The sequence below is a fragment of the Saccoglossus kowalevskii genome, chromosome 12, assembly GCF_978046115.1.
Source record: "Saccoglossus kowalevskii chromosome 12, keSacKowa6.1, whole genome shotgun sequence".
Lineage (NCBI taxonomy): Eukaryota > Metazoa > Hemichordata > Enteropneusta > Harrimaniidae > Saccoglossus > Saccoglossus kowalevskii.
The window spans coordinates 5,185,792-5,256,308 of record NC_140652.1 but is presented as its reverse complement, the minus strand read 5'-3'; the positions used below and the strand labels follow the sequence as shown (position 1 = coordinate 5,256,308).

General features: G+C 38.0%; 4 protein-coding genes and 2 long non-coding RNA genes across 7 annotated transcripts; 3 read left to right on the top strand and 3 right to left on the bottom strand.

Annotated features, from left to right (window-relative positions):
• The first annotated feature begins 16,595 nt into the window (after positions 1–16,595).
• Positions 16,596–17,540, top strand: LOC146735449 (uncharacterized). The gene is made up of 2 exons (XR_014931072.1): positions 16,596–16,757; positions 16,982–17,540. It is a non-coding gene; the product is annotated as an uncharacterized LOC146735449 (long non-coding RNA).
• A 545-nt stretch (positions 17,541–18,085) lies between these two features.
• LOC100372847 (uncharacterized) lies at positions 18,086–20,086 on the bottom strand. Its single transcript, XM_006823501.2, has one exon. It carries the CDS (start codon positions 20,084–20,086, stop codon positions 18,086–18,088), a length of 2,001 nt encoding a protein of 666 aa, XP_006823564.2.
• A 10,071-nt stretch (positions 20,087–30,157) lies between these two features.
• Positions 30,158–32,422, top strand: LOC146735448 (uncharacterized). The gene is made up of 4 exons (XM_085506317.1): positions 30,158–30,460; positions 30,483–30,997; positions 31,409–31,578; positions 31,773–32,422. Exons 1-4 carry the CDS (start codon positions 30,158–30,160, stop codon positions 32,420–32,422), a joined length of 1,638 nt encoding a protein of 545 aa, XP_085362443.1.
• Positions 32,423–38,984: 6,562 nt separating this feature from the next.
• Positions 38,985–42,188, bottom strand: LOC146735447 (uncharacterized). The gene is made up of 4 exons (XR_014931071.1): positions 42,094–42,188; positions 40,349–40,471; positions 40,087–40,185; positions 38,985–39,773 (listed from the first exon to the last, which is right to left on the bottom strand). It is a non-coding gene; the product is annotated as an uncharacterized LOC146735447 (long non-coding RNA).
• Positions 42,189–47,102: 4,914 nt separating this feature from the next.
• On the bottom strand, positions 47,103–51,164 carry LOC102801654 (TNF receptor-associated factor 3-like). 2 transcript variants are annotated; one of them, XM_085506087.1, is made up of 5 exons: positions 51,035–51,164; positions 49,792–50,086; positions 49,349–49,637; positions 48,278–48,604; positions 47,103–47,750 (listed from the first exon to the last, which is right to left on the bottom strand). In XM_085506087.1, the coding sequence occupies exons 2-5, from the start codon at positions 50,004–50,006 to the stop codon at positions 47,523–47,525; spliced, it is 1,059 nt and encodes a 352-aa protein (XP_085362213.1). In that variant the 5' UTR covers positions 50,007–50,086; positions 51,035–51,164; the 3' UTR covers positions 47,103–47,522. The 2 variants fall into 2 exon arrangements, with proteins under 2 accessions (XP_085362213.1, XP_085362214.1); XM_085506088.1 differs by having other exon boundaries at positions 49,792–50,082.
• An 11,907-nt stretch (positions 51,165–63,071) lies between these two features.
• Positions 63,072–64,001, top strand: LOC146735446 (ribonucleoside-diphosphate reductase subunit M2-like). Its single transcript, XM_085506316.1, has one exon. It carries the CDS (start codon positions 63,072–63,074, stop codon positions 63,999–64,001), a length of 930 nt encoding a protein of 309 aa, XP_085362442.1.
• Positions 64,002–70,517: the final 6,516 nt, after the last annotated feature.

Genomic DNA, 70,517 nt, shown 5'->3' with positions numbered 1-70,517 from the left:
TTAACCAACCATATTTAACGACGGTATTATCAATAAATGGACTGATGTATCTGTAACATCATATTGCAATTATAACAAAATTCCGCAAATGTCTCCAATCTAAGACAAGTTATATTTTATCATGTATTATTGGTCACTGCGCTGATTCTACTCAGCCTTAGGCCACACTGATTTAATTTTATGGATGACATCCTCTGGAGACCCCAAAACTAATGCGAGAGGGCGAAAAAAAAAATCCTGCCAAAAAAAAAAAAATCCTGCTAAAACCACAGGACTACGGAGCTGCTATTACGAATTGGACCACAGAACACAATGTATCAAAGAACAACAAGAAGTCTTTATTTGTAGGAGGCACATGTTGATATACACATCTCGTACTGTATTACTGTCACAGGTATAACCATTTCAGACAAGCTCTAGTACATGTAGTCATGATGAAGTACAGTAGAACGTCGATGATCCGAACGTCGATTATCCGAAATGTTCGGTTATCCGAACCTACTGTGTGTCCCCCAAAGTTTGTATGCAGGTCTGGCTGTGTTCCGTATAGTAATACAAAAGTCAACTGTGAACAATAAATACTACAGTCGCCTTGTGTGATTTCCTGGTGCAACACTTTCAATAAAGCTGTTATCAACATGTAATCCGACGTCTTTCACGTGTACGTTCATTGTTTACAGTGTCTGCGCAAACAATGAAACGAATTACAGTATCCAATAATTTCCTAAATTCAGACAAGCCTATTACGCCACACCAGTGTTCCACTGTAAATAAAAAATGTCCTAAAAACACAAACTTCATCAAATGTCTTCTCCACTGTTTACAGTCAGATCCTTAACTTTACCAAGTTGTAAGTCACCGCAGTTCGGATACGTTTCCCGGGAAAATTGTACGGTGTTCCACTGCCGTCAAAGAAACGCGGCCATGAGCCGATCCCATGTTTTTTCCGATTTTTAATTTTAATGTCCAGTATGAGAAGTCACATCCTCTTCGGAATAAAAAAAGAAAGAAAATAACTTCTGGGATGTCTTGCCACAGAAGCGACGCCAGTTTAATAGTGCAGTGAAAAAGAGAGGCGAAACGACAACCCCTTGGTGTGCCTCTTTGATGGTTTATCAGCAGACAACGGCAACCAATGACCACAGTCGGCGGGCCGTTTGATGGTTCACAGCGTCGAAGTGTTTACGTCCGATGATCACAGTAGCCAACCAGGATTTTTACAACAATTTATTATGTCAATCGTTCTAGGTGTTAAAAACTTTGCTGAATCCAATAAAATCGGGACATCTTGTAGCAGTTTACCATTCGAAAATCCCCGAGCAATCTGGTAACATCGAGCCGCTAGCCGATCTATACACAGCGAATACGAAGCGACCTTTCACCTGTTTACTTTATCAGCGTCTTTGATCTAGCGTTGGCGTGGCTACCCCCAGTGAAATGCAAACGCTGTGTGCTTGATTTGGACGCAAAGTTGTCAATTATAAATCGACTAGAACGTGGCGAAACCGCAAGCAATCTATCTACCGAGTATGGTGTTGGTAAATCGATGATATCCGATATCAAGGCAAAACAAAAGCTGCTGGCTTTTTTCAGTAAAATGGATTCAAGTGCAGGACTGAAACGAAAGATAACGAAAACAGCCTATGACGTACATTCAGAGAAATCCGTCTTCACTTGGTTCCGGGACTTGGTTTTCCCAAGAACTTTATTATCGCTACATTTTACGGACATTTTGAAACACTTTTTAACATTCCAGCATGCAACATTTGTATTACAATATATTACTGATTAAATAAAAATGTTTTTAATGACGTACTCTACATGTATTATTGTTTGATTTCATTACAGTCATGTGCGTTAGAATTTGTGTGTAGTGAGCCTGTAAACTTGAGCACGCCCACACAAGATCGCATATCCGAACTGTTTGCATAACCGAACAAAAAGCATGTCCCCCTAACAGTTCGGATAATCGACGTTCTACTGTACCTTCAGTCAAAAACACTGCATGCAAGGTACAACATGGACATCATTTTCAGTACAAGTCAAGGCGGAATGTACATATCACTACTTTATGACAATAACTAACAAAACATTGCAATGATACAGAAATGTCCTTGCTTGCTCCTCTCTACACAGTAGGGGTTAGCTTTAACCAATCTCTCGTTTAGCTGTGTAAACGTCATATCTCCCTGGCCGACGTCAATTGCGTACCAGTCTACAACAATCCCTCAGTTTTTCCTCTGAACTGTTATGCTCACGTATTCCTGGCAACGCAATACGCATGTGCAGAAGATCATTTACGACAAAATTGGCACGTTTTTAGATAGTCCAAAAAGAGTTTTACGACAAGCCGGCGCTTTGCGACAATATGAGTCGGCAAGTTCCGGACAGAAAACCGATCTGTAGAGACTCGTCGTTGGAGATTTTTTTTTTTTTTTTTTTTTTTGAGAAAAGGCGAAAACTAATGCGCGCGTGGATGTCATTCATACAATTAAGTCGGTGTGGCCTTATATAAAATAATGATCACGTTTGCAGGCAATGGGAAATCCACGGCCTTCCGTGATGCACTGTTCAACGACTACACACAAATCTAAATGTGTTACGACAATATATTATATTATATTATATTACATATGTGATATGTTACAAACCATAAACTCGGTTAAATGCGTTCATGGCATGGCAGCTAAAATATCATACGTATATAAAATTAACGTTACCGTGTTTAAAATATAATTGACTTGATAAATCATAGCATGAAACAGTTGTCATTATTTGCAGGTTCGGTGATGGAAATAATCGTCTACATCCATTTCCAGGTACAGTTATGCCAATATATCCACCGGCGTAAATCCACATGGGCGTTACGGGTGCGATAATATCGACATGCTGCCAACTTCAAATCCTGACTCGGAATGCTGACTTCATACACGTTGCAAATGAAATAAATTGTAAAATCAATTTTGAAATTGTTGACACCAGAGATGAATGTTATCTGTCAATGGTTTTGACAACCATAAACACAGCTCAGCCAATAGTTGACTTTCAAACTGGTTATGGTTCAATAAGTCTGGTCTTAAAGAATAAGTTTGGGCGGAGCGAAGCCCAAATTTATTCCAAAAAACTAGTCTTATCGAATTCTAACTTGTACAAATGGTTTTTTTTTTTTGCTAGTTTCTTGTGTTTCACCAGACACAGTTTCACACCCAATGCACAATCCAGACAGTGATAACGCAAACTGGCAGACAACACACCGCAGTTCAGAAAGTGTGAAACGTCGTGTAAAAATAGATGAGAATGTATTCAGAACACAACAAGTCAGCTGACTTTTAATTACTGCCTCATTACAAATCAGTTTAGGAAAAAAACAACTCACGAGATTACCTGTTTTAATGTGTTTTGTTGTTGTTTACATCGTGAAGCCGTGTCAGCTCAATGACGTAGCATACTCGCCTCGTGTCACAGAGACACGTGCAAGTGCAAAATATTCCCATAATACAGATTCAAGTACACATAGTTTAGGTCACACGATGCCGTGATACGAAAATACTGTATTACGCCTCCCCACGCTAAAAATTTGCTTCTAGTTCTAGAGAAAATTGATAATTAATTAAATTATTCGATTTCGACGCAGACGTTCGATCCGCGCCATTCACGCATTACACGAGATTTCGCAGTGAGCGGGTAATCATTCATATATTTATCCCAAGTAGAAAATAACATGTGCATCACAAATTGTTTTCGTTTTAACATCCATGCTCTGGGTAGCATGGTGTGATATATATTTTTTCTTCATTCTCCGTGGTTTGTTCGACTTTATGGATGTTCGTGACTTGTTTTCAATACGCTGTCTGCAATGGTTCAGACATTTTCACACCCAGTGTACAACCCAGACAGTGATAACTCCAACGGACGTACAGCACATCCAACAAACACAGGGAGTGTGAAACGTCGTACAAAAATACTTTAATTGGAAAGTTTGAGCTGAATTAGCACAGTAACTGAGAGTTCATACAGAGATCACCAAGACAACGAACGGTTAATTACTGTCTCCTTAGTTCAATGACGAAAATAATGAAACAAATAAAATTATAAAGGGGTTCAGTTTAGAGAAACATTAGCATGAAATTCGAAAGTATTTTTGTTCAATCAAGAGGTCGTTAATTAAATTCCTGATATGTTCTCTATGTAAGTCATCGGAGACTAGCAGTGAGTCTGTATATCGACATGTGCCTCTCTCTACATTTGGTTTTTTTTCAGTGACATTTTGAACCTTTCACGACGTTTTCGGACCGTAGACAAAATTGAAAATGACATGACGGTTTCCGGGGACGTTATCTGACGCCCATTGGCGGTGCGATTGTGTCATACACACGCGTTGCTTGACGCGTTGAATCAGGAATTTACTCGTAATTTTAGTCGAGTGAAAACAAAAAGAATTATAGGATTTAGTATGACCACAAAAAAGAACGGTACAACAATATTGCGGTATAAGACACTACTATGCTAACTAAATAGCTATTTTAGTCACATTGCTTTTTTTGGCAACACTCTGTGTAATCAAAGACATTAGAAATGTAATTTGTTAATGTCTTTGGTTTATTATGTAGCTATTTTGAAAGCAAAACAATGTATCATACTGCAATACTGTCGTCCTATTATTTCTTGTGGTAAAATTCAATGACAACAAAACAGCAAACTGTGGTGCAAAAAAAAACAACACAACACAGAGGAACAGTCCGTCTATAGAGGAATTGTGACAGAGATTACATCCCGTATGATATAAGCATTTACATAGCACATCTTTCCATTTACGTCAACTGTGACGTAGGCTATAACAGTAAACATTACATCACGCTTGGTAGAGTGTTTCAGACACACTATTGTCTTTTCTCTCAACAATCCATTACGTTATGCAAAACAAATGTAGACATGATTACCGTTACTAGAAATAGTCGTCCTGTGAGTATATGTGTACAGTTAACTGAGTTTATTTACTGTTTACACATACACACTATTCACGTTCATATTTTTCTCTTTTAGATGTTCTTTTTAAATGCCTGTATTTGTCATTTTGTAAAAACACTCACTGCGTGTAATTAAAACTGCATCATAACAGTTTCTTTGCCTCGTGTTTAAGTTTGACAATAACACAGGTTTACTTCCGGGAAAACATCCTTAAATATCTTATCACTTCTACCATGGAAGGTACCTTCCGTGTGTCGCACCCATAGTTTTCTCTTGTAAACTTTGGGGCAACAGTCGCTTCCTGTCCCTTGTTGTGAGATTGTGTAAGTTGTTGCCACATTGTTTGTAAGTTTGTATGCTGTGCTCAACCTTGTGTGATAGTGACATCCCCCGTTTTCATGAATGGTCTCGCCCATCATCGGTTGTTTACTTCTAGAACACTGTCATGTGATCATGGCGAACCTCGTAGGAAACAGTGGAATCTGTACAAAGTTGTTATGAATGATGTGACTCGCGCATAGCAATGGGCTGAGTACGCTTCAACGCTAGATCAGAACTTAGCGAGAGGGACGAACAGCGCGAGAATGAAGGAACGAACATCGCGAGGAGGAGGAAACAGGAGAAACAGCGCGAGGACGGGGGGAACGGGTACAAAAACAGTGGAAGGACGGGTAGCAACGGAAAGGCTGTGGGGAAGAGTGAGTGTTGGACAGGCTTATCGTGACACGAACACTGCGCAGTACATGATTTGTATTGTTTGCGACAAGTGCTTGTAGGAAATTGAGTCGGACTTGGTTGTAATACAGCGCAACGTATGTATAATACGTGTGTATGAAGTCTAGTGTGTGAAATCTTGCTGTTCCTGTGGTGCCGTATATTGTTGTTTTGCCTCGCTGTGACAGAAATCCCCCAGGAAATCGCCGTTTATGTGTTCTGACGTGGAAAAGCAGCTAAAGACCGAATAGTGAACATTGACTTGTGAGTTATTTATCAGTGCACTTATTTCTGTTTATTCAGACTTTTCTTGGGTTATTTCCCCTTTTTTATTTGTCACTGTGTGTATCTGTGTATGCGCGTGAGAGACGTCAGTGTCTTGTTAGCTCAAATGTCAGTTTGTTGTTTCTTATTGCTTGCATTTAGACGTTGTACTAATATTTGGGGTCACTTGTTTTAGGTGGTGACAGTATTTGAGGAAATTTTACCCATTTGTGTTTAGTTGGGTTTCTCTTAATATATTTCTGTGCCGCGCGAATTTCCTTTTGCGTTTATCGATTCCACTTTTAGCCAGCTGACATTATACGTAGCAAGACTACCCGTATGTGTGAGTGAGTGGCAACAGGTTGCACGCTATTCTAAATAGTGTGATTTCCTTTATTTATTGACACAAAAGTAATTGTATTTCATTCGAGTGTGGCAAGTTTACTAGTCTGAACATAGCCTATTTATGTGTACCTTGCCTACATTGATATTATTGAATATAGCCAATTTATTGTGTACCTTTAGTGTGTATTTCTCATTATATTGTCACCTGTGTTATGTACTTATAGCAGTGCAAGGCTTGTTGAAGTGCATTTACGGTGATATTGAACTTGGATAGTTGTTATATTGTTATATTATATTGCCAACATAGTTATTATTGACTGCTGCATAGTATCTAGCTATGAGCTGAGTTTTGCTGTGCATTTTTATACAATGTTTGTGTACTATTGTGTATGAAATTTAACACATTTTGTTGATATTTTGCCTTATTTATTAAATGCTCATGTTGACTTGTAACTGAGATTTTGTTGTCAGCCTATTGCTTCCTGTGCTGTCCTGTATCTGTTTTGAGTCATCACCTCAACCCATCAAAGCATTTTTGAATACCGACTCGTGACACCACGAATCGCCCCTGAAGATAAAATTCTATCGTATACTCTCACCAGTGGGGTCCCAGAGCTAGCTGGCCCTACACCAACAGCAGAGGAAAGAAACGAGAGGTGTGACAGTGGCGCCCAACGTGGGGCGGCGTGTTACGATTACGAAGTACGTGTCGGTGACGCTTTGATTTGTGATATACTTTGTACAGTGGAGGTTTCAATTGTGGTCCCTTGCGGCTTGTTTTTTTGGCTCAGTAACCAGTGGTTCAGCAATCAGTAGACATGGCTTCTAGTGGCAGTGATGACGAAGTTCCTAAACTTGATGGAACTCCTGCTTCAGGAGTGTCTGAGTTGCATACTGTGGCTCATCAACGTGAGTTAGAAGAAGAGATTGAGCGGTCACGTAAGTTGGTACAGGAGCTGAGAGAGAGTAATGAGCGACTGCGTCAGCGAGAGTCAGAGAACCTGTTCCTGTCTGAACGTGGTGTCCAGATGGACAATGCAGGCAAGATCAGGAGTAGAGGGTTTGGTGATAGCCTTCCTGTGAGAGCACCAGAAGTTCAACCTGAGCACTATGGTAAGCGTGAGTGGACTAGGCCGACATATGTGCAGCAGAGGCCTAGGTTGTCTTCATTCTCAGGTGACCCTGGTCGAAAAGGAGATGTAGTCTTTGAGGTATGGAAGTATGAAGCTCAACTACTGCGGGAAACAAACTGGCAGGTTCCAGAGATAGTGCTACAAGCTATTCGAGCCTCTCTACATGGTAGTGCAGCTCGATTGGTGATGTATATGGACATGGGTGTAACCGCTGATGAGATCATAGCGAAGTTAGAAGGCAGGTTTGGCGAAGTTGAGACTGGAGAGACCCTGCTGGCCCAGTTCTACAGTAACAGTCAGCAGAAGGAGAGTGAATCCATAGTTGAGTATGGGAACCGATTGGAACTTGCATTGGAGACTGTTAGGAAGCGGGGTGGCATTGACTCTAGTCAGTTAGACAAGACATTGAGAACAGTGTTCTGGCGCAACATTTCTGATGCAAAAGTGAAGTCCATAGCTCGCCATGGCTACCATGGGGCCAGCACTTACGATGAGTTGTTGCGTGTGACCCGAGAAGCTGAGCAAGAAGTGAGAGAACAGGTTCAGGCTTTGGCCAAGCCAAAGCGTTTGATTGGTGCCAAATCGCAACAATTGTCTGGTGAGGATGTGTGCGATGAGGATAGTCCAGCTGGTTCTGCACATGTCAAAGCATTACAGAAAGTGCTGACACCACTTGAGTCATTGGTGGCTCGCATTGAGGCAGTTGAAACCCGACTGAAGCAGTGTGAGGTTGCAGACAAAGAGCAACCAATCAGAGGCGCTGACACCAAGCCTCGAGGCAATGCATGCTACTCGTGTGGAGAGGTTGGACACTACTCAAGAGATTGTCCACGCAAGATAAAGTGTGATAAACGGAACATACAGTGCCGTGAGTGTGATAAATTTGGCCACATAGCCAGAAACTGCCCTGAAAGAAAGGACAAAGAGAAGGATGGGTCTGGTGGGAGATCAGGTTCTCGCTGTGCAACAAGTAGAATATCTAGAGGACACAGGAGGTCTGGGAAGCCCAATGCAAAACCTTGTTCTTCAGAAGATGCACACATGGCTCAAGATGGAGGCAAGCCAATGATGCTGCAGTCTGTGGTGTGGAACAGAATGGTTGGATCTGCCCGTGAGGAGACTGTCTTTATTGAGGGCAAACAAAGCAAATGTTTGATGGACACTGGTTCACAAGTGACAACAGTTGGGCAACGTTTTTATAAGGAGCACCTTAAGTCTTGCCCAATGCTGAGAATGGAGGAGGATTTTATTGTTACTGGTGCTGGTGGCCAAGAAGTACCTTTTCTGGGGCACATTGAGGTGACTGTCAAGTTTCCAGCTAGGGTGTTTGGTAGAACAGAGAATCATGATGCAGTAGCTCTCGTTGTGCCAGACAATGACTACACTCTAAAGACTCCTGTGACCATTGGCACAAATGTCTTAGATCAATGTCACCGCTCATATGAAAACAGTGGCAGTGGTCATGGATACAGTGGTGCTGCTAGATACATGAGGTCAACAGCGGCTAGACTGGTGCAGCGTGACTTGGATGCACGAGACAAGTTCCTAGGGCCGAAAGGTCAAGTAGGAGAAGTGAGGGCTGATATAAACAAGCCAGTGATGATTCGTCCTGATGACTGCCAAATCATATGGGGCAAGGTTAAAGGTGGCACTAGAAGGGACAGATATGTGGTGGCTGTAGAGCCAACTGGAAACTCATGGGCGCCCATAGAAGCAGAGCCTGCAGTAGCTGTGTTGGAATGTGAGGGAAAGAAGTCAAGGGTTCCAGTGAGAATATCTAACACTTCACTGAAAAGTATCACTGTCAAGCCAGGATGTGTGATTGGGAGAGCAACCGCAGTGATTGAAGTGAGTAGTACTGGGGAGAAGTCACATTTTTCTGGGACAGATTTTGCTGACAATGAACCACATTGTTTAGAAATAGATGGAGTCCAGTTTGATCTGCATGGTGCACCTATTGATGAGCACGAGTTGAAGATGGCTGAGAACTTTTTCAGAGATCATGTTGATTCCTTCTCTAAGCATGAAAATGATCTAGGCAAGTGTGATTTAGTGAAACATCGGATACGTCTTACTGATGATATTCCAGTTAGAGAGAGACACAGGAGGGTGCCACCTTCAATGTACAGTGAGCTAAAGAGAATCCTCCAGGGGATGCTAGATGGTGGAATCATCAGAGAATCAAACAGCCCTTATGCTGCTCCCATTGTGTTGGTTGCGAAGAAGGATGGGAGTAAGCGACTCTGCATCGACTATCGCAAATTGAACTCGAAAACCATCCGAGATGCCTATGCACTGCCCAGAATAGAGGAAAGCATGGACGCATTGAAGGGAGCAGAGTGGTTCTCAACCATAGACTTGAAGAGTGGGTACTGGCAAATGAGCATGGATGAACGTGACATAGAGAAGACTGCTTTTGTGACACCAGTTGGTCACTATGAGTGCAATAGGCTTCCTATGGGGCTCTCTGGTAGTGCCAGCTCATTTCAGAGAGTTATGGAGAGATGTCTAGGCGACTTAGCCATTAAGACCTGTTTGGTTTATCAGGATGATGTGATTGTCTACTCTGTTTCATTTCGTGAAAACCTTGAGAGGCTAGGAGAAGTGCTGAAGAAGCTGCGTGACAATGGGTTGAAGGTCACTGCCAAAAAGTGCCAGTTCTTCAGACAGGAAGTGAGATACTTAGGACACATTGTTTCTAAAGATGGAGTACGCACAGACCCTGCCAAAACAGAAGCCCTGCGTATGTGGCCAGTTCCACGAAGTGCCAAGGAAGTGAAGACTTTCTTGGGAGTTGCTGGGTATTATCGTCGCTATGTAAAGGATTTTGCAAAGATAGCAAAACCACTGAATGAACTGACCGTGGGTTTGTATGTAAGAAAGAACAATAAGAAGAAATATTGTGGCAGAAAAGAACTTCCTGAGTTCAAATGGACTGCGGAATGTCAAGCTGCTTTTGAAATATTGATTGATCGTCTAACAACACCGCCAGTGTTGGCCTATATTGACTACGAGAAACCATTTGAGTTGCACACAGATGCTAGTCAAATAGGACTGGGTGCGGCCCTGTATCAAGACCATGACGGAGTGAAGAGAGTAGTGGCATATGCCAGCAGGGGGCTTTCCAAGAGTGAAAAGAATTATCCAGCTCACAAGCTGGAGTTTTTAGCACTGAAATGGGCAGTCAGTGATAAATTTAGGGATGTGTTGTATGGAAACAAATTCAAAGTGGTCACAGACAACAATCCTCTGACCTACATCCTGACATCAGCACGTTTGGATGCCACGGGGCATCGGTGGTTGGCGCGTCTTGCAGAGCATGATTTCACACTTGAGTACAGACCAGGAAAATTGAATGGTGATGCTGATGCCTTGTCACGTCGACCGCAGCAGGGGTACTCAACAGACAGGAAGGAGAAACCTCATTGGTTAGACTGGTGCCCACCTACAAAACGTGATAGTGAAGTCATGACATCTGAAGAAGTATCAGCTGTTTGTCGAGCTCAAATGGCTGACACAATTCCCTGTGTAGAGGTGATTGGTGCTGCATCAACGGCTGTGCCTTTGGCACTAGGTGAACCAAGTGTTGACGTATGTCAAGGGACACTTCCAGAAATGACACCTGAGATGTGGCGAGAAGAGCAATTAAAGGATCCAGTCGTTGGAAGAGTGCATGAGCTTTTTCTGAGAGGACATAAACCCAACAAGAGGGAACGCGAAACTGAGTCTGTTGAGGTGCTAGATGCCCTCAAGGAGTGGAGTCGACTGTGTGTGAGGAAGGGCGTTCTGTACAGACAGAGGAAAGATGCTGACGGCCATATGATGTATCAGTTGTTCTTGCCAAAAAGGTTTCGCGGCACTGCCCTTGAAGCACTGCATGATGATGTTGGGCATCTGGGACAAGACAGGACACTTGAGTTGATGAGAGCCAGGTTTTATTGGCCAAAGATGGCAGGTGATGTAGTAAAGAAAGTACAGTCCTGTGACAACTGTATCAGACGCAAGGTGACTGCTGAGGGGAGAACCAAGGTTCCATTGGTTAGTATCAAAACTACACGGCCACTGGAGTTGTTGTGCATTGACTATCTTACACTTGAAGCATCTAAAGGGGGATATAAAGATATATTGGTTGCAACTGACCACTTCACTAGATATGCATTAGCTATCCCCACAAGAAATCAGACAGCAAAGGTCACTGCAGAAGCCCTTGTAGATCATTTTATGAATCACTATGGTTTCCCGGCTAGGCTTCATTCAGATCAAGGTCGCAACTTTGAAAGTGGAGTGATACGCCATCTGTGTGAAATGACAGGTGTTATCAAGTCTCGGACAACACCTTATCATCCGCAAGGGAATGGACAGTGTGAGCGATTCAATCAGACATTGCTTGGAATGTTAGGCTCACTTACTGAGGAACAGAAACAGAATTGGAGGCAACATGTTGGACCAGTTGTGCATGCCTACAATTGCACGAGAAGTGATGCTACGGGGTACTCTCCATATTTTTTGATGTATGGGAGGCACCCCAAATTGCCTGTTGATGTGTACCTGGGGCTTGAGACTAAGGAGGATGCTGTAGAGAGCGCTGCAGAGTATGCTGTCCATCTACGCAAGCGTCTGGCAGAGGCATACAAGTTAGCATCTGAGCATGCAGACAAGAAAGCAGCTCAACATAAGAAGCGATATGATAAACACACAAGAACAGCTGATTTGGAACCAGGAGATAGGGTCTTGGTCAGGAATTTGTCGGTGCGAGGAAAACATAAGATTGCAGACCGATGGGAGAAAGAACCCTACATAGTCATTAGACAGACAAGTCCAAACATTCCTGTGTATGAACTGCGACCCGAGGGTAGTGGTAACCATAGAACTCTACATCGTAATATGTTGCTCCCGTGTCACTCCTTGCCAGTTCAGTATCCTGATAGACCCATGCGTCAGTCAAAACAGAAGTTACCCAGGCAAAGAGTAGTGAGAACCCGCTCAAGGCAGAAAGACAGCAGTTCTAGTGATGGAGATGAAACTGATTCTGACTCAGTCGAGTGGGTGGTGGTTCCAAATAGAGTGCATGCCCGGGAGAACTATCCCAATAAAGCAGCAGAAGGACAAATCCAGCTGGCAGAATCTGAAGCTTGTAGAGGTATGGCCGAGTCTGAACCATTGTCATGTGAAACTGAGGAGATTGGTCTGATCCAGTCAAGTGGTAGTAGGGAGGAGCCCACTGCTGAAGAACCTGCACCTGATGGAGATTTAGCCAGTGATGTACCATTTGTGGGTCAGAGTGTGAGGAGATCAAAGAGAGCACCTAGACCACCTGTGAGATATGGGTATGATGAGTTTATAGCCAGTACACAGCGGTGTGATGGTGCGCCGAAGCCATCTGAGACAGAGAAATATGCGGTTATTAAAGGTGAACTTGAGGACTGTAAGAAGCAAGTTTGTAAGCTGATGTCTGAATTGGAGGCATGTCGTAAGACCAAAGTTGGAGATGTAGTTCCAAGCGCAACTGAATCCATCATGCATGTGCCAGTGTTGGAATCTAGTCATAGGAATGTATTGTCGCAAGTGAGTCAGTGGTTTGGTGTCACTACTCAGTGAGTCAAAGGCTAAGGCTCTCATCATGCTTCTAGTTGAGACACCATAGTTGTCGTTTGGCATCTGCTCTTTATGTGAGAGAAGAGGATAAAGGATGTTCTGGAAGTAGATGGGATAAAGGATGTTCTGGAAGTAGATGGAAGTGGAACTTCGGAGAAGCAAGATGAAGAAGGGGGTCCCAGTTCCTTTTACTTTAAAATACCAAATTTAGCACACTTGGAAGTATATGGTGTTGATATTTGCATTTTTGTTGTATGTAAATTAGCTTCTGTTGGGGAGATATTGTTAGTTTTTTTTATATAATTAAGTCAAAAGGTCTAGCCGTCAGTGTGAAGATGAAGTTGACATGAAGATAACTAGTCAATGGCAAAATGAGAAGATAGTGGTGATGAAGAACAAAGTTGTTTTCTCTGTGAGAGTTGTCGATCGATGGTCTTTGACTTTTTTTGTCAAAGATTAATGCGGTCGGGGACGACCTTGGGTTTGGAGGAGGAGAGTGTCGCACCCATAGTTTTCTCTTGTAAACTTTGGGGCAACAGTCGCTTCCTGTCCCTTGTTGTGAGATTGTGTAAGTTGTTGCCACATTGTTTGTAAGTTTGTATGCTGTGCTCAACCTTGTGTGATAGTGACATCCCCCGTTTTCATGAATGGTCTCGCCCATCATCGGTTGTTTACTTCTAGAACACTGTCATGTGATCATGGCGAACCTCGTAGGAAACAGTGGAATCTGTACAAAGTTGTTATGAATGATGTGACTCGCGCATAGCAATGGGCTGAGTACGCTTCAACGCTAGATCAGAACTTAGCGAGAGGGACGAACAGCGCGAGAATGAAGGAACGAACATCGCGAGGAGGAGGAAACAGGAGAAACAGCGCGAGGACGGGGGGAACGGGTACAAAAACAGTGGAAGGACGGGTAGCAACGGAAAGGCTGTGGGGAAGAGTGAGTGTTGGACAGGCTTATCGTGACACGAACACTGCGCAGTACATGATTTGTATTGTTTGCGACAAGTGCTTGTAGGAAATTGAGTCGGACTTGGTTGTAATACAGCGCAACGTATGTATAATACGTGTGTATGAAGTCTAGTGTGTGAAATCTTGCTGTTCCTGTGGTGCCGTATATTGTTGTTTTGCCTCGCTGTGACAGAAATCCCCCAGGAAATCGCCGTTTATGTGTTCTGACGTGGAAAAGCAGCTAAAGACCGAATAGTGAACATTGACTTGTGAGTTATTTATCAGTGCACTTATTTCTGTTTATTCAGACTTTTCTTGGGTTATTTCCCCTTTTTTATTTGTCACTGTGTGTATCTGTGTATGCGCGTGAGAGACGTCAGTGTCTTGTTAGCTCAAATGTCAGTTTGTTGTTTCTTATTGCTTGCATTTAGACGTTGTACTAATATTTGGGGTCACTTGTTTTAGGTGGTGACAGTATTTGAGGAAATTTTACCCATTTGTGTTTAGTTGGGTTTCTCTTAATATATTTCTGTGCCGCGCGAATTTCCTTTTGCGTTTATCGATTCCACTTTTAGCCAGCTGACATTATACGTAGCAAGACTACCCGTATGTGTGAGTGAGTGGCAACAGGTTGCACGCTATTCTAAATAGTGTGATTTCCTTTATTTATTGACACAAAAGTAATTGTATTTCATTCGAGTGTGGCAAGTTTACTAGTCTGAACATAGCCTATTTATGTGTACCTTGCCTACATTGATATTATTGAATATAGCCAATTTATTGTGTACCTTTAGTGTGTATTTCTCATTATATTGTCACCTGTGTTATGTACTTATAGCAGTGCAAGGCTTGTTGAAGTGCATTTACGGTGATATTGAACTTGGATAGTTGTTATATTGTTATATTATATTGCCAACATAGTTATTATTGACTGCTGCATAGTATCTAGCTATGAGCTGAGTTTTGCTGTGCATTTTTATACAATGTTTGTGTACTATTGTGTATGAAATTTAACACATTTTGTTGATATTTTGCCTTATTTATTAAATGCTCATGTTGACTTGTAACTGAGATTTTGTTGTCAGCCTATTGCTTCCTGTGCTGTCCTGTATCTGTTTTGAGTCATCACCTCAACCCATCAAAGCATTTTTGAATACCGACTCGTGACACCACGAATCGCCCCTGAAGATAAAATTCTATCGTATACTCTCACCAGTGGGGTCCCAGAGCTAGCTGGCCCTACACCAACAGCAGAGGAAAGAAACGAGAGGTGTGACACGTGCTTCTACCTTGGGCGTGAAATAATTAAATATATCTCACTTTGTCTTCATGGTCAGATCATGGCTAAATAAATCCATACTGTGTATTGTTGTCAATGATAAAATGCGTCGTCGTTGTCCGGGACGTGTACCAGACAGTTTCACACCCCGTGCACAACCAAGTCAGCGACTGACAGACATCACGTCATCAACACCGAGAGTGCGAAACGTCATACAAAAAATGAGATTATCAACAAAAATGCAGGAGTAACTGAGAGTTTATTCAGAAATCACCAAGAAAACAAACTTTTAATTACTACCTCATTAGTTCAATTGTGAAAATAATCCAGCAACTAAATATATAAATTGTTCAATAATTTTTTTTTGGAACCAGCAAATAGCTACCAGAGGTCGTGTTGGAGAATTCATGGAGGTATGTTGTCATGAGAGGACAAGTGTTCGATAGAAGTATTACGCAAGACATTCTTAAGTCAACGCACCGGGAAACACATATAAAACAATGCGACGACAATAACGGGTATACGAGGCAACTAACCATAGCGACGACAGACTAGAAAACCCGACACCAGTGATGACTATTTTTTCTACTCTTTTTTTGTTAATTGACGTTGTTTAGTGCCATGTATGTATTGGGGTCTAAAAACTAACTCTGCGACGCGATTGTGCGACGCGATTGTGCGACTCGCCGAATGTCGATTATTGCACTCTGCGACGGGATCGCAGTGTCACTCAGCGAAGAGCACGATTCCCATTGGTTGGTTGGTCGAACAGCGCGAATCCCAATGGTCGATGTTCACTGCATGACTTAAAAAAAATTAAATTATTACGTAATAACATTTACTATTTAGGTGTAGTATGTAACAAGGCTGCTACCCTCACAAGTTCGTTTGGTGTGTTCATTACTCGGCTATAGTATTTAATCATCTCATAAAAACATCTATTGGAAATTACTAATCCCATTATGGGAGTGTTTTTCCGCGCACCTAGGATGAATCGTAAAAGATGTAGATGTAGACATCTTCTATGTCAGTTTTGTAAGAGTTCTCGTCTCTCAAAATATCACTGTCGTACTAGTATTGGTTTAATTAATTAATTGAAGGGGGACAACATTGTTTTTTAAATTTAGAATAGATTTATCGCCAACTTTTTGTTTCAATGAGAACAAAGCTTTTTTTCCTTTTCCTTTTAAAGAATTTACCTCTTTCTTGGACTTACCATTGATGTCCTAACGTATCAAACAAATGAAATTATAGGATTTCACATTCAATGAAAACATTAAGACAACCCACGATTGGTTGAAATAATCTTCTCATTTGCATATTGTCTCAATAGTTACGAGCTGAAATAATCAAAACACTGATGTACGAGTGAGTCCAAGGCAGCAAACTGTTGAAAAACACGCGGCAAAGTACATCACGGCCTAATGGAATTTGATATGGTAGTTTGAATCACACCAGAGCATTCTCATACGTGATTTAAACATTTTCTGACGAAACAATTTAAAGTAAGTAAACTGGATAACGCTATTATTCTATTGGTGGTGCCTCAATGCTAAATCCCCTATGCTAAGATGATTACCACACACCTGTGCGAATTTATGTGGAATCTAAACCAGCCCCTCTAATAATACATAACTAACTCACTATATTTCGAAATTTTATGAATTCAATATATTATGAAAACTAATATTGAATAATAAATTCTTATTGCTAATTCTTATTTTTTCAGATACCTTCCGTAAACGAAGGTGTTCACAGTGAACGATGTTATATATTGTTCAAGTAACTGAAAACTTGTGTCGTGCACACGATCATTCGACGACTGGATTATACAATCAGGGCCACGTGGACAGGTGCCATTTTCGTTAAAGAAGCAACAACAACAACTTGGACCGAATGCCTTTTAAATTTAGACCGGAAGTTATAACAAACAAACTTGACGGTATTGGTATAGTTACAAAATGAGTGGGAAATGTAAGTGGTAGAGCCAGCATTGCCGATTGTGTACTGAATTGTAGTTTTCAGCCGCACCATTCATTTCATTAAGTGCGGGTTTTTATATTGCGAACTATTAGACCAATTTAAAATTACAACATATACAACGTACAACAATACAAATTTTTAAATTTTGAGATTATGCAGTCCGCGCGTACATGTTTGGGAACTGCGCATGCTCGGGTCTCGTTTCAAAATATCCGCGGAGAAGATCGTGGCAATTTGGTCAGGTGTTTCGATTTTCACAGGATTTTACCCGTTTTCTTAGTTCGAATAAAGGTAATATGAGTCGATCGATAGTTTCTACCGATATCATGCTTGAGTTGTGTGAAGCGGATCGAAATATAATTTCAAAAATCGTGTTATTTTCGGACAATTCCGATGTCATGGTGTCAATGCTTTCCTACCTTGTGTTATTATATGAGTGGTAGGCGAATGTACCGGCGACTGACTAACTATGCCGACCCCACTTCAGGTCATTTTTTATTATCCAAGAAACGTTCCGAGTGGAAGACGCACTGCATTTGCTAGACAGTTTTTCTTATCAAAATGCTAACAATTTCAATTACCAATTTGTATTTGGGAGATAAAAACTCAACACTTTTATAGAATAAAAGTTGTAATCGCATAATATTAAATTGGGATAACACGATTTTCAGGGTTGTGTCAAGAACAAGCAAGACTATGAGAACTTTTCCTTAATTCTTGGTACACGCTTTTATATTTACTAAGTAGGAGATTACAAATTACTTTAATATACATGAAATTTGCTATGAAATCTTTAAGTGTTTAATCACTAAGGTCAAATGTCACTTAAATTGAAGAACATTGATATCACTTATGAAAATATTTTAACACTATTTGTACAATCAGTGACCACAACTTTTCCATCATCAGTAATTGCTATACCCCTAAGGCTATTTAATACATCTCTACCACTAGCAATATTGGTTATAAATTCACCTTTACTGTTAAACATCTGCACTCTATTTTTGCCATCATTTACATAAATATTATCATTCTTATCAGTAGTAATTCCTCGAGGCCAGTCAAACGTGTTGGAGCAGCAACTAAATGCAAACATAAATACACCATCAGATGTAAGAACCTGAATACGACCATATCTTCCATCCGAAACTATTAAACAACCCTCACTATTAGTAGTTATAAACTGAGGATATATAAACTGGCATGGCCCTTGACCCCAACTACCAAGTGACTTAATATAACTATAATCTTCTATTTTATATAGCTTGATACAATGTGCACCATTATCAACCACATATATAACACCATTATTATGGTTGATAGCAATTCCACGTGGATTATGTAATTGTGTCTTTCCAAAACACTGTATAACCTTCCCATATTGATTACAAACAATCACTTGACTATTTCCTCTATTGCCCTCCCATGTTCCATCTGTAATGAAGTATGTATTATCTACTGATACTGCTACATCTATTGGAATGACTGGTTTACTATATTCTGTAAATTGTAACTGTGACTTTGGTCTGCCATAGTTATCTATAACCTGAACTCTCTCATTCTTACTATCAGCCACCACAATATCACCACATGTATTGATGCTCACTCCAAGTGGTACATCAAACATCTCCTGTTCCGTGCCTTGTCCCCCCATGGTTTTCTCCAATTTCATCAAATGCGCGGCAGAATCAACATCGATAGTCTGAAAAGTTCCCAGTACGCCTTGCAGTGTGATGTCGTCAGGATAAAACTGTGGAAGTGATTTATTGTCACCATTCCATGTTGTATCAAGTGACATCATAGTTTCCAGTTGATTTGTTGTTTCTTTACTAGTTTTCATCAGCTGTGCAGCACTGCTATATTGTAATAAATTGTTTATAAACGTTATTGTACCTGTCAGTAGTTCCTCAGTTGTTTTATACTGGCGCATTTCCCTCTTGATCTTTTCGTTCATTTTTTCATAATCAGTTTTTAATTTGCTCAAGTGATTTCTTTCTTCTTGTTTTATTATTTTTGTTAATTTCTCAATAGTTTCCTGTGAGTGCTTTTGAATCTGATGCTTTTGTTGCAAATATTGTTTTGCTAATTGTTCGGAATGTTTTGTGGCACTTACTTTACTTTGTCTTGCCTTACTTTGTTTTGCTTTCAAATGTTTAATGTAATCTGCTACCATATTACTTAATCGATCTGCTGCCCCATGCAAGTCGATCACTGCATGACCTTTGTGATTTGACCTCAAACATAAATGACAGATTGGTACTTGGCATTTCTCACAGTAAAGTTCAATGAGTTTGTCTTTATGGAAAGTGCAGTGAGTTGCATATGAGGCTATCGATTTGTTTTGTGATTTAGCCTTTGTAAACTCCTCGACAGTCATAATACGATGATGTTGACTGACTGGCATTTTTCTGTGAGCGTTGGTGCACGTTGTACACAAATCCATAGCACAGTCTACACACCTGTTTGTCGATGAGTTTTCTTCACAACCATGGCATGTTCCATGACATCGATGTCTTTCTTGATCTTCAATAATATCTATGACAGAATTAATTATCGTACTTGGTGGAAGTTGTTGAATATTATTCACGGAATGACGTTGTCTGCAGTTGGGACATTTAACCGTGCCACGTGTTCCTTTCAACTGCACCAAACACTGCTCACAGAAGGAATGGTGACATGGTAAAATCTTTGGATTCTTGTAACGTTCCAAACAAACTGTACAAGTCAGCAGATCTTCGTCAATCTTGTCAACAACAGATATTTTACCTGGTATAACTCGTTGACGTGATTCATAACCTTCCTGCCGTGCGACAGTGTTAGTCATTCGATGGTGTACATTGCCAGCTCCCATATTGCGACATGAATTAAAATGACAGAGGAGCAAGAGACATATGTATATAGTCTGCTGCCTGTAACAAAATAGACGGCTCAAAGCTGGCATGGTTTAAAGTACTTCGTTGTTTGGAAACAATCGGAAACCACGACAACTCGCTTGGCAACAAATCGATTGCGATCAACAAGGTCACATCGTCACTGAATTACCATGCCTGAAAATATTTCACTATTTGTTTTACATAATCTATTTGTTGGGTGAACCCAAACACAAAGGGCAGATTGGTACATTTCGCAAGAACACTCAATAAGTTTTTCTTGATGCGAACTCCTGTGAACTATCAATTTGTCTCGTAATTTAGCATTCATAAAATCATCATGAGTTGCAATATAATGATGTTTACTAACTGATATTTCTCTGTGAGTTTTAGTAGGCGTTGTACACAAATCCATTTCACAGTCTAAACACCTGTAATGCTTATGGCGGTAATAAAACATTGTTGATGAAACTGGAGTCGAGTCAAAGTGATTAGCCATACATATTTGCCTAGCATATTGTCTGTTGTCAGATCATTTAATCGTGTTCTTGTCAACTTCACAGTACTTTGCGTAATGAACATAGCTTGATCTCCACGTTGCCAGGTGCAATGGGAGGAAATCAATTTGTGTGACATGATGCCTAAAAGTCAGTTTTCGGTCACAATACTAAACGAACATCTGTAACTGAGACGACTTCATGGAATGATTGTTCAAGAACAATCTGAAAACCATGGCAATATCTTTGACAACAAATCTACCGAGTTCAAATTGTTCAAATACTTCTGAAAATATTACACTGGCACGCTCAGGTGGAACGAAGTGGCACGACATACGTAGTGATTATATGATATGTCATTTGCGTAGCTAGGCAACGTGTCGCGATAAACAGAGTCGTTTTTAATACGCGGTTTCGCGAACCTAGATGTGCTGTGAGGAAATAAAGATGATTTAAAAGTACATTTCACAATTTTTTTCAGAATTAAATACATGCCTGGAAGACGCACTGCATACGAGAAAGCCATAGACGTACATGCTATGTTGGTCAGAGGTCTATAGAACACTTCATTGTACATTATGTGAAAATTAGTTTATGAGCGTGTATCCTCAATCACCAATTCTATTGTTGTAAAAAGACAAATATCTTTTCAATTAAACTAGAATTTGAAAATCGGTGGACATGCATGCTTTATAAGCACCATCACTGACATCAACAATGCTACTGAGCACCCTCTACCAATCACACTACGTATACCATCACTAAATGTACTTGGCTCTATAGGGTTCATACCATTAATTGAATTTCCATAGACGACAATGTTAACATATGACGAGATTGCTATATGAAAATGATGAAGAAAGTTGAAAACATGGCTCAAAAATGAGAAATCAACATGCCAGTAAACAACTATATGAAAAAAACTAACATGTTGGCCAGCTCAAACTCTTACAAATCTCAGGTAAACAAGACACACCTACTGTATTTGGATTGCACCTAGAGAAATCACTGGAAAAACGCCAAGATTAGAACATCCAAATACACACAGAATAAACCCACAGGTACACAGTCCCTAAGTAGTAAACAAAAGACCACATGTTGGTCTCGGGTGATTACGCCCTCAAACAGGGTACACCCGAGAAAAAACAAATTTAAAAAATTTCATTGGTTCTTGCTAGGCTACGAGCAGCCATTGGTTGATTAGTGGTGTGAGACCTGTATGTCCATCCCACTATCAATATATAGTCTACTGAACCATTTTGCCAAGCTCACACTTCCCACACTGGCTTTAAATGTACTTTGACTGTACTGTAGAGTTTTTGCGTAATACTTAAAACCAATAAAGTTGTGAGGATAGTATCCCGGGAATTAAAGGGAACAAAATTAAAGGAGAATCTGGTGCTTTTTAGGATGATGTCAACTCTATGATTTTATTATACAAGACTGATAAACGAATGGGAAACGACCCATTAGTCGTGAAACAAACGATAAATACTGTTTGCACAGTTACTGAAAATGATTATTTGGTCGGTTTTACTTAACATTGAGATTACTCGGGGGATAGAAAGGATACAGATACCACTACTTCTTGTACTTTGATGAAATATATATACGACTATTGATTTTAGATTCATGGATGAGTGTGTTAGTGACTATTATCGTACACTGGACGTGTATTTTTCTTAAAGGGCGCAGTCGTCGCGCCACGCACGCGCGAAGTATATGCGTCTCATATAAACAAAGATGGCGACCTTGGCTGTTGCGCAGATCAACGAGTACAAACTTAGACATTACTAAGTTTTAATTAGGTATTTTTTAGGTGATTGGAAAGTATCGAAGGAGTCATTGGCGATTCCATTAGAAGAGCGCATTGGATTGTGGGAAAATCAATGTTTATCAACAGTACTGTCGCCGATGCGCTACGCGACGATTACTGCCCTTTAACTGATATGTTTCCATGCACCCCACCTGTGATAATAATTTGTTTGGTCTTATGTAAATGTGTGCACGGTAAACACTGGTTATTTACCTCTTTGCTAAATTCTTTTGTAATAATTGAAGAATGTTTAGTGCACTATCGTTTGTATTGGGCGCACTGTACCCGCGCCTCTGCAATCCCAACATATACAGGCATTTATGACTAGTCAACTGCCATCACCATGTTTACTGAACTCCATGTGTACTGGTCTCCCTGTGAATATTCAACTACCATCACCATGTTTACTGAACTCCATGTGTATTGGCCTCCCTGTGACTATTCAACTACCATCACCATGTTTACTGAACTCCATGTGTATTGGCCTCCCTGTGACCATTCAACTACCATCACCATGTTTACTGAACTCCATGTGTACTGGTCTCCCTGTGACTATTCAACTACCATCACCATGTTTACTGAGCTCCATGTGTACTGGTCTCCTTGTGACTATTCAACTACCATCACCATGTTTACTGAACTCCATGTGTATTGGCCTCCCTGTGACTATTCAACTACCATCACCATGTTTACTGAACTCCATGTGTATTGGCCTCCCTGTGACTATTCAACTACCATCACCATGTTTACTGAACTCCATGTGTATTGGCCTCCCTGTGACCATTCAACTACCATCACCATGTTTACTGAACTCCATGTGTACTGGTCTCCCTGTGACTATTCAACTACCATCACCATGTTTACTGAGCTCCATGTGTACTGGTCTCCTTGTGACTATTCAACTACCATCACCATGTTTACTGAACTCTGTATGTATTGGTCTCCCTGTGACTATTCAACTACTATCAACTTGAATGAGCTTCATGTGTATTGGTCTCTTTGTGACTATTCAACTACCATCACCATGTTTAATGAGCTCCATGTGTCCTGTTCTCCTAGTGACTATTCAACTACCATCACCATGTTTACTGAGCTCCATGTGTACTGGTATCCCTGTGACTATTCAACTACCATCACCATGTTTACTGAGCTCCATGTGTACTGGTATCCCTGTGACTATTCAACTACCATCACCATGTTTAATGAGCTCCATGTGTCCTGTTCTCCTAGTGACTATTCAACTACCATCACCATATTTACTGAGCTCATATGTACTGGTCCCTGTGACTATTCAACTACCATCACCATGTTAACTGAGCCCCATGTGTACTGATCTTCCTGTGATTATTCAACAACCATCACCATGTTTACTGACCTCCATGTGTACTGGTCTCCCTGTGACTCTTCAACTGTCATCGCATGTTTACTGAGCTTCATGTGTACTGGTCCCTGTGACTATTCAACTACCATCACCATGTTAACTGAGCCCCATGTGTACTGATCTTCCTGTGATTATTCAACAACCATCACCATGTTTACTGACCTCCTTGTGTACTGGTCTCCCTGTGACTCTTCAACTGTCATCGCATGTTTACTGAGCTTCATGTGTACTGGTCCCTGTGACTATTCAACTACCATCACCATTTTTACTGAGCTCCATGTGTCATGGTCATCACCATGTTTACTGAGCTCTATGTGTCATGGTCTCCTTGTGACTATTCAAGTCCCATCATCATGTTTACTGAGCTCCATGTGTACTTGTCTCCCTGTGACTATTCAACTACCATCATTATATTTACTGAGCTCAATGTGTACTGGTCTCGCGGGAGGTTCACTCTATATGCTGGTACTACCCCATGTGCGTTCCAAATTTAGCGGGAAAGCGGGGTGCTTTTCACCTTCCAGAGCGGGCCCACGTGGGAGGCAAATAGGCCCTTTTTAAAATTCTAATGCTGATTACAGATTTTTGAATATGTTTCATGTTGTTATATATACACTACTGAAAGGTTACAGAATATACTGGTCAAGTTTCAACCAACGGCTGTTAATATTGTACGTGTATTCGCTGATTACAGATTTGTGATTATCTGTACTAGTAATTAGCGAAACGAGCCATATACGTATTAAATATTATTATTTTCGGCAAATATTTTGTAAATATTGTGCGTATAAAACCCATTTTCACGGATTACAGTTTAATTTTTATTATGTGTGTTATCCCGTCACGGGTTTGTTTTGTTCCGTCGATTGCAATAAGCCGCGTACAGAAAGTCATTCCCCGACGTCATCCACACTTTTTTCGCGCCTCAGTCTCATTTGCATCCAGCTCCTGCTTTTTTTCTGGCTTTTCTGCCCTGTAGTCATGCCAAAGTCACCCGGAGCTGAACATAAAATTGCGCAATGATATCTGAGGGAATAAAAATCCTGGCAAAGTTGTGTGCATTGTGTATTAAACTATAAAATAAATGATCATATTCATAATCATATCAATAGTTCTCATCTTTCTTCATCTATCAATGAATGACACCAACAGGAGTTGCATACATAGTAACTTGTTTGAGTTGATTACACTCCACTTGATTGCAAAAAAAAGCAGAGAATGCTCGCAATATGGGGTAGGATGTTCTTAATATGTGTCTGAAATAGGGCACTGTAACTTGAAAAATAATGCTGCGATTGATTTGCTATTTTGCTTGCTGATAAAGGGCCATGAGTTGTGGTGCATATCCCAAAACCAGCTATGTAGGTCACATGACCTGGCCGCCATCTTAGGTAGAACACAAACCGGAAGTGCTCAATTGCACCACTTTCTGAGGGTCTAGGAACTTCCGGTTTTTTGTGTGGCATCATTGGCTCATATCTAGCAAATATCAGCAATAAAATCTTTAGCGGTCATGTGACATTGGCCGTCATATTGGATTTTGTGAAAATTGACAAAAAAACTTTTAAAATCTTCTTCTTAAAAATGGCTCATTCATGTCATCAGAAATTTGCTTTAAAGCACCTATGGCCATAGCTTTACAAAGTTACTGAAGCAGATTTTTGAAAAATAGCTTCCTTTGGCAGCCATCTTGGATTTAGTGAAAAGTGAAAATACGCTATAACTCATGAACAATTTGCCAGATTGACACCAAAGTTGGCATACAACATCCCTTCGATAAGATGATTATGTGTACATGAAAATATTTCCCATGATTCAAGTGGTTTTGGCGGCCATCTTGAATTTATCAAAAAAATGCAAAAAACCTCAAAAAATTATCTTCTTAAAAATTGCTTGCTTGTTTGAGAAGCAGTTTAGAATATGGCACCTATGTTGATAGCTCTACAAAGTTTTTGAAACAGATTTTTGAAAAATGGCTTCTTTTAGCAGCCATATTGGATTTAGTAAAAAGTGAAATTACACTATAATTCATAAACAATTTGCCAGTCATTAGACAAATGGTTATGTCTGTTGATTCTAGTGTGGTTCATAATAGCAAAATGTTTGTTTATTTTAATATTGTATTCCTCTAGTTGTGTTAGTTTAGCTTCCAGTTGTCTGACTTTCTCTGGTGGAGTTGCAGTGGTAGTGCTGATATTTTGGAAATGTTCAAACTATTTAGGATATGGCATTTCTTTTTGTTTTATTGCATTCTTTGGTTCTAATGTGAGCATTTATTTTTTTGCGATATACTTGTACATCTTTTTGTCAGCCTCTTCTATCCTGATTTTTTCTTTCTGTATCATATTTTGCCAGTGTTTGTAGTTCTCTAATCCGTGACACCTGGCGGCCATTCATTTTTCCTTGTGTGTATCAAATAGACAAGATGGAATTATGGCAAAACATGTTTCATTTTTGATATTTACACGTAGACTATGAAATATCCAAACCTGCTGAAAACTGAAAAAGTCTAATTGGTTAAACGATTGATTTGGAGTCATCTACATTGGGTGAACAGGTAGTAGAATGCCATTTAAGCCACACCACTAATATTACGGCGTTTTCTATTGGCTGGAAGTTGATATATGTCGACATGACTTGCACTGACACAGAACGAAACAGCACTTAGAACAGTAGGAAGCTCGCCCGTAATAGTCCCTGTCCTAACCATTGATTGAATGTAGTTGCTATCCAACTTCAGGGCGGAATCTAACGCCATGATTAGGGAATGCCGCGGCAAGTTAGCACGGAATACAGTGATACGCGCTGTACTCGTTACACTGGTTTTATAGATTGTCTTTTGTTGCTAATAAAATGAATACAATGTCACAATATTACGAATAAAACATTCTCGCGGTTACTAATTTAGTCTGCATAGGGATTGAACAATCTATTGAAGGTTGTATCAATATCCAACTAAAAAGAAAAATTATGTAAATACAGTACCGCTGTATTCAGGAGAATTATTCCGCATTACGTCCACGAAATAAATTTGTAGGTGAAGCATTTACTAGCAATAAACTGAAAAGGTGACACGCCTTCTACCCCAATACCCATTTTGAAATGTTGTTGCCCCACAATATTTTTTACTGCCACCGGATATGTCGGCCCATTTGCGTATACGTCGAAACTAGATCGGGTCCTACCAATACACATTGAATATTGAAATTTTGATTTCAATATATCAATTTTCAATTTAGATTTGTGCGCTATACACTCGACAATGTTGAATTCATCACATATTGTGATATGTTCATGGAGACATTTGTAAATAAATAATAAATGGTCGTATTATGTACCGCAGCTAATGTAATTTTTTATAACGTATTTTGTATTTTAATTCGACAAATGGGCATTTGAAAATATGGGTAAAATTCAATTTCCGTTGTCGTTGTCAATATTGAGAAATGATTTTTTGGCATAATCATATTAACTTTATGTGCCATGTATTTTATAAAATGAATGGCTGCCAGGTGTCACGGATTTTCAGATGTAGGGGTAATTTAAAATGGAATAAAACATGGAGAAGTTGCGAAACCCCACTCAAAATGATCACTTCCCTTTACAGAAAATGTAAACCAAAAACTAGTTTTTTTTTCAAATATGAATAAAAAAATCAACGGCTTCGACATCTAAAACATGATCAATGAGAGTGCACTTCGTTATTCATGACTTCAAAATTGATTTTGTGGTATATTTGAGACCGCATTGTGTGAACTTTCATGATAACTTGATAATGATAATTTAGGTCAATTTAAATAAATAATTTTCGAAATGGTTTTTCGTCAAATTTGTTTTTAAAAATATTTGTTATGTGTATATATGTTTAAAATGAAAGGAATCATAAAATATATGATATATTGATAACATAGAATAACTAGGTTGACCATCGATCTCTATTTGTTTTGACAAATATGGGTCGAATAATCAATTGTTTTCAAACAATTAATGGTTATTTTCAACCATAATCAATATTATGGTAAACAAATATATTTATGCTTGACGGGCACTGACTCACCTAATATGTATGATGCATCAAAATGTGTATTAAAGAAGTGACACATCATGGTGATTTCGGACAAAATGGGTCTTTTGTGCCTAAAAGTAATTGTTTAGCCAATAAATATTTGCCCACATGTGGGAATTCTTATATATGTATATGTATATGTAACACTTAATGATTCTAATAACTAATTATTATGGCAAATGGAGTACAGGACATAACTAATAAATACACAATATTCTGTATTTCTAATATATTTATCAATGAAGACACTTGCGCCAAGCTTTAGCAAAAATAATTGTCCAAGATCAGTATACAATTTTAACCAACATATCATGCATAAATATTACCTAATACTTTGCATTTTCTTGTTAAATATAGATTCAAAATAAAACAACAAAACATGATTTATGATATATGTACACAGTTATATAACTGTATATCATGTCTATCTAAGTGGAGTTGACATCTTATATCAACAGCTCTGAAGACATTGTTCAACTATATCATCTTCAAGCTGAAAGAAACAACGAAAACAAAATTATTTGCTACTACCATTATAACCAGCAGCTGTGATTTGCGATATATCACCATCACTGTCCCCATCACTTTCGGTTGCAGCAATACTGTTGTCATCTTCATTGTCATCCTGATCTTTATCTGGGATATCGTCTGGTTCAATGATCTGGGAAAGCATCTGATTGTAAGTAAACCAGACAGGTAGAAAAAAACGCCATTTACATCTTTCCATCCATGATCTGTGAGTTTGATGTTCTCCAGTGGATTCTGTAGATGTGCATGCTTCCAAAGATATAATTACACAGTGGCAATTTCCTAACCAGAACATCTTTGCAGTGTGGAAGCATACCAGCATCTATTTCCTTTATCTTCTCGAAAGAACTTTCTTGATTGTTTGGCCCCTTGACCATAGAGTGAACATACATACTGCTCTATAAGAGTGATGTTTTCTCCAAGTATGCTTAGTCCTTGAAGATGAACATGATTCTTCACAGCTTTTTTCAATGGAGTAACTTTTCCCTTTCTGTCAGAGCATGGTAACCGGGCAATAATTTGCAAACTACTGGACCGATGTGGTTTGCCAGGGTTATAATATTTACATATCTTCTAGTATTATAACTTGAATGTCCAAGATCCATCCACATATTGGCATTCACTTGTCTGGCATGATATAGCAGGTTTACCATGATATCAGTGTCTGTAGCACGGACAACAACATTCTGTCTTGGTATTGCTCTGGACAGCATGCAGAGATGGAACACCAAGCGGGTATCAGCTACCACATGTGAGAATATGTATTCAGGTACTTCAATTTGATCAACACTTCTCAATGGGATGATTTACATTAAAGGCACTGCTCCTCATGTGCAACAACATAGGTACATATTTGTCGTCCTTGAAACACCGGATGAGAGCCGTTATAATCTGTTTAATGCATATCTGAAGACTTTTGGGCATAACTGATCTGCACCAGTGATGTTAAATGATCCTTCATTCTTTATGATTTTGACATAACTGTCGATGGTGTATCCTTTTTGTTGGGAAATGACTTAGCTGAGCCGAAAGTGGTAGCGGATCCTAATGTTGTACGTCAGCCAGTTTCTGTGGTGAGTACTGAAACAGTTGCCGAATGTATTCCTGGTATTTTTCCTGCTTGTGCAGTCACTAGGGCTATGTCTCAGAAAACTGCTGGGCAAAGGAGTGTTGATAAAGATAAGTTAACAGAAAAATCTTGGTAAAGTATTAAATAATGCGCCAGACGAGGAGTATTTGGATTATAGTGAACGTATAGGTAAGGATAGCACTAATAAAGTTGAAGGGAATAAGCCAGATGTACCTCTTTCTAGGTCAAGATTGATCAGAGAACAATAGAATGACCCAGACACTTTAACTGTCAAGTGAAATTGACAGTGTCCCTACTGGATATTTTAAACAAAATGGTGTTCTTATGAGGAAGTGGCGGTCGCCAGTAGTGCCATCTTCTGAGGAATGGTCAGTAATAAATCAAATTGTAGTGCCGAAGGCATATAGATCTGAAATATTGAAGATAGCTCATGAGATTCCTATGGGTGGACATTTAGGTGTTACAAAAACTTTAAACAAGATTATTGGTCAGGTATTAAGCGTAGTGTCTCAGAGTTCTGTAGAAATTGTCATGATTGTCAGATAGTAGGTAAACCTAATCAGAAAGTTCCTGTAGCTCCATTAAAACCTATACCTGCTATTGGTGAGGCATTTAGTAAGGTCATAGTTGATTGACCAAAAACAAAGAGGGGAAATAAGTATCTGTTGACAGTTATGTGTACAGCAACGCGATTCCCGGAAGCTATCCCACTGCGTAATATAACTGCCTCAAGTGTGGCTAAAGCTCTTATTAATTTCTTCACTTTCGTGGGTTTGCCCAAAGAAATTCAGTCGGACCAAGGTTCAAATTTTACATTGGGATTGTTCCAGCAGGTGGTGTACGAGTTAGGGGCTCAGCAGATAATATCTAGTGTTTATCATCCCGAGTCCCAAGGGGTGTTAGAGAGGTTTCATGCAACTCTGAAGAGTATGATGAGAGTGTATTGTCTGGAGAATGAAAGAGATTGGGATGAAGGTGTAAATTTGTTATTATTTGCAGTTTAGAGACTCGGTTCAGGAGTCGTTAGGATTCAGTCCATTTGAATTGTTCTTTGGTCATGTGGTTAGGGGTCCGTTGAAGTTGTTAAAAGAAAAGTGGCTAGAAGAGGGGTCTAGATGGATGAATGTGCTTGATTATGTGGCTAAGTTTAGAAAGAGATTGAGTGAGGCGTGTGATGTGGCTCGTAAAAATCTAAAATCTGCTCAAGGCAAAATGAAATTATTGTATGATAGGAAGGCAATAGAGCGTTCATTTAATCTTGGTGATCAAGTGTTGGTATTATTACCAGTTATGGGTAGTACTTTGAGGGCTAGGTATCATGGTTCATATATAGTTCTTAAAAAGGTAAATGATGTCGATTATGTAGTACAAACTCCTAATCGGAGAAAATCAACCCAAGTATGTCACATTAATATGTTGAAGCGTTATTATAATAGAGATAAAGTTAAAGAATGTATGGCAGTAGAGTGTGAGATTGTTGGTGAAACTGAAGATGTAGAAATTGAGTGTAAAACGTTAGTTGATAAATTAGGGATTAAATTAAATAATTCAGAGATTTTAATGAATTTTGAGATGGAAATTAGTCACTTACCTTTTGAACAAAGAAATGATATTACTAAATTAATCACGCAATACAAATGCCTATTTTCAGATGTTCCTAGTAAAACCCATGTAATTATTCATGATGTTGATGTGGGAACTGCCTCTCCTGTCAAACAGCACCCATATCGCGTCAATCCCATGAAATTAGAAATCATTCGTAAATAAATTAAATATATGCTTGAGAACAACATCATTGAGCCAAGCGATAGCTGTTGGTCCTCTCCTTGTGTGTTAGTTCCAAAACCCGATGGCTCAAGGAGGTTTTGTACAGATTTTAGAAAGGTGAACTCTCTTACCAAAACTGATTCGTATCCCATACCCAGAGTGGATGACTGCATTGACAGGATTGGTAATGCCAGATATATTACAAAATGTGATCTGTTGAAGGGTTATTGGGGTGTCCCTTTAACTGACAGAGCAAAACAGATCTCTGCATTTGTAACTCCTGATAATTTGTACCAGTATAGAGTCTTGCCATATGGTATGAAGAATAGTGAGGCCACGTTCCAAAGAATGATGGACATTTGTTTGAGGGATTTGGAAAATGTGGAAACATATATTGATGATATTGTAGTATTTAATGACTCATGGCCGGCACACTTGGCGAGTCTTACTAAAATGTTTGATCAGCTTCAGAAGGCTAACTTAACTATTAATTTGTCAAAACCTATCTTGGTCATGTTGTAGGTCAGTGCCAGGTTAAGTCTGTTGTTGCAAAAGTGCGTAGTATTGTTGAATACCCCATTCCCGGAAATAAACGGAGTCTAAGACGTTTCTTAGGAATAGCGTGCTTTTATAGAAAGTTTTGTAAGAATTTTTCAGATGTTGCAGCTCCACTTATTGATTTACTTAAGAAAGACGTGAAATATAAATGGTCCGATGCATGTCAACGATCTTTTGAGAAAGTGAAATCTCTGTTGTGTAGCGAACCAGTGCTAATGGCTCCCGACTTTGGAAGACCATTCAGTTTGTCGACCGACGCCAGTGACATAGGTGCTGGTGTTGTCCTGTTTCAAAATGACGACGAGGGTATCCAACGTCCAATAGGATACTTTTCTAAGAAATTCAATAAACATCAACGAAATTATTCTACTGTGGGGAAAGAGACGTTAGCATTGGTTATGGCTGTACAACACTTTGATGTTTATATCTCTGCCTCTGTGAAACCTGTAATAGTTTTCACCGACCATAATCCTTTAGTCGTTCTAAATAGAATGAAAAATAAAAATAGAAGATTACTTAATTGGAGTTTACAGCTACAAGAATATGATCTTGATGTAAGACACATCCGTGGCAAAGACAATGTATGTGCCGATGCGTTATCTAGAGCTTTGTAAATAATTAATAAAAAAAAAATTATTAAAAAATAAAAAAAAATAGTATAAAATAAAAATTGCATATATATTTAAAAAAATTGATATAGATTGGACAAGTCTTTTGTGTACTAACTATTGTAAAAGAAAATTTGTAAATTTTCTTCTGTAGGAAGGAGGTGTTACGTACCTGTAATTTTATGAGACTTGTAGAGATTGATTTCATAGTGTTTGTATTCAATTAATATGGCTTGTGGACAAAAGATTGAATGCTCGCTAGATGAGGGCGTGGTGATTTCCAATTTTTGTGTTTTACCGATTGAGTATAGAAATATTTAAGTTAAAATATATTGTAATTTGGTTGAGCATATATATTGTGCAGGTTTTGAATAGCTGCTAAGTTAAGAGTTGGGAACAGCGTTACGTATGACATATAAATTACCTCCAAGCTAGGGAGTAGATACGTCATGCAAGGGTCTGAACCATGATCGACGTGAGGGGTCCGATTTGACTACGTAAAATAGAGAATTGCAGAGCTTGAAAGGAGTTGCAGAGCACGAGACGAGCTGCAGTGTTATGAAAGGAGTCCTCGCACGTGGTTGCTGCCCTTGCTGTATGCCGGATCCGTTTTGCTGTTGAGATAACGTGGTTGTGCTCTTCTTTGTGGAGTCTTATGACTGGCTGACGAGTGAATTCAAGAATTCGGAATATACTTATTATTTGCTAATCAAAACTTCGTTTCTCGTCGAACTGTGAGTACAATACACCTCGTCAAGACCGCAGACTCTCGCCGAATTGTTAACTCAACGAACTGGCACTGATTTAGAGACATGCTCATAGTTGAATATATTTTTGTAGTGATTATTAATGAAAACATCCACCTGTCATATTAAACTACTAGGTATTATTTGTAATGTTAATATTTATCAACCCTGGTCTATGCTCACTGTTATTACTGTCACTACTGATTGGACTAGTACAATAAATCTAATTTTGTAGCATTTTATTGTGTCATTCTTCCATTACCGGAAGTGGGGGCTCGTACCATACGTTAGTTTCAGGGGCTTGGTTCTATTTGACAACTAGACCTTGTCCCGGGGACGTAACAAACTGTCACATACAAAGTTAATTACACTTGCTTGTACACTACATAATATCTTCAGTACCAGCTCTGCTACCTTTCCAAAACTGAGAGACAGATCAGATGACAGTGACTGGACACAGCATCATAGAGAACTATGTCAACTGTTATTGGTTGCGCATGTACAATCATATGTTCGAGATGTTTGGAAAGTTTATACTTTGTTATTGTTATCTTCTTCAAGCCCAATCTTTCTGGTATAAGCAAGATAGACTGATCTGCCCAGCAAATCTCTTGTTGTCTTCAGCTCAATGACATTTTCATCTTTACATTGTATTTTGCTCTTTGTGGCAGAACTAGCAAGGTTTCTCACTTTTCTTCTTTGCAGTGGTCTTTCAAAACAAACATACTTAGCATGTCAGCTTTTACCTCATCTGGCATTTATTTATTTATTTATTTATCACCTGCCAAACAATAAAAATTGATGTTTTCAGTCAAAGAGCTGGCAAACAGATTCATAGTTGTCTTATCCACGTTTCAAAATCTGTTTGAAATTTAATAACTTCCTTGTTTCATGACTGGGATTAACATGTTTCTTTATTGCTTGCTTTTTTTCAAAGAGATGCTATAGTACTTCTTGTTGATCTAGTAATCGTCCAGCGTCTAGTTGCTCCTTGACTTTGCTGGAAAACAATGATCCCAGTTTGTTTGATGCTGCATCGGCATTGATTGTGCTCTCTAGTGCAGTGGACCACTGGTTGTCTTGCAAATGCATTAGTTGATAGTCTCTTTCAAGTTGTTGTATGATACCAGAATGGGCTATATGCATGTTCAAAAGTTTCAGATAGTATACAAACACATGTAATGTGCATAAGAAATGTAAATAATTTTCCCTTCAGCTTTATGCTGAACAGATGCACTTCATTTGTTCGTACAACCCTACTTAACAACATGTAGACGTTAACCATAAACTATAATTTCTCCAAAACACCATGTTTACCAGCTCTGGTATCATCACAGAATCTTGCATAGATCATCATGAATCTTTTGTACTCATCTGTGTCCTCCATATCTTAGATATTTTCAGATGTTGATGATTATTGGAACGTCTTTAGAGCTTCAACCAACTGCCCGTAATTATCGTTTGCTTTAGCCAGAAGAACAAATCTAGATGTTTGCTCTGCATAGCAGTTACGAGGAGCACATGCACTCTTCTTGTCTGATTATGTTTTCCACATTGAAATGCATTCAGAAAACCCTTTGTGAAGGCACCACTTTCCATTAATATGTGGGCTGCACCCGACCCACCAATGATGTATCCTATTACTGACAAATACAGGAACATAATATGGAATGCACCAAATCAGATAAATACATTGTCAAACTTAGGTCTCATAGTGTCCTGCAATTAGCAAGCTGGCTTGGTTATTGCTAGATCATAGGTTGTTGCAATGTAATCTTTTTCACACCCTTTAATATAACATTCCTTTTCATAGTCTCATTCACAACATCATGCCTTGTAGGAGGGGCTCCGATGTTTGCAAAATAACCCATTTTCTGAACAGGAAGATCATCATTGTGGAGTTCCAGCCAGACCACATTGGTACTCGTTTGTTTGTTTTACAAGATATTGTCCATGCAACATCTCTGGCAACACACGCATTGTAATTTACAGGCTTGTCCAATGTCTGTATACCAAAATTGAAATGTGATATCTTAATTTTTTTTAACTGGTTCAAGTTTCGAGACTTGTTTTGTATCTTCATAGCAGTAGGAGGTATGTCTGATGGTACTGGTAATGATGCTGCTGCTAATGATGAGTTTATGAAGGAGGCTGTCATGGTTGCCACTGTTGTAGCTGGTGATGGTGGCAACATAACTGGAACTTCGTTCTGGATACAGATACCTGTGTGTCATGATACATTGATTCATCCTAGTTGTCCCATGCTGATATTGTACTTATTCCTTTACACGCCTTTAGGCCATCAGGAAGAATACGATTTGTCTCAATAATTTGAGCTGCAATATCGGTTGTGTATTCTTCTGCATTATGATATACTATACAGTGGCCAAAGCTATTAACAATTTCTTGTACCTTTCTAGAACCTGTGATACTTTTTGAACCCATGCCAAGTAGTATGTGTTTAGCTGGCTTGGCTGTTTCACTAGTTGCTTTGAAAATATCTTCATCTCATGATGATTAACATCGTTCCATTCTCTGACTGGCTTTGTCTGTTGAGCCAGTGTACATAATCCCATAAAACTCCAGTAGTTCAGAAGGTATAGATTTGTACACTGACAGCATATATTGCTTCTACTGTAATTGGACTTGGGAGTGAAAAGTGATATTTTAGACTTCTTGTTGAAAAACGCAAGTCTGATTGCTTTGATATTATATAGAGAGGCACTACAGGTGGATTTCTCTCAGATTTGTTCATTCCATGATATCTTCAAATCCGATTCAGTAATATTCTCCATATCATGGTCATAAAATCCACGTTGACCAAAACCAAAACGGGAAAATGATCCATTTTGGTGTGACCCACATCGTGTTTTCCGACGGATTCAGCGGAATATATTGGGTACCATGACAATGCCTATTAAAACCCAATAAAGATGTATTATCTTTACCGCAGTACAGTACTGCAACATTTTTTGTGGGACATGTTACGTTCGGTGGTTGACTAACGAGAGGAAATCAACATTGTGATCCATATATGCAGACACCTTCAATGGACAATCGTATGGCAGAAAGAATATAAATTATCCAATGAAAAATGAGTTGATAGATCTGCAGATGACAGACCAGTGGCATCAGCATGCTCCCGTAGGCAGTATCTGTTGTGTCGTGTGAGATTTCGGATGTGGGAATAAAGGGATTTGTAGATGCTTGGCATGTACATTTGCGTGAATAACATGTTAAATAAAATTTTAATATCATAAAGATTGTATAACCATGATACATACATCGAACCCTCACAACTATTTACGGATCCCTGCGTTTAAGAATAGTTGCTATAGTAATATCATCAGCTGAAATTGAATTTGTTTCACGGGGACTAAAATGTGACGTTTTATGTAATAGAGTAGGTTATATAATTATCACAACTATGTTTAGCATATATAATTGCACCAGTTTATTGATTTTAAATGTAACTATTCAATGTTATTTAAATATGAATAACTTTTTGCATTTTGACTAATGAAAATGATATTGTTCACGTCCATATCAAAAGTGCAAAGTACGCATTTGTTTTATGTACTTTGATTTTCTAGTACACGTAAATATGTTCATTGAAAATACTAGTATTGTTATTACCGTTTAATTGTTATACCACATGTGTTTAATTGATAAAAATAACCAAAGCTATTTGTATTTCCTCAGAGCTGTCTACATTTTTAATCATGGTCTGGATTTCTGTATTTTGTGTTTGCTTTCATCTACAATTATATAAATGACATGTAGATGCCTTTTCTCGTGGTGTAATACCACAAAGCGAGTACTAGAAAAGAAATATTTCAATTCCGACACTATTACTACTACATTCCGAAAACAAAAGAGTAAAAATACAGGGCATACTTTCCTCTCTCCTAGGTAGCTGTGATAACCTAGTCAAAACACCAAATTCTTTGTTGGTGTTCAGGATTATTAACAATGTTCAGGAGGCACTAACACTGGAAGTGTGGCTGAACGCTAATCTTTTATTGGTGATTACATCTGTGTATGTGTGGTGAGCAAAATCCCCTCAACATTTAAAACAAGAAATAGAGAGCAGAATGTTTCTCATCATTTAGTTTCAGAGATCTTTTTTGAAATGGTACGCCAAATTTTGATTATTAAATGTGTATATATGTGGAGAAAAGCTGTCATTCTTGCATTTCTTACATTTCTTTGTTTCAAATTGTGCTGACCACATATTTGTAAGGTTTTCTTGTAAATGTTGTCATGGTGGTTTCGAATGATCAGATTCAGGTACTAAAAGCGCCACCACCGGTGAAGTGCAAAGCGTTGTAACGGCTATCGGGAAAAGGCGGAGGCAACTGCGGAGGGGTACGTGATGTAGAAGAGAACCTTATTTTTGTGGGTATGCGAAAAAAGTTGAGCATAAAGACAAGTAAAGCTGAAAATATAGGCAATAGAATGATCACAGTTATAAATAGTGCCCGGTATCTAACAAGTGGAACAAGTATACCCCAATTTTAAATCGCCCCAGACGTATCACGCTTTTCTGTCGCCATGCCCATGAATAAAACTGTTATTTTACTTTTGGTTGTTTCTCATGACCCAGCCCGAGCCCCTAGGCGAGTGGGGGCCGTGTGACACAGCCAACAATGAACACAATAGAACAAGGTTGATTTTACAAACAATTTAGGTGAATAATTACCACCCAATAGATGGTTGATATAAATGCACCTTTTGATTTTATAAATAATAAAAACACAAACGCATACTTTGTATGAACTACTCATTACACATAACTTTCAGATACATGAATATAATGCATAAACAAAAATGTTTATTCAGTCATGATTATTACTGAAAATCGTCGTCGCCGTCGTCAAACTACAAAGCTGGTGGTAGGGGTGGTGGGAAATGTGAATCGATGTTTTCAATGGCATCGGTTTCCTTCTGAGACACTGCTGTTGTGATTTCCTCATCTGCAATGGCTTTCAATCCGAGAAGTAGCTTAACATTTTTTGAAATCTGTACTCTTAATTTAGACACAACGCATTTTGAACACCCGATGACTTTGTTACAAAAGAATATGTTCTAGAATAAACAAAATGCCTGAAAATTCTCGGCTTAGAACTAGACAACTCTGGCATCTATAACCTGGTCTCTAATTTCAAACGTATACTTAAAGTTCTAGATATAGACCATTTGTTGCTTGAGGAAAAATTGCAAAACGCGAACAATGTAGTTAAAGATAAAATAATATCAGAAAAACTAAAAATAAAATATGAAATTTTTTTAAACAGATTCTAGACAATGATAACAAAGGGAAAAATCTCAAAATAAATTGCGCACTTACAGAGAACTGAAAACAGACTTTGGCTTTGAAAACTACTCACACGTAGCCAAAAATACTCATCACAGGTCATCAATGACAACATTTGGGATTAGTGCTCACAGACTACTAATAGAGACTGGGAGATATAACAACACAAGTATATGTGCAAGAAAATGTCTATTTTGTGAAAAGAACGCCATAGAGGACGAAGAAAATTGTCTGTAAACACGTGATTTTTACGCGGGAGAAAATAACAATTTCAGCTGTTATCACCCCCACATTTAGCAAAAAATAAAGTAAAACTAAAATATGTTTTAAATAATAAAGATGAAAAAATAATAATACAAATAGCAAAAATACACAACTGTTTCGAACAAAACAAGTAACACCTAGTTCCTATCGCACCCCGGGAGCAATTTCAACTAGGTGTTATTGTTAACCCAGGTTTTATTGCCCACCCCCCTTAAAATTTTAAATGTCATGAACATTCCGCCTGGGGGATTTCTATTATACTTGATTACTTTATATTAATTAATAGCTGCAAAAATGTTCATAGAAACGGGACATTCTAATGAATGACAGCTAATATCTAAATTGTGATTGAAATTAGGTCAAAAATCAATCAGATTCCAGGAAATATTAGAAATACACTCGACCGCCATTAGCCACGGTCCGTATAGGCTACATATTTGTCATTGTTATTTTTGTTTATTAATATTAAAGACTATTTGGTTTTGCTTGACGTTCTTTAGTTTTGATATCGTGTCTCTGTGTTAAACTATTTCATTTTATGACAACTTAATATTATTGACCACTAATTAAAATACTTGTAAACTATTCTATAGACTGAAATAATGTTTTAATATTTCAAAATCGAATATATATTGCTTATGGAGGGTTCTTGAAAATGGAGGCTGCGACTTTTTTTCGGCAGAAGCTACATGGAGGACTCTTTGAAAAATAATTAAATACCGTATCCAAAGTTTAAGGAAGACATAATTCCCTCACATATTCCTATCATTATATTCAACTATTTCATATATGCCTTCTCTTGTAATTTATACGGATTTGGAATGTCATATTTGAAAACATATGACAAATGTCGAAGTGTGAATCCGTTGTTCCCTCATAACTATAATCACACACAATTTCCCAATTCTTTATTTTAGACGTTACTTCCATTAAGTTATCACGATTGCTGTATTACCTGTCTGCCCAGTCTCTTCTACTGCAGAAACAGTATCTGCTCTTTCACGTTGTTCTACGCGTGTTGTCTTAAACACTGTAATAATAAATACATTATTAAAATTAAATATTTCAGACAGTGAAATTGATGACGTGTAAAAGTAATGACATCAACATTTAGGCTAGACTGACAATATCCGGATTCCTGTTTCCATCAGGTTAATGATGAAACATAAATGAAAATACAAGACAACAAACAGGAGTCGCTACCTTCAAAGCTACCATTTTATTATTTTGTTCTGCTAAATACGGAATGAATACTGTCCATACTGGCAATTTATATAGACCACATGAATCATTATAGTGCAATATTTGTTTATAGTTTGCACTTAATAATGACTTGAACTCACCTTTGATGCACAATTTCCATTTTTTATATAGTACAACAGCAATAATGACAATAATTACAGCAATAATGCTGAGAGTAACCGGTAAAAAATATTCTGACTCTAAAATAAATAAATAAATAAACGTCCCAACATAACATTAAATAAAATAGGTGATGTGTTATAATGAGTTCAACCTAGTACACTGGAACGAGTATTTGAACTCGCCACAATTGGAACATGCTGATGGTAGTGTTAGTGTTAAACATTCAGAAACGGTGAACACCTAAATCCATTGAAATAGAGCCCTGGCTTGCAGTCTTCCATCTTCGTCAAACCAGTAAAGTTTCCGGTTATATTGTTCCCTCTTTTGAATTTTTTGGAGTTTCATCAATAATTTAACCAAATTCTGCAAAATGAATTAAATACAGCACATAATTTACATTTTGTCTCATGAAAAGTTAGATGGGATACAAGGATATAGGTAATTGTACTGGACAGAAGGGTGTTGTGAAGGGAATAACGCGAACCACAAAACATCCACCCGACAAGACAAAATAACATTCATAGTGCGAATCGCACAACTATCTTTGCTAGGCTACATTCACATAATTATTTAAGTTATCCATACGTGATTTACAAAAAATGACCACATTTTGACGTGACTGGATCCAAAAACCGATATGTCATATCAATCATTGGCGTAGAATACCTGATGGGTCACATGGCGGTCTCTAAAACTATCAAGATAGTTATGACTAAAGGCTTCGTGAATGGGCAATATTCAGATATTGCACTGCCTCAGCGCTATGTATAATCTGTATGCAAACAATCGATTTCAAATACTGTCCCACAAGCCAGGGAGGGGTACTTAAATTAGAACTTGGCACGAATACTTTAACACAAAAACGCGTATTAAACAGATGGTCACGTCTTGGCAGGTACTATGTAGTAACCGCTTCGTTTTTATATTCTGCCTTCAACAGCGTTAGTTGTTATATCACGTATGGAAGTCCGAGTATTGCAATATTCATTAAAAAATATTTATGTGCGAGAATTTAGATTTATACTAACAAATGACATATTTATATTCGTAAAATCTTCATTTGAAATCGTAAAATCTCCATTTGTATTTGTAAAATCACCATTTGCATTCTTGGAATTTACATCTCTATAAAAAACGTAAATTCGTAGACATGGGCAAGATGTAAAATGTATTCAGCTATTTTATTCGTCCGTAATTTGTACAAAGATCTTATTTTTTGTAAGCGTATAAAGCATTTTCTACATTAAATGCCGTAATATCGTGCGCAATTTCAAATTTTTATTCGTAAACACAAATTATCAAGTATATTATAAAAATGTAAAATGTAATTACGAATTTGTTTTATTTGTAAAGTGTAAAAACCTATTTTTTACTGTAAATGGAACTTTCCATTTTATTTCCTGTAAAAACGTTTTTGATTTTCTGTAACCTGTACCAGCCATCCCCCTTGCTCCCTTCTTACTAGCCTAAACGAATTATAATAATGCCAAATGGCGACTGTCCACAAAAATACAACCATCATTTTCTCGAAAATTAGACCGGTGACCTCCAACCCTTTTTAAAAAATCAATATCCTAATATTGCCCGGAAGTACAATATATTGCAAAATAAATAAATTCTGGGTATCAATATGTTCGTACGTCCAGTAATTCTTGATCATTTCTTAACTGAGTCACCGTAATATAGATAGAGGGTCTGTGCCGTAAGTTTACAGCACACCCGGATCACGCGAACGCCTTCGTCAAGAGTAACGATCAATTTATAGGTTTGCATGATGACTGCAGGTTAGGTTCCGGTCTATATACGCTGAAGACTAAGACTTATTCGGATCCAAAATGACGCGAAACCACGGCTAAAACCTGGACATTGGGAAACCAGGATGGAACAATTTCTCCGTAGGGATTATATTTTAAAACGAGTATTCTGAACATCAGCGATTCGGGGTTATATTTCAACTGGTGGTAAATCTACATCGCATTACGTACCTGAATTAACAACGTCACGTTACAGTATTCAAAGGGTTGCAGTGTTGATGTTGATATGTTCAGTATTAGTGACAAAGTTGTGGTGCATTCTCCCTCACTCTCTCTATATATATGAGCTACACAGTAGGGGATTACCCGCTATGACATTTTTTTTTTAGATTTTTTTAGATCGTCATTGGGTATTCCCAATTCAGATAACCAACCCGTGATCAGCCTTTATTTGATAATCCACCAACCACAACCAAGGCACAGGCACGGTTGTTTACCACGTCCTCATATGCCCTACTAGGCTAGAATCAATCAATTGAATTACCATATGAATCTGTGACAATCGCGGTCATCGCATAATGATCGAGAATAATCCCGTAACACACCCTTTACCTCCTCGTGGTTCACACCGGTACATGACTCATTGTGCTCAACACTCGGCTTTCAATTGACAAAGTGTGTAACATGTTATTTATTGTGAGTAAACACATATATGTATGTATATTACCAGTTACAAGAAGCACTGTTCGACTACTACAACTATGGTATTCTTATCGAAGACCCAGTAAATTACTCTTGTTATCAGATATGGAATATTTAATGCTTGTATTGATCACCACACTGATTGTGAAGAACTCACAATACGGATCGTAGTGATAGAGATACTTTTTATAGTGGTTTCAGATTAGATCCATATCCATCTTGTCCGAGCTACCAGCGACCACCGATTAGACTTTATAAGGAAGCACTGACACCGTGGAATTTTTGGCTTAGAATCGTCGTTTCTAAAAGATTTTCGCTGTGTAAAAAAACACGATAATACATCACATATTCTCACAGTTTTCACTGAATCTAATTGATACAGCATAGAACTTATGACACATTTTAAGCTACAAGGTTTAAGATATTCAATATTTATGCCAGCGTATTGGTGTTTATTTTTAAAACCGTACTGCTTTAACAGAAATGGACTATGTCACAATATTGGGATTTCTAGCAGCGCCAGTCCTGCTTACCAAGAGTGGCCAACGGTACCGGAGCGATGAAGTGATAAACAGGTAAACATCTGACACATGCATGTGTAATAACTCCACTAGCACAATAAAATGACCGATCCATAGCTTGGCCGATCGATATAATACATCGGAACGTATCGATGTCCATGTTTATAATCAGTATTTTTTTTAAATTTATATTTGTTTTGTTTACTACTAAGCCTGATAATAATTTCGAATTGTGTATTCCAGTGTATATATAAATAGCAGGAACACGAAAGATGGGATTCCAACTCACAATCAGGGTGAAGACATTTCCTTGTCTTTTGTGAAAAGTGTTCATTTCTTGTTGGACACTTTTAGCCTTATTTGTCTGGAAGAGAGTAGTAATCCAGTTGGATTGCTACACACTTTTAAAGGATTTCGGCCAAAATAGCAGGTATTGTCTTGATATGATCAAATTTGACAGATGATATCCCATCCGAACAGCATACATAAACACAATTGAAATTTCAGTTTTCAAGAAGAAAATTTGTATTCTTGCTTCAAAAAAGAATTTATTGTCATAAAATCTAACAAATATATAATGCTACCAATCATAGAACCACAATTTACTTTCATATTATATTATTGCACCAAAGCACATATGTGTATATAATGTATGATTATATTAATAGCCATATTTCAATAACAAATAGTTAAATTTAAATGTTTGCAGGACACAGTTCTACATAAAAGCTGCTTTATTATGATACGTAACACTATGCGGATGTGTAGTGTGAATAAATGGAATGAAATAAAATTGGGACTAAAATATGTCAAAAATAAGTCATTCGTAAAATTATACTAATGTGACTTTAACACTGTAAATATATTGTTTTGCCAATCAGCAAAATTGTTTAGCCGTGGCCATAAATTATTGATAAACTATATTACAAGAATAGCGTTCTAATATGCAAATGATACAGAACGCACAAACAATATCTTGATTCCGATTTATTCATGACAACAAAAAGCTGCGAAACGGATAAATATGATACTCAATTCGTGAACGTGTGACATAGGATGCAATAATTCTCGTGTAACCTGAATGTATATTGAAATTATTACACTCATTGGAGGTCCTCTATTTATTTTACATTTATTTTTCACATTAAAATGCTTTGCATTTAATATATCACATGATGTTATTGAGCGGCTTGAAGAATTTATACGAAAATTACCAACAATTAAGAGAATTCCGTGTTTTTGTTTACCTAAATATGAAGATCAGGTAATTTTGGCGGTAATAAGTGGAAATAAGTTTAGTGATCACAATTATACAATAACATAAAATATCTTTCTTGCAAAAAATCGTAAGGAAATAGAAAGGCCTCCTATTATTGCCTCAAGGAACCTTACAAATACATTGTTGAATATGCTGTAGACATACTGCACCCAATCCTAGATATTTGAAAATGAGATTCATATTGGCCAATGGAATAACATTTAGGAATTGTCAAATTGCGCACTTTGACTTTGTCACAGAAACTGGTTCTTTCATCAAAGTTGAGAATTAATCTTGCCATTAACAGCTGGTGTTAATCTGTGAATACCATCTTAAGAGCTGTTAATTTGTCCTTATGATTGCTCTGACAGGAGTTCATAAATAAGATATTGATATTGCCCCCTAGTTTCTTACTTCGACCAAGACAAATTTGAACATTTATAGAATAGGCTTTGCATCACGAATTCTCGTCATATTGCTTAGTGACCGTGACATATTATTAGTAATGATTTTATTGCTGTTGCAGAAGGATATTGAATATTTTTTATTGAAATTAATAATCCGTGGAACAATTTACAATACACCGCTACTTTCAATGCATAGCTTCAGCATGCCAATATATTCCAAGGTTTGTGTCTGAACCAAATCAGTGAGAGGTGTACTGCATATAATACAAAGTAGAGATACGATTTTACTATTCAGGTCATCAACAGGAAATTTTGAGCCTGTATTTCGAATAGTACTTAATCTTTATGTTTACTACCTTATACTAAAATATGTTTGGATATTTAGAGTACTAACAAATGTTCACGTCCGGTCCAGTTACACTTAAAATACACCACGAACATTCACTTTTGAGATATAATTTTTGGTATGTGTTGATTGATGGATATTTTATCTTCATCGTCCTGTGCTTCGTTTAGTAAGTCAAATCTAACAGTTTCTGTAAAAAAGGAGAGATTCGCGATTTCGACATCGAAAATGCCTTTGTTTCATTATTTGCTGAAGGACGGCCGCTTAGGTATGTGCTCTGTAACTTGCAGCTCATGAATCTAAAAACGTTAGGTAATCAAATTCACAAGAAGTTGACTATCCCTGATACAGGTATTGCTAAATCGCCAGCTGTGAACTTTATCAGGATTCCCATATGAAGTTACACATCATTCTAGCAAGGAATATAAGGATTACTTGTGTGCAGGTTATATAATAAAATAATTAATATTCCATTATTGTTAGTGTATTTTTAATTTTATTTATCAAAATATGTACACATTATATCTAATTGGGGTGGGAATTGCCAAGCCAGTTTATAAGATCATAATGACAATGTTTCTTTGACACTATGGGCATTATCAGAGCATGGGTCTTATTTTGGAACTCCTGACAGAGCAACTGCACAAATCATAAGGGCAAATTAATAGCTTCTAAGGATGGTATTTCCAGAATAGCGCAAGTTGTTGAAGAAATGTCATGAATTTGTTTTTGCGTATCTGTTAACCGACTTAATTAGTTGATTATTAGCGAATTGCTGTGTTATGTCTGTCATCGTTTAGGCCTATTTGAAGTTTTGGACGGAACTCGACTCAGTGATTTGGAACTAATTATGAGATAACCGTCGCTATTCTGACTATTAATTCTGCCAGTTAGTATTCGTAGTTATTAATGTAGTGAACGATTAATCAAAAGATATGACGTATTCAGTACTTAGTGTGATTGGCTTTATGATTGAAGGTTACGCCTTATAGTCTTTTAACTGTATTGTAATTGGTTAGTGTTTTGAAAATGAATAAAGTTGTTTTAGTTGGTCTTGGGGAGTACAGCAGAACAGACGGAGTCCTAGAGAGTCTTGGGCAAGTCTTGGGTCAGCCTTGCGATAGTCTTGGGGATTTTTCCCCAGGGCGCTGTGTCTTATAGAGTGCTCGATTGACCGACTAAGACGAGAGCTGAAACGTATTTCGTTGTGTGTGTCTTATTTGACTGTAAATTATAAGTGACTTCCCCGATCCCGCACCTCAAGGGGACGAGATATAGAGACGAGACGAGTTTCCCCCCTGTCAAGTGTGGAGAACCCCGTGGAGAAGAATTTTCCCCCTGATAGAAACAAAAAACTTTAATTCTCGACAACGATGTAAGAACCAGTTACTGTGACAAAGCCCTACCCGCAAGACCCATCCAATACGAAACCTACTTACCTCGAAGCTACTAGTCAATGTGATAAATTAATTCCCCCAAAGAGAATTTTATGCGCTTCAGAGATTCAGAAGATCGTTGTATTTATCGACTTATCAGGCCCATGTTTTCATCTTTTTCTTGCCAAGTAGTTGTTGTTGGCATCTAACCAAGTCTGTATGACGTAGTAGGCTAGAAATCACACCATACTTATTTTAAATGTACACTACATTGCAAAGTCCTTCAAGGATGTTGACGTGCAGTGACCTCCTGTGTATGACGTGTTGTCCCATAATACTAGCGTGGTATTTTTAAACACACCTAAACCAAAATTTGCCATGTCATGTCGGGCATATTCATGTTTCGTTGTTAAGTAATCATTGTTCGTATTTTAATCTGTATGCCGTAGCAGGTTAGGAATTAGACTGCTTTCCCTGGTTACTGATGATATCGTTTCAAATACTGCACAGACATTTCTGTATTGTTGTATATATTTTTATACTTCAACAAACACATTCGCTGATGCTGGTCAGGATGTCTTAGACTAGCCGATTTTTGTTTTGGATTAGCAAAAACAAAAACTATATAAATTTTTGTTGATTTTGATATAAATTTTTATTATATTCAACAGTATTTAAAATATAATATATATACTACAGAAAGTAGTTATATGACCCAAAACAAATATAAAATAAATGCTATGTTTGTCCTTTTCGTACGTTTTAGTGAACTTGAAAAACCGATTGCATCTGCATAATGCAACAAACGAAGTCTAGGCACTAGGCCTCGTCAGCGAGATCAGAATGGGAAGAAGTACACCACTGACTACACCTATCACAATCGGCGCATGCATATGCATTGTCATAAAACACAGAGGTAACAAATAACAGGTGACATTAACAACTACCTTGATGAAAAATTATACATTAATTGAAGAACACTTGGAGGAAGGCACAGAAAATAGAACTCTGCGTTATGAATTGATTTAACATAGCGACAAAATATCATAATTATGGGCCATATAAATCCGATGTATCAACAGCCACCTTGATGTATAATGTATCATTCTTGATGTAAGTTGGAGTTTCCAATACAGACTGAGAGACAAATAGTGGACAATCAGAATCTACATTCATATCATCAGTGGGTTGCTGGAAGCTACTTTTGGTTGGATCAGGTCTGAATGTAGCTGAGAGATTATGTCGACCTGTGGCTTGATCAAGGAGTACCAAGGTGACCTACAAAAAACAACCAATATGTTTAGGAATTTAATGAGAGAAAATCGTGTGAGTAAATGTGTTAATTCTTAAGCTATCATAAGGTTTTTCGATGTTGTGTTTAGACAGAGACATGACGTAACTGGACCAATTCGGTTCGAGCCGAAGTTCTCAGTTGAAGACATTTCCATAATTATTAAATGTTATTAATGAATTATTAAATGTCAAAAACGGACATTTATCAAAACTGAACGATGAAATAGAAGCGAATGTATAACATAGCACGAAACAGCCATCAATTTATCTTCACATGACATTAATTAAGTTAATTAAGTGAGGTTTTAAAATTCTTGTTTGGCGGTATTCTCCAATTCTTAACTAATGCACCTCTAAGTGCATGTACACATACTATATACACATACTATGCGTGTTGATTTCCCGCAATATACATACATATATATTTACAACGCATAAATTAAAATATCAGTGAGTATTTATATTGCTTCAGTTACTGCTGTAACTTTCATGAAGGGACAAATTGTACTAACCTTTTGTCTGAATGGCCACTGTAACAGGGAATCATAATCACCTTTCATGACGACAAAGAATAATGACATATGAGTACCTTTACCCATACCATCACCATTTAAATACACCCTGGCACACATCTTATAGCCATATTTACTGGTATAGAATGGTTGACTGTAAAATGATAACGTCCTTTCATTTAGCGCTTCACGTTTACGTTTTGCGAAATCTTTGATCTTCCATATCAGAATCCCATCATAACAAGTTGTCTCTAACACTTGTAAACGTAGATCCTGTTCTGCAAGTCTTACATCATGTATTCCAAGCTGTGTATCTACTTTTGCAAGCTGTTTACGTAATACAGAATATCAAATAATTATATAACAATTTGCGAATCTTGAGGAATTTGTCTTAATTATAGTCTTGCCACGTATTGCGGACGTTGAGCTCATCATATTTAAAACACACTGTTTGTCACATATAGCAATTTTGATCGAAATATTTCACAGGAAAAATACAAACAGGTCATATAACTGATTGATCATGACTACATTTATTACAATAAGAGAGCAATCACGATAGGCGCGACAAGCGAGCAAGGTATGTTTATTGATCTGGACACCTGGTACGACATGTGAGACATCAATGGCTCATAATGACTAGTTCTCTTTTTTAAAAGTGATCTTTGTCTCGTGGACTAAGCAATGACAGTGGCGGCGGCACCCCCAATCAAACTGAAACCCTTTGTGTCAGCACAATTTGTCCCTCAAAATGCAGGAAATATCGTTTCAGAGGGTCTAGATTTCAGATGTCCCCCTCTCATGCAAATTTTTACTGCCTCCGCCTCTGAACTAAATTTGATTTGTATGGCATCGAACGCCAGTCCTGTTATGACAATCATCATAATTAAACAGTGAATGTGAAAATGTCGTGATGCTTTAATGTAATATAATTATTATTTTTACCTTCATTCTTGGGATATCTTTGATATGTTGGCTTGGTAACCTTCCGTGAATTTGTTTTAATAAATGTGATAATACTTATATCTATCTTGTCTTTTGAAAACTGTTCTTCACAATATTTACACTTACCGTACTATAGAGGCACTGTGATGCTAAATGTTCCGCTAAAAACCTTCTTTCAACTTGAAAAGTACATCCCATCTTTTTATGAATACAGTAAATAACAGTAAAGTCGCATTCGTGAAGATGGTTTTGTAAACTTTTGAGTTTTACTTTCTTATTGCAACCTTTGTTTCGAAATTCACAAAAAACTGGTAGTAACATAATATCCCGTCTTGCTACATGATCTTTGACTATTTCCTCATGGTCTATACGTTCCTTACAGTCTTCAACTTGACAAACAGGATTGTCTGATTGGCTGTGTATGAAATGAGACTAAGAATTATCAAAATTCTATGTACCAACAAATATCTTTAATTATATATAAGTTATAATATATTCATAAAATGAATTTGTAATTTTGGTCTTAAATCCGTTTTACAGACTTGAAAATTGTTGTTGTTCATACTCACCTAAGTAATTTTTCACAGCATTTATTACAATATCGGTGACCGCACTCTAGTTGCCTGGGTGATCGTAACACTTTCTGACATTCATGACATATATAATTTGTAGGGCTCGTGACAAATATGTTCGGATCATATCCCTCCTCATCACCTATGGACCCAGGCGGAGTAATTTGTACAGACTGCAGAGAGGCTTCCTGTGATAAACTGGCGAAAGCCATGTATCCACGATCTTTCTTTTGGACTTATTTTCAAACAACAGCAATATATTAATAAAATTACTGGCATGAACACAACCTGGCTAGAAAAAAGACAAAAACATTTTTAAAAATCGTTATTTCATTCATTTTTGTCATTGCAAAGGTAAAACAATAAAAGTAGCACATTGTTCAAGTAAATGACATGCACGATTGAGCTTAACTAGCCACCGTATTGTTAATGAATAAATTAAGTGTTACGTGTAAATGATTTCATTATCGTCGTACATCGCGCCCTCTCGTGGCGACAATCACCTACTGACCTGTCTTGGTTTTAGACAGACACTATTGACACATCAGGTGTATGTCAACACTTTATCGGTTAAGATCAATGATAAATCAACTTTGCACTGTATTGTGCAAGTTCAAGTATATGTGACTAGATGTACGGCTGCAACTAAAATATGCCATGAATAAATTGAACTTCATTATATTTCACAAATATTTGAATTATTTCTGTAATATTACCATTCAAAATTACTATCTCTTTAACATTAGGGCTTTCCAATACCAGATTCTTCATAGATACATTAATTTTGAATGCAATCAAGCTCTTGCAGTGGGAATGCAGTCTACAAAAACTTCTTGATTGAAGTAAAACAACATTGGTGCCTAATTTGAACTGGTGAAATACTAAGTATACTTGTTCAGTCAGAAGACTATCAAATACTGTCACATTCATCATCAAATTTATACCATTTACAATTAATCTGAAGCTTTGATACAAGCATAGTAATAAGATGGTATTCATTGATGAACTGTTTAGAGTTCAAATATTGTTTATAAGTTTACCACTCACATATTTTGACATATTTAAAGTACACGGGAAAAATAACTGAAAAAATTGTGGCAATAATTGAATTGTTTCTTTCTTTACAATATCACGAATAAGATCGACACAAGAACAACTATGGACTCACAGCACGCTATTTACACGTGTGTTGATTATTTATCCTGAACATTTTAACTTATGGTTAATCTACATTACATACCTGAATTAACAACGTCACACTACAGTATACAGTGCTGTAGTGTTGGTCTCGATGGCAGTGATGTGTTCAGTGTTAGTGACGAAGTTCTGATGCATTTATATATATATACGCGATACACGGTAGGGAATTCCCCGCTATGACGTTTTTTTTTTCAATTTAGATCGTCATTGGGTATTTCCAATTAACCAACACGTGACCAGCATTTATTTGATAACCCACCAACCACAATCAAGACACAGGTACTGCTATTTACCACGTCCTCATTTGCCATACCAGGCTAGAATCAGTCCATTGAATGACCTCATAACGATCGAGAATAATCGATATTACAAATCACGTAACACACCCTTTACCTTCTAGCCTGGTACGGCACGTGAGGTCGATCTCGTGGTTCACACCTGTACATGACTCATTGTGCTCAACACTCGGCTTTCATCGTTCAGTCATCATTTCATTCATGATTTTAAGGTCACCAATTACGTGAAAATATAATCACAATTGACAAAGTGTATAACATTTTATTTGTTGTGAGTGAACATATGCATGTATTTTACCAGTTGCAGGAAGTACTGCCATGAATTAGTTTTCGTGTATCTCTTGACCGACTTGGTTAGTTGATTACTCGAGTGGCTGTGCTATTTCTGTCATTGTTTAGACCCCAGCGGCGCCTTCGTTGGAATTGAAATCATTGATGAGGAACTTTTTTCTTTTTTACTGAAACTCCCCTATCGATCGAAACCCGGGTCTAAGGAGAACGGCACACCACGTGATACGTTCGAATAAAATGGTGAAGTCAAACATGCCATGCTACTGTGGTTCTCCATTGACGGGATTACTTACGTCGTCAGCAGTCGTCGCTGAGCTGCACGCTACAACTTCGCTTGTGATGTTGCTTGTTAGCCGTGGAATAAATGAATCTTGATTACCGGTTAAAATGTTGCTCATTTGACTGGTAATCTTTATTTGTGACTGGGTAATGTCGCAACGTCGCCAGCAGAAACCACCTGATATTTTGATTTTGATGGTTGCGCCTTCACTCAGTCAACATACATCAAGTTCTCTCAATCGTAGTATTCCACCCACCCCACCCCCCGTTCATAGGGACTGCGTACAGTTGATTATAGTTCCTGGGCCCCCTGTGGTTAAATTTATTATTTTTTGCGATAATATTTTTCTAGATTGGCGGCAGCATTTACAGTTCATTCACAGTTCAAAGTTGCGTTGGGATTACGTTGATACAGTGTAACAATGTCAGCGTAGGTGATCTCTTACTGGTGTGCAACGTAGCCAAATAAAAGGCATGATTACGCAAATTAATAAATTTGGGTTTTTGGCTCTTGCCATTGTAGATGTGGACCAGGATTGCTTTTCCAATAAGTGACGCTATGACCTGCCCATCAAGTATGAACAAAATTAGCCAAGCCAAAAAAAATCTCAGAGGAGTTAAAAGCCGTTAAAAGTTACCCCAACGTTAGGGTCAATCTTCTCGGTAATACAAATAGACATAAAACAGTAAATTGTTGCCCTACCTCAAGGTAGAGTAGAATGAGTTACGTCCATGCTTTTTAATCATAGAAATGAAGGGTGTGATACATTTGGCGTAAAGGTAATAAAAAAATCAGTTTTTGGCTGTTGCAATGGAAACGGTGGTCAGAATTTGTTTTAAGATTTTACAAATAGTATCTTTGTGCCCACACTCAAGCTGAGTAAAATGAGCTAGGTCTGAGGTGTTGTATCCAAAATTTGTAGGAGGAGATACATTTAGTGCGAACTATCCAAAAATCAGTTTTTGATTGTTACTATGGAATTAATACATGAAAACACTGGAAATCGCACACACACACACACACACACACACACAATTACAGTGATTTTAAGGGCAATCCTAATGGAGCGGATCGCGGATCGCCAATACCATGTTCATTTGCATATTGACCGTGAAAATACAAAAAACATTATTGCATGGGTGATATGCAAATTAGTCAAAAGTAGTCACTGCCTAGAAGTACCATTACTGTTGTAATATTCAATATAAGTATATTCATGTACACAAAGGTAAAATATTGTACTTCAAAATATTGTTTATTTCTGCTATGTTTCGAAAAATGATACTCCTGAACGGACTACTTTATTTGCTCTCAGACCTCATTTGCATATGGGGTGTGGAAATACAGATTTTGATTTCAGGAACGAATCAAAATAAACCGCAGTATATATGTAATAATGTTGAATATATGTACTTCCTTTCACTGTTAAAATTTTCCGCTAAAATAAATCCCAGTGAAAATGTCATTTCCCTCATACTCTATTGAGACTTGACACAGCACAGTGAATATTGGATTCACACGTAATGCTTGAAAACTTTTCATCGACAATAAATTAAGTGAAATTCTATGTGACTTCATGAGAGTTGGAAATGAACAAATTATATGACACCCAACCCTACCACTCCATACACAATGTATTACTACACCCTCAAAACATCCTTTCACCAGTGTATTCTATTTCACTTGAGGAGAAATTGAAATAAACACCGTACCTTATACGACAACGAACTTAATTATAATTTCAGTCTTTAGTTCAGCACTGATTAAATAAACTACCTCGTCTTTATGCCAACTTTAAGTTATTCAATGCCTACATCAGTGACTTCAAAATCTATTTTTCAATCCCAGGAATTTCACTATTAATTGCATGGAAGTGCCAGTTTTTTATTTTCTATTGTCATGTCAATTTCTTGCGATTACTCGGAGCATGAAGCTGTAACCACAGACCGTCTAGGTGCTAGGTGCTGTAACTAAATCCTGGTGTAAGCACCGGGTAGGCAGTCTTGAACTATGCTTGTGAAGCCAGCTGAGAGGTATATCCACCAATCCTATAGATTTCTCATTGTTTGGTAACTATTTGCCGCAAATGCAACAAAAATCAATATAAAAATATTACCCACACAGCATTTTACAGATTACTTGTACTTGGTTAAGTTTTGATGAATAATAAACGAAGTCCTAGTCAATCTGGTTAAGGTGCTCGACAAGACGGCCACGAAGCGATATAGTCTTGGAGACTTTTCCCCAGGGCGGTGTGTCTTATAGAGTACTCGACTGGCCGACTAAAGACGAGAGGTAAAACGTATTTCGTTGTGTGTGTCTATTTGACTGTAGCGTTTAAGTGACTTTTCCGATCCCATACCTCAAGCAGACGTGTATAGAGACTAGACGATAATTCCCCCATGACACTACTACAACTATGGCATTCTTATCGAAGACCCAGTACCACTAGAATGAACTCAATTTAAATAGTGCCAACAATGTATAACTAGCAGCCTGTCGGCTGAGATAGCTCCGCTGTTATTAATGCACAACTGGAGATATCATCAGAAAATGAACAATATGTATAGTATAAAAGCAATCAGACTTGCTGTTTTCAACAAAAAATTGTAAATATAACTTTTTATTAAAAATATTCATTAAAATTAGATAATTGAAGAACAAAATCATCACGAAATGAACATGTCTGAGAGAGATCTACCTGTAGTACCTATGTTGTATATATAATAACAAAGCAATTAGACTTTTAACAAGAAGTCGAAAATATCACTTTTTACCAAAAATGACAAAAATATTCATGAAAATTAGAAAATGAACGATATCATCACGAAATAAACAAATCTGAGAGAGTAAGTAAATTACTTCTGTCATCAGATGTGGAATATTTAATGTTTCTATTGGTCGCAGCACTGATTGTGAAGAACTCAAATTAAGGAACGTAGTGAGAGAGATACTTTTTATAATGGTTTCAGATTTCTTGCCATATCCCTACAATGACATCCAAACAAAGATTGCATCTTAGGAATGTGCAGATAAACATAGTGATCATCATAAAAACTTATCCCATGAGTGTTTGTTTGGGGTGTCGACTTTCATTTAACTTCACACCTACTACAGACCTACTAAGTCATGACCGTCACTATTTTCATTATTTATATTTATATTAATATTTAATCAAATTGAAGTCAAGTTTCCGTAGCTTAGGTTTAGTAAAGGGGGAAGATATGGTTCAATTTATCTTAACATTAATATAATTGTACCATACCTACACCCTTTACTAAACCTAAGCTCCGCAAACATTTCTATTTTAAATCACAGGATATTCAACTTTTATTTAATTAAACTTGAATTAAATGCAATTCTATGCTGAATTGCATTGAGTTTAATTAAAAACGCAAACCTATATAGGAACGCGTTCTAATCGAGTTCATGTCGCAACTAATATATTAAAAGTTAATCCAATGTGCGATTTTACAACGATGGTAAGATATTTTTTGTACAACTTTAACCATTTGAGCAGCATTTTCAATATTTGTCACCATCTAGAAAACAATTTAATTTTTTGTATAGTTGAAATTTTGATAAAAATTGACAAACCTTTTATCAAAGACTAAAAGCAATAATTGAGAATGTACGATCCAAAATAATGATGAAATTTTAGTGACAATTTTACAAAAGATGAAAATATTATCTGGCACTTAAAGGATTAACATTTCACGAAAAAACATCAAGAGATGATAATAGAATTAGGAAGTATGAAATATATTCAAACAGAATACAAGGACATCAATTACGGTATAGTTGACTTTAAGACAAAGTTCATCTAAGTTATTAGTGTATTGCATGGTGACTTCAAAACAGCAGACTGACCAAGCAGATGATCAATGTTAATAAGTAACATGGTTGACAACTGAGATATGACCAACGTGATCACATGACTATATGATTGATAAGGTCATGACCCATATAATTACTTACTTAAGGTAGTGACTTGCAAAATAATGATATTTTATTATGATACTTCAACAATAGGATATCAAGCATAAAAATAGAACAGGGGAAATCCAAGAAATTGCAATTTAAAAAAGCTGTATGTAAAATGCATGGGTTTTTTCCATTCATACAAGTACAGTCTTACCTCAATTATCTGTGGCTGAATACTGTTTATTTGAATAATTTAATTGAATAATAATCACACAATACATATAGATGAAACATGAAAATTAAATTTCCAATAAATCTGAAATGTGGATAATTGGGATAATTGAGATTTGACTGTATTTGTGGTTTTATAGTAAAACTTTAAGTTTACTTTTATTATGTGATATATTCTTCACCACAGACTGGGAAACCCAGAGTACAGTAGAAAGTGGACCAATCTACATCTCGCATACTGGATAGTGACTTGGACTTGTCTGCAGGTGGTAGAATTCTCTGTACAATTTAACAATACATGTACAAAATGACATGTAATTACTGTAACTACTGACTACTGAATGTAAAACATATTTCACCTAAGACACGTACATTAGTACTGAATTAAATATTTTATTTACCAGTGACTTGCAACAGCAATATGCTACTTGTCAAAATTGTTGCTGATGCCAAGTTACTGGATAGAATGTTTGTCAAATGACGTGTATGTAAAAAGGTGAATACCCCTGACTCAATGGACCTTGACATATATTTATAGGAAAGTCCCATTCGTGTCACACACCCTTAAATACACGACACTGACATTCTATTGTTATATATCTTAATGAAGGACAATTGTAATAACATTATGAAATTATTTATCATTAGGAATGTTTTACTAACTGCTTTCAGAGGCAAATACAACACAGCATGTACATATAAACAAAAGTGTATATTTGCTTTGTGGGGTGGTTATTTTACCACGAACAAAATAAAATATTTTAAATATGGAAAAAAATTGTCACATTTATACATTAGAAAATACCATAATTTGTATTCTGTTTGTAACTTTCAGGTTTGGAATTTTTCTTAGCGAAAATAAAATCGACATTATATTAGTGTGGAACAGTTGTTGATAATGGTGCTTACACAACTACACAGTGCAGACAGGATGATTAATAGGCAGGACTTAAAAATGAAAAGACACATTGTCTAAGTTAGTGTATAACATAAGAAAAATCTATAACCATTTGTAAACTCTTTGCTCATCTCGGCTTTTGATGCAACCATAAAAAACAGGTGATGTTTACACAAATACTAATTATTCCTGTTTTACATAAATATCAAAATGTGTTGATGGTTTTTTAATAGTGATCATTATAAAATTATAATTGAAAATTGTTACAAATATAATGTCATCCAATTGTACACAGTGACGGATAGTTTGCTATTTTTTCTGATTTGTAAGAATCTGAACAAAAAAAGTTTCAAAACTTGGCTCTTTATTGTAGTTGCATTTAGTATTTAGGCGTATTCAATATGGCTGCCCTTATATTGTAAATATCGGTATAATATTAATCGAATTTATTTTATTATCACGTGTACGCCATCTGACTGTGATCGGGTATTTTTTACTATTGGAATGTGTGTGCAGTATATAATGCATCGGTAAGCATGAGACGAAAATCATTTTTTAGTCCATTACGGGATATGGACTTGATCAGGTAATCATCGGTACGGAGGATACGGAGTGCAATCTCTGCCCTACTAGGACATGCAGATTTGATTACGTGCCAAACAACGATTAGTTTGCAAGCTATTCTGTTTCACCTTACATACTTACGGGACCCAACGTCATACACAAACGGTGACTGCACGCCAACATCCACAAAAACGTTTTCATTGTTGGGTAAGTCAGTGCGATTATACAAATGTGTACATAGTATAAGTTAGCTGTGGGTCCATAGCTCTTCGTGTGTCGGTGTCATTGCGATAGTATTTTAGTCATTTCTGATATATTTGCTATCATTAAATTTGTTATTTTCAGACATTAAGTGTTTTATTGACACTGATAAGCGGACAATTTGCTTTCAGCGAATATCATTTTCAACTTCTTCTTGAAACTGTTTTAATATTTGCTGTTTAGATAGGGGAATATTATTCGCGGCAATATCTGCTCTGTTGAAATGTGACTTAAAATGTTTGCGAAGCTTAGGTTTAGTAAAGGGTGTAGGTATGGTACAATTATATTAATGTTAATATAAATTGAACCATATCTCCCCCCTTTACTAAACCTAAGCTACGGAAACTTGACTTCAATTTGAATAAATATTAATATAAATTATGAAAATAGTGACGGCCATGACTTAGTCTGTAGTAGGTGTGAAGTTAAATGAAAGTCGACACCCCAAACAAACACTCATGGGATAAGTTTTTATGATGATCACTATGTTTATCTGCACATTCCTAAGACATCGATGCAATCTTTGTTTGGATGTCATTGTAGGGATATGGCAAGAAATCTGAAACCATTATAAAAAGTATCTCAATCACAACGTTCCTTAAATTGAGTTCTTCACAATCAGTGCTGCGACCAATAGAAACATTAAATATTCCACATCTGATGACAGAAGTAATTTACTTACTCTCTCAGATTTGTTTATTTCGTGATGATATCGTTCATTTTCTAATTTTCATGAATATTTTTGTCATTTTTGGTAAAAAGTGATATTTTCGACTTCTTGTTAAAAGTCTAATTGCTTTGTTATTATATATACAACATAGGTACTACAGGTAGATCTCTCTCAGACTTGTTCATTTCGTGATGATTTTGTTCTTCAATTATCTAATTTTAATGAATATTTTTAATAAAAAGTTATATTTACAATTTTTTTGTTGAAAACAGCAAGTCTGATTGCTTTTATACTATACATATTGTTCATTTTCTGATGATATCTCCAGTTGTGCATTGATAACAGCGGAGCTATCTCAGCCGACAGGCTGCTAGTTATACATTGGGCGAGGTTCTGGAAAAATCGCAAATGTCATAAAGTGCGTTTGAAAAAAACAATCCGTCGTGCATAGCACGTTCGAAATACACTCCGTCGATGAATATATCGCCACCGGCACCGTTGCTACTGCGGCTGCACATCAAGGATGCAACAAGTTCGGGTGTTTTTTTTAAGTGTGCTAAAATTAACGGTTTTTTGTAACTCTCCGTTTTCACGAAACAACACAGGTACGAAGAACATTCGACATCGCCGGCAATCAGATTGACTTTTGTTGGCGAAGAGACGTAACAACTGTCGTCATCACCGTCTCTGTATTCGACTAATGCACTCCACCAACATAATTTATCTTGAATAAATTCTTGGAAAGCAATTGTTTCTATTCGTTTTAAACATTCTCCCCGGGTATCGCTTAAGGCCATCTCGATTTTGTTAAGAACTAGTCTGAGAACGGGTTCTTCGTCTATACGACCACAACCAAATTTTTGATAGGTCGAATAGATGAAGGAGGTTTGTTGAAACGGCGACAGACTACCCCAGTAGTGCGAAGCTACGTGGGCGTAAGAAATACACGCAAAAGCATCTTCGAAACATTCGTCTAATTCGATACTTTCCATATAGACTGGATCACCGCTCGTGCATGGTAGTCTTTGGGTGACGTAATCTAGATGTTGATCAAACTCGAGTTTGTTGTTCACTGCCGCATACGATTCTGGTATGAAGTTGAGTGATTGACATCGGCCAGTCAATCTAGAGATGGCTTCGTAAAACGAGTAAAACGTGACACCGTTCGACCGATCTAAGCACGTCAGTAGACGTGGGAAAGCCCCTTTACACCAACCGTACACGTACAGCGTACACACTGCGTCGCATATATTTGTGGCGTAAAGAACTTCCGTTTTATCTAATCTGTACGCTTCCACGTTAGATTTTAATTCGATCAAAACGTAACCGCATCTGCCACCGATGCACGGATTTTTCTCTTCGTCTTTATAGATATGAATTGAAGTTTGATCACCTCTATCCAAAATCTCTTTTTCAACCGTGCACCAAGTTTCGTTTGTCAAACGATTTAGGTACATCATTTCGACATCGGTAAACCACGTGAAATCGGTATTTAAATGACATTTCTTAGCCAGAGCGTCTTTCCAGTATCGGTCTTGCCCTAACCCAATACATAAAATATCACGAACTGCACACACTTGTTGAAATTGATTCATTTGTTGTGTTTCGTTTGGTGGTGATGATGATGCAACGTCTAACCATCTAGTAGCGTGATTGCGAAAAGTGTGACTTTCAATAAACGTGGGTAACCTTCCCCCTTCGTTCGTCGTCGTCGTCGTCGTGGGAAGATCTATTTGACATATGTAAATGGGAATAAAACTCGGTGGATCGCGTGCGTAAACTGACACACTGGTTCCGGCGTCGGCTTTGTCGTTGTCGTCACGAATACAACAACAACAACCCATGTCGGATAATACAATTTTCGCACCCGATGTCAAATAGGCATTTCTATTTATTTTATTTTACACTAGCACGCTAGCGCCACCACCACCACTACCACTTCGATGATAATCGTCCATTATATTATGCAATACTTCAGTCGTCGTCATTGCCGCCCTTCCCCTTCCCCGCATCATATGTTTTAAACATTGTCCCCGGGCGTATGCATTGACCGGCCAATGTAAAAACGTGACACTTTGTAATAAAGCGCTCGAAAGAAATAATTCATTTCCTTTCGGTAAACACGATCTGATAGTTTCTGTAGCTCGTATCGCCCATAATAAATAAAAAATATGTGGATTATCTCTATCCACGGCATACACGAGTAATACATTCGAGGTTTGACGACATCCCCATTCGGACACTGCTCGATAGTTATTGTAGCGTCGGTTTTGATCGGCACCTTTAATTAGTATCCGCTTGGCGTTAACTTTTATCAAAACACACCAGTTATTTTGATTACACGCGGCCGTTTTAGCCTCGTCTTTGTTTACTGCCATCGATACGATTAGGGACGGTCCACACGAAGAGGCATTAGGAATTCCCGACATGCACGAAACGTGTCTAGATATTGGCAGAAGACGTTCACTATCCTCTCTATCGATACTACGTGCAATCTCGTCAAGAAGTATAATTTGAAGGTCGTTCTCGATTAGATAGTCTACTTTTTCCTGTATCAACACGTGCAAATGACCCAACCTTAAATCGAAACCTTTCTGGTGATAAATGTAAGCTATTGCGAACACAGCTTGAGTGTAAGTCATTTGATTCGATTTGTTTTGTTTTTCTTTAACACCACCACCACCACCACCACCACCACGACGACTGTGACTATTGTTTTGCCATTGGGCTTTCGTTTTAAGTGTATTTTTCGATATCAAAACTTGACCGGGAAACGTCGGGTGAGTATAAATATCTTTCGGTGACATACACACTTTTGCAAGAAGTCTTGGTACGGGACACCACTCCACCACAATATACGCGTGACAAGCGTCGTTGCCGCCGCTACCCCCCAGTACGGCGGTGGAGCCTTGATTTATCGAGTAAAGCACGTTTAAAAAATCGGAATCGTCCGCGGACGATTCCCTGTATTTAATTTGTTGCGAACGGTATGGCAATAAGATGGACCAATTACTTTCAGAGGTATTAACCGAAGACATCGTTTGTAAAATATGAGTAAAAACTGTATTCACTATACTAATTTATATAGTACGTTTATTATTACGAACGTACATTGTTGCTTGGCGGTTATCCAGCCATACAGAATTGTTCGGGAAGTAAAACCTTCATGTATATTTTATCGTATTTATACAATTTAAATAACACACCCCACCCCCACCCCCACCCCCCCACCGAATGAAAACTACTGTAATAGTACAAATCTCCGGAATGTTGTGCACGACCACTCATCAGTATATCGATGATAAACACTCGAGACGTTCAAGACTATGTGATTTGTTTTTTTCTATGCGATGCATGATTTTATTGAAATTATAATTGAATACACTCGTGGAATTAATTCGTAACTAAATCGCTGTCTATCGGTTGTTCGTCGGGATTACTGCGTTCTTCCGAATCTTATAATAGTACGCGTGTTAAAGTATTCGTGAGTTCAATACGTCGACGTCTTTCTTTGTCCAGTTCTTTTTTGTATAATTTAAGTTCAGTCAATTTACGTTCTACAAACTCGTCGTATTTGGATTCCGTATCAATCTCGTAACATTCGTAACAGAAGCCTTCCGAGTCTTCAAAGCCAATTCTTTGACAACCGGTCGTTTTACATTTACTAAACCGTTTAGCTACTCTAAATCCGCGACGACAGCTAGAACAAAAACCGAGATTTTCTCGGGATCCGTACAAGTCACACCCTTGACGTTTACATTTCTGTGAGTTCTTTTTAGTCGCAGCGTGTAAACTTGCCGCGTAACAACGTGTACAGAATCCATCCGTATTCGATGATCCGAAATATTCGCAGCCTTGTCTTTTGCACGTTCGCTTCTTCTTCTTGGAAGCTGAACGTTCGTAACATTCGTGACATAACGAACCCGTTGCTATAGATGTGAAATAATCGCAACCGTTAGTAGAACACTTCACGGGTAAGATAGAACTCGCCATGATGATTTCGTTCACGAATGATTTTGTGTTGTTAATACGAGTTCTTTTTTATACGTTTTGTTTGCAGATACGACATCGACGACGATGCATGAGTTCATCGTGACCGCACGACAGTGATTTGAAGCGTTCGTAATCGTGCAGACCGGTCGCCTGCACACATCGGAACATAAAGAATACCACTTCTTCCATGGGATCAATGTACTCAATCCTCCGACGACGACGGCGGCTTCTCACGGTCGTCTGTAGACGAAGTCCCGGGAACTCTTCGTTAAACCAATTGACAAGATCGTGATGTAATTCTAGAAGGGATGTATTGCCGTGTAAACTGCGCTTACATTTCAGTATCGCGGCTACAGTTCCTTTCATGCGCGAAAAATCACGCAATAAGTCAGTTCTCGTGGCCAGAGATAATAAGAGAGTTGCCACCAGAGTTACACGTTCCACGTCGTCGTCGTCGTCACTATTGTTATCGCGGCGATCTATCTCGACGTGAACTATTTCACGGAGAGCTGGATAAATTGTACCGTTATCTGTCATGAGTCGTATTAAATCGACCGGCGGAGAATGCTGCGACAATATCTTGTTCAATAAAAATCTCCCCTTCTCTAAGGACATCATCGTGATCTATAAATATCCAACCAAAAAGTGAAGTTAATATTCATTCACGGTATGGAACGCTACGTTACTCCCCCAATAAAAAAATCGGATCTTTACGATCTGTGGAAAAAACACGTACGTTGTTTCTGGACTAAAGATGAGATTAACATAACTTCTAGCGACTTGCGAGAATGGAAAGATTTAACGCCCGACGAACGTCATTTTTTTAAATGTATATTGGGTTTCTTTGCCAGCACCGATATTATAGTAAGCGATAATTTAGCTCTTCGGTTTTTAGCCGATCCAAATATTTCGCGAGAAGCGCGATGTTTTTATAGTTTTCAAATCGCTATGGAAAACATACATTCAGAAACTTACATCGAGCTGTTAACGGCCTACGTACCGGAAGAGAAGGAACGTAACGAGCTCCTGTATTCAATTATTTCGTGGCCGTGTTTAAACGTGAAATCTAGATGGGCTGTCAAATGGATGAATGACGAGTTTGCGACTTATGCTGAACGACTAGTTGCGTTCGCTGTAGTTGAAGGAATAATGTTTTCATCGTCATTTGCTGGCATATATTGGATTAAGCAAAGTGGACTGTTAGCCGGTCTCACACAAGCAAATGAATTTATTTCTCGTGATGAAGGTTTACATTGCACGTTCGCTTGTACGATGTATGGAAAAATAAAACCGCGTTTACCCGATACCAAAGTTAGAAAGATAGTCTTAGAAGGATGTGAAGTTGAAAAATTATTTGTTAAACACGCTCTGCGTAAACCTCTCTTGGGCATGAATTCTCATTTGATGGAAACCTACGTGAATTTCGTCACGGACAACTTATTGACAGACTTAGGTTATGAAAAAGAATTCGGTGTCAACAATCCATTCCCATTCATGGATAATATCTCTATGCAAGGCAAAACAAATTTCTTTGAAAGGAGAGTCACTGAATACACGCGTCTGACTGGCCATGGTTTTACCACTTCAGTCGAATTCTGATATATTTGTTTCTTTCTTTCTTTCTTTCACCATTTACGAGTAGTATGTGTAACGATTAATGTCACATTGTTAACATGATGATGATGAAATATATTAAAAGGTTTCTCGCAGCGCCGGTGACTTGGTGTTTTCGATCAAAAATACTCCGAATTGTAATCGCACTTACCCTGACATACGCGATACTAGCGTTCATATTCGCTAAATATTATACTGTAGAACGATGGCAGATATACGGTAGTTGTCATAAACGGTACTGGGTTGTGGGATTGAACAAATGTAAACGTAGAACAGAGGGTGTGGACGTTTACACGCGATGGTTAATAGCTACGGGTATACTGTCGACAATTATATCTATCGTCGTTCCGTATGTGGCGGAATGGAAATGGGGAAATATACATTCCGTTCACGAATTGCTTTCATTGATACAATACCACAAAAATATATGTCCGACCAAGCTCGACTGCGTTGACGAACAACGGGTATTAGAATTAATGTTAGATTACCACGACGACGTCGTCGTTGTACGGCGACTAGATCATAAGTTTTCGAAATCTATGCAAATTAGAGCGAGGAGATTGGAAATCGTCAAACATGTATGCTCGTGTCTAGTTGTCGAATTATACATGGCAAAGAAAAATAAACGCTACGTTCTATTTGCGACATTATTGTTACTCGTATTAGTAGGCGGGATATTATTACCTTCAGTATCCGCTGCGATAATTATGCGAGACGCGATGTGGTTCTTTCCCGTGTTCATAGCTACAATTGGAATGTACATATGTCCTCTGCACGCTCTCTGTATAATTATTCCATCGTCTGTTACGTTTAGTACCACATACTCAATAATGTTTCTGTTACCGACTATTTCGTGGGTATCGTCATCTCTGATGGCTATTATTATTTCATACAAACGTGAATGTATAGACGAAATTTCTTTCTTAAAAAAAATGCAAACGACTAGGTTTGAATAAAAGCGAATTCGATGTAGCGTTGTTTGTAGCAGGGTACGATGCTCATTTATTTCGATAGTCGCGCCAACTCAACATGAATATAAATACGGGGGGCCAGGCAAAAACAAAACTGCGTTCAATCAAAAATGTTACCGACACAAGACGTGACCGGTACACTGACGAAATTCCAACAAATATGTACTACAATCAAATTGTCTAGCGAAGAAGCTTACTTTTCCAAGATTGAATTGACTACAGGTAATTTATTTATTTACTATGTTCTGGGGGAGTGAGGAGGAGGAGGATGGGGAGGTGGTGGTGGTGATGATGATGAACGACTCGGACGATAAATTAAATTATATAATTCATTTAATTGATTGCAGGTGTTGATAAAGATAATGGTATCGTACGAATATGTATTCCATTAAATCTAAGATGTTCGATTCATGATGACGTGTAGTTTATGTAACGTGGGTAATAAACATTTCTCCGTACACGTCGACACACTTGGAGAACACGGGACGTCCACCGCACAGTTATGGTTAAGAAATTTGAAACGTTACATCGAATGATGGAAATACAAATGGCATATTGAAAATAACAATATACTCGACTTATCGACTCGAGCTGCTACTGCAACTCCTGGATCGTTTATAGTCGTATCCCGGAAAGCTCGAGAAGTAATGGAACATTTAAAGAACGTAGTCGAGGCACATCGACAACTGACAACTGAATTAGTAGATGATACTTGGATGAAATTGGAATGCATGAAAATAGGTCTTCTCGAAATTTTAATCCCTGCCGCTTATAAAACAATATACCCGTTACACGATTCTGTAGGACGTGCTTGGATTAAACAATGTGTTTATTTAATCGATAAGTATCTATATCGGAAAATGGATTTGACATTGCAATACACGTGTCCCGTGTCCCTACTGGATAAGGAAAAGCACATCAAACAAACAATTTCGTTAATAGAGTCTGATAGGTATATTCCAAGCGTCATCCGGGACTGCGCGACTTTTCCATATGCAAGTTTGAAAAGTATCATTGACGAAATGAAAGAACTCAATCTTCATTCTACGTCCATGTAGCCGTTCACTCCATACAGTCGACTGTATCTTTTCAAAGGTGGACAAAATGTATCGTATTTTTGAATTTCTATAGCTTTTTCGAATACGTCCTTCATAGAGGCTCCGTTTATTCTGATAAGAGAGTATAAATATTCGTAATGATTGTGATTTAATCGATATACACTGATCCTGTAGTTCAATCGAGTCAAATAATGTACTACTTCAAAAATCACGAAACCCGCTACCGATGACAGTGTTACGACCATATAGGGAATTCCTGGCACTAATGCCAAAACGTTGCATAAGACGAAGATCGTCTTCACGGCGATCACCGCCGTGTTAATTCGACTTATCAACGCAATACTTTTGGAGTAGGCCATGCACGTCCTGTGCAAATAATCTTCGAATAGTTCGACCGATTGGAACACTTGTAACGCCACCATTGTAATGAGAGTCCTCGTCACATCGACTGGTAAATACATATATAATTGCGTCACGTGGTATCCGGCTGCCGTGACGCAATCGTGTGAGTCACGGCTAGTAAAAAAAACCAAAACAAAAAATGGATGAGTCATCGCTATATCAGTTTAGTTTTTCTCTTCCACGTCGGGCCGCGCAGGAATCATAGACTGCTCGAGGTCAGACCATGTAGACTTGTTGCCGCCGGCCACTACCAGAGAGACGGACGGACGAATGGAGGGTTGAGCCTATTAGCGGAGTAAAACTATATATTTGTAATAGGGGATTTTTTTTTACTTCATTTGCCTTATGAACCTGCTCGAGGTAAAACGTCAGGCCAGGGAATTGGCTCGAGACTACATCGAATATAAAGTCAATACTGCAGCCGTGACGCCACGACCTTGTTGCGTAAATGCCGCCACTATAAGACGTATTGCGGATGAGATGACCGTAGTGGAGAACAAATACGGATCACCGGGAAATCTGTTATCACGATGCTTCATAGACTATAACTTATACAAAGAATGTGTAAACAACATATTCAAAAACAGACCCGTCAATTGGGTTAGAATTATTACGCTGTACTGGTTTAGTGGATGTCTTGCTAAAGTACGACCGATAGGCGAACATTACGTTATTATGGAATGGCTTCTCAGATACATCGATGAACATCATCTACCCGAATGGATATTATCAAAAGGAGAATTCGATAACATGACTAAAACATTGTTAACCGCAAGTTACAGTTCATTGATCGAAACGTTTTTAATGATTGTCGTGTTCATACTTATGTACTATTACATTCTCAAGAAAGAATAAAATTAATATAACTGACTGAAATCTCGTTGCATATTGATATCGATTCTTGGCGGTCTGGCACACATGTTTTCGGAATAATCGTAACTCATAACGAATGTTCCTATTTCTTTATATAAACAAGGTACATTGAAATCTAATTTACTGTACCTACAGAAACCCTCGCATAAATTAGGAAGACAATCTTCTTGCGAAAACATCAGAGACGGGTAGGCGTAATTGAATGCCGAATTTCCACCATTGCTTTTCATTCCAACAACGTAATACATTTTAGTTCCCGAATATATTGTGTCTACTATATGTTTGTTCTTCTCAGTCACGACGGGAGGCTTAATGGGAGAAATATCCATTTTTCCCGAATACTGGCACGTTATTAATGGTAAATGCGACCCGTTGTATAATTCCAGTCCGTTAAATGATTTCATAAACCCGATGGGAATAAAATATGTACAGAATAATTCGGGTGAATGAATTAAACAACACACTCACGCGGATAGAGAGAGAGAGAGAGTAAGTATATATATATATATATTATTTAATTTAATTCAAAAAAAACAACAACAACTAATGGATACGTTCACTATTAGGTTGGCATCTGGGGAAGTGAAAACATTCGCGCTCAAACATTTGCTTAAATATATAATCCATAACGTATACAGTGACTATTTTGTATCATACAGTCCAATTATAAGGGAAGTTTTGAGACGATGCCGCCGTGCTACTGTGAATCATGACGAAACGTTATGTTGTCGTTTACTCGACGGATTACATTCAAAACATGGGAACTACAATACTACAGTAACGGACGACAGTTACGATCTCAGTCAACTCGTAAGCGTATTAGAAAATGTAATTCAGACACCCACTATATTGGAGTGTTTGATGTTACTCTCCGATATCGTATACAAAACAGAATTTGGTGAAATCAGACTCGTCGGTATGAAATTGGATCCCCTCACTAAATACGAATTTGTGACTAGATACTGGATATTCGATCGACTCAATCGCAAGTATGGTAAATTTGAAGTGGACGGTCACAGATTACCTTCCATGGCTCTGGAAGGTTTAGTCGACAATGAAATATCGATGCTACCATCCAGAGGACGCGTTCTGTGCGAGGCCGAATTCCCTCTACCATCTATACTCAATGATACTAATATATCATTAAGTATTAGCTCCATCATGACTGATGAATTCCACTTAACACTAGTATCGAAAGAAGGAGAAGAAAAAAAAGTGTACACCCTAATGGATTCACTTCAAGATAAAGTGACGTCGATAATGAACAGACGGCATTTCGGTACACCCAGTGCAATAATTAGGGAAGGCTTGAAATGTTGCGATAATTTTGTTGTTACACCTTTAATATCGGATGCTATTGAATCGCTAGTGACTTTACACGGCGATAAAGACGTTACGTTCACCGATAATTCGGCTGATTTATCTATTCTGTTAACAATCCTGGAAAGTTTAGTAGTACACAAGACACCAACGATCGTCAAAAAATTACTCGTATTGGATAAATTAGTATGTAAAAGAGGGATGCTGGAAATTCGTTGGTGCAAATCGCGATCGCGATCGAATATATATTGGGTTTTCGATAGGCTGAATTCTACTTATGGCACATTCGAAATCGATCACTATGAATCACCGGGAATTGCGTTCGACAATTATAACAGAAATCCGATCGTAATGTCATCGTCCGAAGGCAATCGATTATTTTTGGGATGTGTACCAATCACGCCTTAGTAAACTTAACAGCTTTTCCTCTGTTGTAATTGTGTTTCACCATTCGTCCCACCACCTTCACCGTCACCGTCTACATCGGCGGCAGCGGAACTACTAATACTACTACTAGGTGGAAGTTCCCCGTCGTAATATATCATATCTTGCGCTACAGTGGACGTTGACGGTTCGTACTCGACCCACAGCGCGTACATTAAACTGTGATAGAATATTAACACGATCGATCTGATAATCCAACAAGTATACAGTACGGTTGACCATTCGTAACCGACTTTATTAATGGGACAATTTCGTACATCGCGTCGAGCTGGATTAGTTTCCAAAATACTATTCAGACACTCGTCGCGATTCGAGGTTAGACACGATGGAAACAAATTGTTTCCATCGAATGCGCATGGACCACTGAGTAAAAACAAACCGTTTTTAATAAGATCCATAAAGGCGAAACATATAGACGAGACTGTAATCACGTGATTAACGAACGAAAGAGCTCGAACTACTTCGGTATCGTCGTTTCGTATTTCTCGACAACAGTAACAGAAAAGTGCCGATGCTAAAAATAACATGCATGGCCACCAGCTTATCATAACGTAGGTATCGGTAAATGGTAGTAATTCAACGAAAAGGCACGCGCTTACGAGAAGAAGAGCTGGTATATATCTCCGTACAGGGATTATTCTGTAGCGCATTTTTATCGACTTCTTATCGAAAATAACGTATGGAGTAGTAGTTGTTGTAGTGACAAATCTACGATTTCCCTCTTGCCGTATATGCAAGAGTACCGGTAGAACACCGCACGGGATATAACGAAATACGCACATAATCAAATAGTACAAAGCGGCACCAGATTCACCCACTCTATTTATCGGGCACCTATCCACTGCTTCTTCTTTCTTGAACTTTATATCGTCCAGTGGAATGACATACGCTTAGGTGTGTGCAGATTTTCCAAGGGTTCGAATCGAAATATTCGTGTAAAATTGCGTTTCTTTTATTGGCCCAATTAATTTGTTTCGAGTATAACGATCACTTGCATGAATCTAATTTCTGGAGCAAGTGTACCAACACCACCATCACCACCTCCACCAACACGATCTGTTGATGATGGATTCGGCATTAATAGAATAGTACCCGATTCTCTGGTCATCCACGGTAAATTGCGAAAGTGTAAAAGCATAGTTCTGTAATAGTGTTCTTCGTGTGAAAATAACTTCGCGTGTAAACCTAATTCCAGGTCACATTCTCGGGACGTCCACGTAAATAATTCCCCCGCCGACATGGACGGGAATGTGAGCGTACGCGCAATCTTTCTGGTTACTATCACCATTTGTGTTAGCGCGAGATCGTAAGTACCGAATTTAATCGTTTTCTTTATAGAACATCTTACGAGTTTCGACGATGGAAGTTGATTTAACCTAACTTCTATCCATTTATTGCTCCCTCCCTCCCTCCCTCCCTCCCTTCCTCCCCCC

What these genes read in the sequence shown, in the direction of transcription:
- LOC100372847 (XM_006823501.2), bottom strand. Translation starts at nt 20,086, where the DNA reads ATGGGAGCTGGCAATGTACACCATCGAATGACTAACACTGTCGCACGG.
- LOC146735448 (XM_085506317.1), top strand. Translation starts at nt 30,158, where the DNA reads ATGTGTACAGCAACGCGATTCCCGGAAGCTATCCCACTGCGTAATATA. An exon ending in GTAGAAATTGAGTGTAAAAC is followed by an intron (nt 30,998 to 31,408) that starts GTTAGTTGATAA and finishes TCCCATACCCAG; the next exon opens with AGTGGATGACTGCATTGACA. An exon ending in GCCATATGGTATGAAGAATA is followed by an intron (nt 31,579 to 31,772) that starts GTGAGGCCACGT and finishes GTCATGTTGTAG; the next exon opens with GTCAGTGCCAGGTTAAGTCT.
- LOC146735446 (XM_085506316.1), top strand. Translation starts at nt 63,072, where the DNA reads ATGGAACGCTACGTTACTCCCCCAATAAAAAAATCGGATCTTTACGAT.
- LOC102801654 (XM_085506087.1), bottom strand. Translation starts at nt 50,006, where the DNA reads ATGGCTTTCGCCAGTTTATCACAGGAAGCCTCTCTGCAGTCTGTACAA. An exon ending in TGCTGTGAAAAATTACTTAG is followed by an intron (nt 49,638 to 49,791) that starts GTGAGTATGAAC and finishes TTTCATACACAG; the next exon opens with CCAATCAGACAATCCTGTTT. An exon ending in AGTGGCCATTCAGACAAAAG is followed by an intron (nt 47,751 to 48,277) that starts GTTAGTACAATT and finishes TGTTTTTTGTAG; the next exon opens with GTCACCTTGGTACTCCTTGA.